Source organism: Triticum aestivum, chromosome 2A (assembly GCF_018294505.1).
Source record: "Triticum aestivum cultivar Chinese Spring chromosome 2A, IWGSC CS RefSeq v2.1, whole genome shotgun sequence".
In the NCBI taxonomy this organism is placed as follows: Eukaryota; Viridiplantae; Streptophyta; class Magnoliopsida; order Poales; family Poaceae; genus Triticum; species Triticum aestivum.
Window position 1 is genome coordinate 123,286,817 of NC_057797.1, and position 72,089 is coordinate 123,358,905.

Consider the following 72,089-nt stretch of genomic DNA (forward strand, 5'->3'; position numbering starts at 1 on the left):
GCCGCGAGTTCCACGTCCTCTGGCATGCTCTCCTGCGCGGCATCGAAGTCGAGGTTGGGGTTCCAGTACGCCACCTTGGTAAGGACCTTGGTCAGGGCACCCTGGCAAAGCTTCCGGGCCTCATTGGCCAGGGAGGTCGTTCTGTTGGAGCAGAATTGCTCCAAGGCTCCGAGAACGCCCTCGAAGAACAGGGTCAGTTTGGCGTTGGGACTCACGTTCGGCTCCGAAACGTACCTCACGTCTGGCATCCCCATGGCCACCAGCTTCGTGGTGATCCTGCCGGCGACATCAGTGAGGTGGCTTACCCAGAGGTTTTCGCCCTTCACGAAATCCTTATGGTTGGCAGCGTCATTCCTCCGCAGCTACCTCTCGTCCTCCAGGGCTTTGGTCAGGGTCTCTTCCCGGACCCTGACCACCGAAAGCGTCCCCTCAAGACCCTCCAACTTCAGCCTCAGGTCGTTGATGGAGTCATTGGCCTTGGAGAGCAACTCGGCTTTGCCGAGGACTGCGGCCCACGCCTCCACCAAAGTGTCGTTGAGTGTGTCCTTCTCCATCGCCAGCTCCAAGACCTGCTTCTTCAGGTCATCCCGCTCCACCTCCAGCTCCATCACCTTGCCGGCATGGACCAGGGCTTGGGCGTCGAGCGCCTCTCTGTGTCCCTGCTCCAGCTCCTGTGTCCGCTGCGCGATGAGCTTCTCGACCTCCTCATCCTTGCCGCAGAGCATGGCGGCGAGTGCCTCCTTGCGAGAGGCAAGGTCCTCCTCCTGGGATTTCAGCTCGGCCTGGTGCTGATGTCGAGCGGCCTCGTCCTTGGCGGCCTGTTCCCTCGCCGCCTCTTCAGCTCCCGTTTGCGCTCAGCCAGCAGGTCCTGAGAGACCTTTAGTTCCTCGTGGGCTTGGCGGAACCAGGCCTGCGTCTCGACGACGCGTTCCTCGAGATCCGCCTCCGCCTTGTCCACCACCGCCATCTTGGATTTTTCCTTGTCCAGGCGGGCACGGTGAAGCGCCTGAAGCTTCTGGAAGTTGGTGCTCATGGCCTGAAGCAGCTGCTCCTCTTGGGAACCGCCACCGCCGGTGCTCGATTCGTCAACGACCTGGAGCCCGGCGGAGGCGAGCACCTCGTCATCGAACACCTTCCCTTCGGTTGGAGCCCTAGTGCTTGCCGTTCGTGGAAGGTGGACGAACAGGCTGTCGCCCACCTTCAAGTACTTGATCGAGCCAGAGGCAGCAGAGGAGGAAGGTTGGTCGTCAACCACCCCCTCCTCGGCAGCGGCCTTGCCGGCCTCTCCGGCAGACCCCTTGACGGCCTCCTCGGCAGCAGCCTTGCCGGCCTGCCCGGCAGGCTGCTTGGCGGTCTTGGTGGCCTCCTCGGCGGCGGTCTTGTTGGCCTCGGCCTTGGCGTCCTTGGCGACCTCCCCGATAACGGTGTTGATATCCTCCCGGTCCGCCAAGGGAGGGTTTGGATACCAAGAAGGAAGGATGAGCCGGTGCCAAGGTCAAGGTTCAAGAAGAAAAAGAAAGAGCAAGGACGGAAAGCAAACGACTGATGAAGCTATGTACCTAGGGTAGGGTCATAGGCCTGACCTAGACACCCTCCCCTAGGACATCACCCTAAATTCAGAAGCATTCAAGGGATATGATCATCCACTTGACCATAAAAGTTCCACTCGGAAGACCCTATGTCACTCGACCATAGCAATGATCACTCGACAGACAGAAGATCGAAAGCCACTCTGAAAAGCAACGGTCGGACATTTACTCTGTAGACTTAATGGTCATTTATGTCACTTTATTACTAGTGTTACCAGAAACGCCCCATCTTTATGTAGCTTAAACCCTTTGTAACTGAGGGTGGGAGGGGTCTGACGAACTCTATATAAGTCACCCCCCCCCCTCCTCAGGGACAAGGGTTCACACCCCCTGTAACACCACACACATATAATCCAGTCGACCGCCTCCGGGCACCGAGACGTAGGGCTATTACTTCCACCGTGAAGGGCCTGAACTCGTAAATCTTGTGTGTACAACTTCACCATAGTTGGGATCTTGCCTCTTCATACCTACCCCCCATTCTACTGTCAGTCTTAGAACCACGACAGTTGGTGCCCACCTTGGGGCAGGTGTCTTAGCGACTTTTTGGTGAAGTTGCGATTTTTCTGATTCCCATCATCATGGTTTCCGGCGGTGGATTGGCTGAGGGCCACGAGATCCCTCTCGGCGCGCTCGTCTTTGTTGCCGACGACACCGCCTGGCTTCAGGAAGCTCCCCTTGACGTTGAGGCGCTCCCCGTCCACGGGGCGACGCATTTTCACGCGTGCGCTCACGGTGTCCTTCTCCTGCAGCCATTGACCCAGTATCGGTCGGCTCCCCTGGTGTCCTCGCTCCCCGCTGTTCGCCGACGCAAGCGATCTGGTCGGTCGCGGCTTCAGCGGTGGGTGAAACACGCGGTGGCTCGCCAGTCGGCCACCCCACAAGTCGCGGCAATCGAGCCCGACGAAACTCTCTATGGCCTGTTCGACTGGCTCCGTCGAGACCGCATCCGAATGCGATAGCAGCGATCCTGCGGCTGAAGTCTTGATGGTCGACGGACCACATAGTCCTCCTAGCTTCGGCCGTGACGACGGCAGTGATGGCGGCAGCGATCCGCCACGCACTCATGAGGAATACCGCCCCGAGCCTCTTTCTTCGCAGCAGAGGGAAGAGCTTCGCCGCTGCAATATGGATGCCCTTCACACGCCCATCGTTGGGGAAACCTCCGAGGCCCGAGCCTTGGAGGAGGTGCGCCTGGCCAACTTGGCTGAGCGCACTCGACTGGAGAACCTTTAGCGTGCACTCGACGAGCGTGCTCGGCAACGGGCTCCTGAGTCCAGTCGACGACAGCTTTTTCCACCTCAACCTCAGGTATACCGCACTCCGATTCAAAATCTCACAGCTGCAACCCGTATAGCAGAGTCAATTCAGCCTTCCCAGTTGGAAGTTGGCAGAGGGTTGATGCAGATCCGGGCCTTACTCCGGGCGGCAGGAGAGCAGAACACAGCAGTGTCTTAGTCACGGAATAGGATTCATAGCAGATCTGTGATGGCAGATACAGTTCAGTCGGCCCACAGCCCGAGATCGCCCCCTCGGCATGAGGGACGTGGGCATCGGCAGGAGCAATATAGAAACCACGAGCAGTACGATCACCGACTCGGTCGTGATGACCGTCGTCGAGTGCCCACACCTCCTTCGAGGAGTGGATCATATGTGCCTCGGCAATATGATGACAGACGCCCTCGCAGTGGCGAGCGAAGAGTACCAGCCGACCCAAGGGAGCCAGGCTTTGATGCGAGATCTATTCTCGTTCAAGGTCTAGTTAATCGGAACAGAGCACACAGGGAGGGCCTTGACAGAGATCACCGGACTGGCAGCAGAGTTCATGTTTCAGGTCTAGAGTGTTTCAGCATAGCCATCAGAGCCACAGTGATTCCTCCCAACTTTAGGTTGGCGACTGGAGTCAGCAAGTTCACTGGTGAGTCCAAGCCTGACACTTGGCTCGAGGATTACCGAGTGGCTGTACAGATCGGTGGCGGCAATGATGAAGTGGCCATGAAGCATCTTCCTCTGATGTTGGAAGGATCAGCTAGAGCATGGTTGACTTAGTTAGCGCTAGGCAGTATATTCAGTTAGGAAGAACTTGCTCGAGTGTTTGTTAAAACTTTTGAGGGTACTTGCAAGCGGCCAGCGGTGTCAACGGAATTGCAGCATTGCGTGCAGAAACCGAATGAAACTCTGAGAGATTACATTCAGAGGTGGACCACTTTGCATCACACGGTGGAAAATGTTTCCCACCATCAAGCAGTTTGTGCCTTCAAGGAAGGCGTTAAAATCGGGAGCTGGTCCTGAAATTTGGTCGGACAGGAGATATGTCTCTGACTCGGATGATGGAAATAGCCATTTGGTATGCTAACAAAGAAGAAGAGGATCGACTCCGCAGTGGAAAGAGCAAACCAGTCGGTCAGGACACTGGTGGAGGCAATTCCAATCGGAAACAAAAGCGTAAAGCTGAGCCTGCAGGACCTGGTGAAATTGCGGCAGTGATTCAAGGAAAGTTTTAAGGGAAACCTAAGGGGCCCTGGACCCCCAAGAAAGTAAATGATGCAACTGGTAACGATGTGATGGATCTGCCATGTCACATTCACACCAAGAAAGATGAAGAAGGCAATCTGATTTATCCTAAGCATACCACTCGACAGTGTCGGGTTCTGATCGAGCAATTCCGAGAGAAACAACCTAATGAGAAGTAAAAAGAATCTAACAAGGATGAAGACAAAGAGGAAGATGATGGTTTTCCCAATGTCAATTACACCCTAATGATTTTTGCGGATGTTGAGAGCAAAAGTCAACTGAAAGTGATCAACAGAGAAGTGAATATGGTTGCTCCGACAACGACAACATACCTGAAGTGGTCACAAATAGCTATCACATTCGACTAGTCTGACCACCTGCTCGCATAGCCACTCCAGGGAGGCAAGCATTGGTGGTCGACCCAGTTGTTGGGAGTACTCGATTGACATAAGTGTTGATGGATGGTGGTAGTGGTTTGAATATTCTTTACGATGAAACCTTGAAAGGGATGGGCATTCCGATGTCCAAACTTAGTGAGAGCAACATGAGCTTTCACGGCGTCATCCCTGGCAAGAAAGCTGAATCACTCGGCCAGATAACCTTGGACATGGTTTTCGGTGATTCAAAGGATTACCATAAGGAAAAGTTGACATTTGAAGTAGTGGATTTCCAGAGTGCTTATCATGTTATTCTGGGGAGGCCTGCATACACGTGTTTTATGGCTCGACCATGTTACATGTATCTCAAGTTGAAAACGCCTGGTCCCAGAGGAGTGATCACGGTCACTGGCAATCGGAAGAAGGCAGGGGAATGCTTCCAGAAGGGTTCTAAAATTGCCGATGCACAAATGGTAGCTGTTGAAATGCAAGAGTATCAAAAAAATGTAGATCTGAGTGATTTGCTGTGAGCCAAGAAGCCTGCCACAGCTTCTGCATTTCAGTCGTCCGGAGAAACAAAACCGATTCATATTCACCCGACCGATCCTAATGCTGCTCCTACTCATATCTCAACATCACTCGATAGCAAATAGGAAGAAGCGCTCATCTAGTTCCTCCGTGAGAACTAGGACATCTTTGCATGGAAACCTTCTGACATGCCAGGTGTGCCCAGGGGACTGGCTGAGCACTATTTGCGAGTCGACCCAAAAGTGAAGCCAGTCAAGGAACATCTTAGACGGTCTGTCGTACAGAAGAGAAAAGCAATTGGCGAGGAAGTGGCTCGGCTCCTAGCAGCTGAGTTCATCCGAGAGATTTACCACTCTGAGTGGCTCGCCAATGTTGTCATGGTCCGCAAGAAGGACGATTCACTTCGTATGTGCATTGACTTCAAGCATATCAATCGGGCCTGCCCAAAAGATCATTTTCCTCTCCCCCGTATCGACCAAATCGTCGACTCGACTGCGGGGTGTGAGCATTTGTCTTTTCTAGACACCTATTCCGGTTATCACCAGATTCGACTGTATGGACCCGATGAGATAAAAACAGGTTTCATCACTCCATTCGGGTGCTTTTGTTATGTTACCATGCCATTCGGTCTCAAGAACGCTGGTGCCACATTTATGAGGATGATTTAGAAGTGCCTGCTCACTCAAATCAGTCGGAATGTGGAAGCATATATGGATGACATTGTGGTCAAGTCACGTAAAGGTTCCGACCTGCTGACTGACCTCGCTGAAACCTTTGCCAACTTAAGAAGGTATGATATCAAGCTTAATCCGTCGAAATGCACATTCCGAGTTCCAGGAGGAAAGTTACTCGGTTTCCTCGTTTCCGAACGAGGGATCGATGCCAACCCAGAGAAAGTTGGAGCCATACTCCGGATGAAACGCCCTATGCGTGTGCATGATGTTCAGAAGCTTACTAGTTGTCTGGCCGCCTTGAGTCGATTCATCTCTCGCCTTGGTGAAAAGGCATTGCCTCTTTACTGACTGATGAAGAAATCTGATAAGTTTGAGTGGACTCCTAAAGCTGATGCAACGTTTGCAGAACTCAAAACCCTGCTTTCCACCCAGCCGATGCTTGCTGCCCCAATCAGCAAAGAGCCTTTACTGCTTTATATTGCAACCACTGGACAAGTTGTCAGTACAGTACTTACAATCGAGCGGGAAGAAGAAGAAAAAACCTGTAAAGTTTAGCGCCCGGTGTACTATATTTCTAAAGTCTTGACTCCATCCAAGCAAAGATATCCTCATTGTCATAAGGTTGTTTATGGGATTTACATGACCACAAAGACGGTTGCACATTATTTCTCTATTCACTCCATTACAGTCGTCAGCGACGCACCATTGTCAGAAATTCTAAACAACAGAGATGCAACTGGTCGAGTGGCAAAGTGGGCGATTGAACTCCTTCCCTTGGATATCAAGTTTGAGGCAAAGAAAGCTATCAAGTCCCAGGCAATAGCAGATTTCCTCACCGAGTGGGTCGAGCAGCAACAACCGACTCAGATTCACTCGGAGCATTGGACCATGTTCTTTGATGGACCCAAGATGCTGAACGGTTCTGGTGCTGGGGTGGTACTGGTATCCCCTCGAGGACAAAGAATCAGCTACGTTCTTTAGATCCATTTTGATTCCTCCAACAACGAAGCTGAATATGAAGCACTTCTGTACGGGTTGCGTATGGCCATTTCACTCGGCGTCCGTCGCCTAATAGTCTACAGTGACTCAGATTTGGTGGTCAATCAAGTGATGAAGGAGTGGGACGTCAGAAGCCCGGCTATGACTGGCTATTGTAATGCAGTGTGAAATTTAGAGAAGAAGTTTGAGGGGTTAGAGCTCCATCATATACCCCGACTGAAAAATCAAGCAGCTGATGATTTGGCAAAGATAGGCTCCAAGCGTGAGCCTATTCCCAGTAATGTGTTCTTGGAGCATCTTCACACGTTGTCCGTCCAAGAGGATCCCTTCACGGAGGAGCCCCCACAACCTCGGAGCCCTACTGATCCGACTGAAGTTGAAATCCCAGCCGTGGTCGACTTAGTCATGGAACTTTTGGTTGTCATACCCGATTGGACAGTGTCGTACATCGCGTATATTCTCAGGAAAGAGCTCCCAGAGGATGAATAAGAGGCCCGTCAGATTGTCTATCGATCTAAAGCCTTCACAGTAATGGGTGGACAACTTTACAGAGAAAGTGTTACCGGAGTTGCTCAGAAGTGTATAACATCGGAAGAAGGTCGAGTGATCCTCAACGACATCCACTCGGGGACCTGTGGTCACCATGCGTCCTCTCGGACCATTGTGGCCAAAGCATACCGAGCGGGATTTTATTGGCCACAAGCAAACGACTGATGAAGCTATGTACCTAGGGTAGGGTCATAGGCCTGACCTAGACACCCTTCCCTAGGACATCACCCTAAAGTCAGAAGCATTCAAGGGATACCATCATCCACTCGACCAGAAACGTTCCACTCGGAAGACCCTATGTCACTCGACCATAGCAATGATCACTCGACAGACAAAAGATCTAAAGCCACTCTGAAAAGCAACGGTCGGACGTTTACTCTGTAGACTTAATGGTCATTTATGTCACTTTATTACTAGCATTACCATAAACACACCATCTTTATGTACCTTAAACCCTTTGTAACTGAGGGCGGGAGGGGTCTGGCGAACTCTATATAAGCCACCCCCCTCCTCGTGGACAAGGGTTCGCACCCCCTGTAACACCATACACATATAATCCAGTCGACCGCCTTTGGGCACCGAGACGTAGGGCTATTACTTCCACCATGAAGGGCCTGAACTCGTCAATCTTGTGTGTACAACTTGACCATAGCTGGGATCTTGCCTCTTCATACCTACCCCCCATTCTACTGTCAGTCTTAGAACTACGACAACGACTTACCTGCTTCAAGCTGGGAAGAAGTAGCACCCTCCCCTCCAGCATTTGTTGCCAGGGCAGAGCCCCCGGCACCCAAGTTCGTCTCCTCCTCCATATGAGTGGGCTCGGTGGTGGATGCCCTCGTCGGGGACGCCCCTCGGGGCGGCATAGTCGAGGAGGGCGGCGTGTTGGGGGTGGCCCTCAGCGGCTCCTCCTGCCGCCGTTCTCCTCCTGCGAACCCAGCAAGGTCAGCATCAAGGGTTCACACCCCAATGTTCATCAGTGGAGGAGTGAGTGGCGAGCTTACGCTGGGGGCTGGAGCGGGGGCTGCGCCGGGGACTGCTGTCCGGGCTGCTCTCCACCAACAACGGCGTACGTGAAGTACCCGCCGGGGGCTTGTCGCCTGTCGAGGCCTTGGCCTTCTTTGCCACCCTCTGGGCCAGCGTCTCCATATCCCTGCAAGAGTAAAAACAAGTTAAGAAAATCAGCACGGTCTGAAGGAACGGGGATGATGAAGGGCAAGATGTTTACTCATCCTCCACCTCCTCTTCCGATGCCTTCCTCTTCCTCCTTGGGCTGAGAGACCCAAGATCAAAGACGACCTCCGTGTCGACATCTGTGGGGGGAGGGGAAGGGGATGGAGTCCAGCGACGCTTGGACGAAGAAGAGGCGGTCGCCTTCTTCGACATCGCAGTCTTCACCACCTTCCTCGTTGTCGCGGCCCTCGTCAGGCGCACGGACTCCCCCTGGGCCTCTTGCCGCTGCTCGGTCCTACCGGGCCGGACCGGCTCACCAGAGCTGGCCCGTCGCAGGACACGCTTTCTCCCCGTTGCCGGAGGATCGTCAGCCCCGGCCTCTTCCTCAGTCGTCTCCTCGACCACATCTTCGATGAAAGGGGCCCCGGTGTCGGCACTGCTGGCCTCCCTAGCAGACTCTACCCATCCGGCAAGCTCCTCCTCCTTCGCGGCCACCTCGGCCTCATTCTCCACGTGGCCGACGCTGCCAGCTTCCCTAGCGAGCGTCGCCTCTGCCGCCCTGGCAGCAATGTAGTCTAGCTCCTCCTTGGTGGTGTCCTTGATAAGCAGTGGCTCATCACGGACATACCTCTCCGACAAGTTGTCGAAGAACTCCCGCACCTGCTCCGCCTCTGGCTCGGCCCAACTTGGGTCAAGGCCGTGCGCGTTGAAGTTCGGCATCATGGCGATGATGTCGGTTTAGCGAGAGTTGTTGCTCAGTGGGACCACTCGCGCCGGCAACCCAAACAGAGGCCCCTTGACGGCCTTGCCAGCCTTCGTGGCCTTGCCGGCTCTCTCAGCCCTACCGTCATCACCTACATTAAGCTGGAAAATCCTTTAAAAAAATGGGCGTGGCCCATCACCATGAAGTTGTGCTTCAAGCCAGGGTGAAGCCTCATGACATCGGTCGCGTTCCTGAAGAGCCAGGCCGGCCTCCCCTTGTTATGCAGCGGGGCGATGCGGCGATGGATGAAATCGGCCCCAATCATCTCAAGGGTGAGCCCGTCCATGGTGAGGCGATGGATTCTAGTAGTAGCGATCGCGAGCTTCTTGTCGTCAGCGTCGAGGTCTCTCCAGTCCTTGCGACGGACTGGCGGACTCTGACGAACTTGGCAGAACTACTGCGGATCCTCCTCCTCGATCCATAGCCACCGGCCCCTCCACTCCTCCTATCTCTCCTTCTGGGCGCCCTCCGGATAAGTGCCCTTCTCCTGGGGCCATGGGATCCAGGTGACGCAACCGGAGATGGCACCCCACGCCTGGATGCGGGGAAAGAAGTAGTGGCGGAAGAGCGCCGTGCTAGGAAGCATTCCGGTGAAGCCCTCGCAGAGGTGGGTGAAGAGGGCCATGCACGCCACGGCATTTGGCGTGAAATCAAGAAGATGGAAGCCGAAGGTGTGCATGACGTCGTTGAAAAAGTCGGAGAAAGGGAGACAGAGCCCGCAGGAGAAGTAGTCAACGAAGAAAGGATACTGATCCAGGCCGGCCTTGGCAAAATCGGCGGGGATGATGTGCATGGCCGGATGCCCCGTCGTCTTCGCCCCCCACAGAGGCCTGAAGTAGTCCCTGAGGTGGACCGCATCAACTGTCGAGGGAAAGAAGGCAAGCTGCATCCGAAGCGCCGCCGACTCGCTCTCCGGCATCTCCTTCTCCTCGGCGTCCTTGGCCACTCCCTTGCCCTTACTGGTTTTGGGTCCCATGGCAGCCGGGAAAGAGGTGAAGAATCTGGAGCTGTGGGGGATTGGGGGCAATGGGGGTGCGGCGGCGATGGATGGAGGCGGGAGTTTTGGCTTTTTCGCTTGAGGAAGAAGGAGGGGGGATGACGGTTCCGAAATTGGAGAGACGCGGAGGGTAAATGAGTAGCGCGCCCGCGGTTTCCCCTTTTCTTATGGGGAAGGTACGGGCCGCCTCTTTACCATTCACTGCGATGTGACCCGTGAGGGCAGCAACCGCCCCACGCATGACCCCCAGGTCGTGCATTCAACGCGGGCCATGGGGAAGCGCGACGGGCGAGGGAGTTACAGCAGTAAAACTCGGCCCCGCATGCCCATGCACCGTTTTGGGCCTAGCCCAACAATGCATCGCGCTTATGTATGGCCCAGGCTCGGGGGCTCCTGTCGGTGCACCAAAAGTGGGGGCTCTCCTTTGTACCCCTTTACTTGTGCACAAACAGTTAGAGCCGCACCTGCGGCCACACCTAGCGGGGCAGAGGAAGCAAAACCACAAGACAACAAGAACAACGCCAAGCTAGAAACACGAAGAGCATGAGGGTGAGGTGGACCCCTCGGCAAGGCCCTTGCCGGGGCGGCCTCCGCAGCCTCGGCAAGACCCTTGTTGGGGCAACTTGCCCGACACCAGGAGAGCCGCCACCCTTGAGCCCAAGGGTTCCAACACCATTGACCACTTTGAAACCAAGGCTCGGGAGGCACCTCCATGGTGGCATGCAAATCTTTGTGAAGACAGAGAGCCTATAAGACTAGATTATGGCCAGAAGACAAGACGATCACATGACTCCTTGCCGAGGATGCCCGCGAGGCCCCGGCAAGGCCCCTTGCCAAAGACGCTCGCAAGGCCCCGGCAAGACCCTTGCCAGGAATATACGTGGAACCGCGGCAAGACCTTGTCGCCCCCATCGCCGCCCCAGCTCAGCGGCCAACCCACCAACTAAAGAAAGTACCCACATGGCAGTACGTGGATACTAATCCAACTAGCCAAGCACTAGCGTGGCGGCATGCAGATCTTCGTGGGTACCCTACCACCACGCCACCTCAACAGCCTGCCAGCCTGCATGGCGCCGCATGCCTCGTTGGCCTAGATGCGTGTCTTCTGAACCGCCAACCGCCTGGATGCGTCCGGGCACACGGCGGGATTGGCATGTCTACCATCGTCATCCATAGCGTTGCTATTGCAGGATGGGCACGAGCGGATGGTAGCAACATGACACCCGGGAGTGTTCATGAGGTACGAAGATGCGGAGACGCAAGGGGTGAGGCCGGCCCGCATTGGAAACCAAGGCAGCGGCAGCGGCAACCCATAGTCGTCGACCGGTCGCCGTCGACGTATAGCAATGCGACAGCAGAGTGGCAGGGACAACGATCTGAAGATGGCCATGGCGGTAGGTGAAAGTGCTAGTTATCGACTAGGAGGGTGAATAGGCGATTTTTATGAGAGTCTTCAATACACGGGGGCTTTGAAGACAAACAGTAGAAATGAACCTATTGATATGCAGCGGAAGGTAGACTACACTAGACAAGCCATAGTCAAGTAAGCAATGAAGTGAAAGCACGAAGACTATTAGCAGCTAGATAGTATGGATCAGGATGGAAGATAGTATGAAGCCAACCAACAACAGTCTTCACACGGTGAAGTCAATCAGATCATGCAAGCAGGCAATGACTTCACGAAGACAAACTGTAAGTAAAAAGAGGTAAGAGATAGAACCAGTTGCTTGGAGAGGACAAGGATTTGTTGGACCAGTTCTAGTTGTTGTGACAACCGTACGTCTGGTTAGGGAGGCTGAGATTTAACACAGAAGACCACGTCTTCACCTTATTCCCCTTGAGCTAAGGACACACAGTCCTCACCCAATCACTCTGGTAAGTCTTCAAGGTAGACTTCCAAACCTTCACAGACTTCGTTCACCGGCAATCCACAATGACTCTTGGATGCTCAAAACGCGATGCCTAACCGGCTGGAGGATTCACAGTCCTCAAGTGTAATAAGTCTTCAGATCACGCAGACAGAAAGACTTCAGTGATGCCTAACACTCTTTGGCTCTGGGTGTTTTGGGCTTTGTCCTTGCAAGGATCTCTCTCTCAAATGCTTCATAGGTGGGTTGCTCTCAAACGACAAAAGCCGTTTACTAACTCTGAGCAACCACCAATTTATGGTGTAGGGATGGGCTACTTATAGCCAGGAGGCAACCCGACCTAATTTGTCCGAAATGACCCTAGGTCACTAAGGAACTGACACGTGTCCAACGGTCAGATTTCAAACACACGCGGCAGCTTGACTTGGGCTACAAGTTAAGCTGACTCATCCAGCTCTGGATAAGATTTGCTCTCATTGTCTTCGCTCGAAGATATAGGATTTAGTTGAGCATCACATCAGTCACTCTGACTTTGTTCACTTGGACCCCACTTAACAGTACGGTGGTTCTTATGACTCAACAAAGAAGAAAAGGAACTACGAAACAACTATGTCTTCGCACTCTATAGTCTTCACGTGATGTCTTCTCATGTCATAGTCTTCAATGTGAATATCTTCACAGAACACAATTGTCTTCAATGTCTTCACACATTTTTAGAGATCGTCTCTGATAGGTAAACCGAATCAATGAGGGACTACTACCTGTGTTATCCTGCAATTCTCACAAACACATTAGTCTCTCAACCAAGTTTGCCGTCAATACTCCAAAACCAACTAGGGATGGCACTAGATGCACTTACAGTAGGGATCCAGGACGGGGGGCTCCGGTAGCGTGATGCAATAATGGGGCGGTACAGGACGGCCCGAATGGTCGAAGCAAGCCCTTTTATAGAAACGTCCGGCGGTGGAACGGTGGCGCAACAGCATCATCAGATTGGTCTGGAGACTTCCGGAGAGAGGGAGATAATCAAGAAGAGAACCATGGACCAAAGAGCACAACCGCTTGACTCTACACAGGATAAAACAAAAAACAAAAGGAACGAAGCGGTCGTTAGAAAAATCGCCAAGCGCACACGAAAGCATACCCCGCAAGGTCCCCTAGTAAATAGCGTGTCACCACCTCATTGGTCTGATTACCACTGTAAAAAAAACTTAAAAAATTAGATAAAAGAAACCTGGCTAGATTTAGTATATTTAGATGTCCATGTCAATCTGGGATGTCGTCCTAGCCAAAACATTTGACATGCTTTATCTCAGTCTATCTCTATATCTTCTTCTTGTCCAAAATTAGTTCATCCGTACCTACACTATACAATCTTCTCTATTTCTCCATCCCTTGACCAGAGATGGCTCGACCACAAATGACCTCATACATGGCAAGGTTGCATGCAGCCGGCGATCGACATTAGCATGATTGATTCGGTCGTGTAGCTCCTTAGACCTCTTACATAAAAAGATATCATAAGAGTATTATGCACATAAATGCTTTTGGAGGCCGGGCTTCATGGAGGTCTTCAAATACAAAATTCAAAACTTGTGAAAATTTATATTTTTACATTTCATAAAATTCTAAAAAAAATTACATAGAGAGATGAAGGCATAGTGCATAAGTGTGTAAATTTTTAGGATGAAATACATTGAAATGAGGGTTGTGCAAAAAAGATAAATCTGAGGATTTTTAACACATGATACTATTCATCTTCCTAGACCATGAATTTGTCTTTTTCGTACAGGTGACATTTCAACGTATTTCATCCTAAAATTTTACACACATACGCCTCACATTCTTGTTTTACTTGTACAAATTTTTTCAGATTTTTTGAAACCAAAATTTTTTAATTTTGAATTTTTCAAAAAATCGGCCTCCATCGAGGCCGAGAGCCAAACATACATTCTCTATTATGCATTTCTATCTAAGTAAAATAATAATATGACGTGGCACTGTAATTAATGATGTGTGTGAGTTACAATAGCACATTGTGATACAATATCTAGCACATGAACCAAGAAAAGTTAATAAAATAAATCTGGGTCATAACTCAAATTGGGACTCTACCAATGAATTAATCACGTAACAGTTTGGGAGGAGTAGTTTATGATATTCCCCACTATGACAGGTCTTAGGTGTACCTAAGCTAGGTTCAGCTACCATACATGGGTAACCATCGATCAAAACTAAGGTTAAAAAAATTTTAACCAAATGCTTTGATAGTTTTGTCAAAAACTGAGAAACACTAAACTTTAAGAAAATAGAGCATGCACTACCCACACATTATAATATCCAGGTTTTCTGAAACTGTGTTGTAAAACTAGACCTAAGTCTAGCCATAGATTAAAGGAGATCAGCTAGCCATGCCTTGAAGATATTAATATATTTCCTCTTGATTCTATAGCTTAGCAAAGTAAAGCCTCCTTTCGTTTAGAGGAATCTTGTAGGAATTTCATAGGATAGGATTTCTATAGGAAAATTTCCTTTAGAGACCTTTGGTTTATGGAATGGAATCCTATTCCTATGGAGAAATTCTTCCTATCCTCCACATTTCATAGGAAAATAAACATTAGCCTAGGCTCAATGGAAAAAATTCTATGATGTAATCAAAGAGCATCTTCTTTCCTATTCCTACTCATAGGATTTGAGATACATGTCATCTCACTTCCTATGATTTTCCTATCCTATGAACCAAAAGATCCTTTACATAGACGCCTTTCCAATTGCGCAAAGTTGGGTCCACAATTATGAAGATCTTGTTGATTCTTGACATCCATATGACCCAACCAGCAATGATAATAACCTTATTTATCCTATTCTTGGATCAACAAATGCATCCAACACTCAAAGGTTTGTGCCCCTGTTGGGATAGACAAAGTTCCATCACCTTTTAGAGAAGGGCTATCCTAGAAAAGATGATGCCAAATTTCTTTGTGCTAACATTGCAAAATGGCACAATTGTAGTTTTGCAGAACAAAATTATTTCTCAACAGTAAGTTTCTAGCATTGAATCTTTCTTGGAGTAATAACCAAAAAACACCCTAGTGTTTTTGGGCTTTGGGCTGAGAACTTCCCCAAATCCATTTGAAGTGAGGTGGAGCTGATTGAGCACCAATCATCATTTTATAACCCTTGACAATTGAAAATTTAGCATTACCTCGGATGTAGCTCTAGGTGTCATTTGAATTCCTATGATCATAAGAAGTGAGATTTGAACACAAGTCCTCGATTTGCAAGAATTCTTGATGTGCTTTAGTGGTGAGTGGCAAGTGAAAAAGATCCTCAAAAAATCATTACGAAGCATTGTTTCCACATTCAGATTAACATCCTTTGCAAAGGTAATTAAAAAGATGTCGAAACTGAACAAACAAGCAGTAGTATTCCAAATAGCAGTCCAGAAAAGCACACTTTTACCATCACCTAAATTAAATCTGGCCATTGTCTTGATATTTGCCTTTCACCCAAAAGAAAAACCTTGCATATGATTATCACGAAGAGAGCATGTGGTATAGTAGGACTCCTATATGAGTTAACCCAGGGCATGTCGTGCCCATTATAAAATTTGTGCAATTTCCTGGGCAAGCCTTGTTCTGAATGTTAATATTGATCACCTCGGGACCGCCTTGAATTTTTGCCATGCACACTTTGGACCAAGCAACAAGAGCATGTTATTACCATGCATGTCGAAAAAACAAAATCTGTCACCCATGTTGGGTAAAATCATCTTTAGCCACCTACTCAAATCACACACACACACCATCGTATATAGTGGTTGGTGCACATGTCGCTGAAGAGTAGGCCACTAACACTAATATATTTCCTGCTCCACTCTCCTTACTCCCCAAATCGGCAATCCTACCCCATGAGCCCCATTGATCCGATCCTATTCCCTCTGATCCCAGGACAAATATGGTGTTGGCTTGGTTGAAATATGAACCGAGTTTGAGCCAAGACTAGCTCGCTCGATTTTTACCTGATATAGCTAAAACTAACAGGGCAATTATGTTATCTTTGATAGATTCAATGAAATTAGAATAATCAATTACCTTTCTTTTTTGAAATGACTTGGTTGAGCACATGCGGACTCACCATGGCCACCGGTAGATGTATTGATTCATTTTCTTTTGATGTATTTGTGACAATTTAAGTTTGGTTGTAAACTTTGAGATTTTTATAAACTGTTTATTATTGGGGCATGTGATTCATTTGATTGTAAACTATAAACGTGTTTATTTTTAGTTAGACATATGCATGAAAAAATTTATACATTTGGTCCGCTCGGCAGCACTATCCACGCGAAAACAGAAGAGGTCGGACGGCGCCTCTTTGGCTGACCCAAATAGAATCCAGACAAAACGGGTTCGTGGAGTTGGCCTAAGGGGGCACAACATCAAATTCCATACACAAACATTCCATAATGAAGTAACTGCATAGTGGCGAACCTTAATTAAGTCTCCCGATTTTACACATATTATTCAGGAGAAGTTGGCATGTCAAGTTCAACCATATCATACGACGCTAGACAGGTACTGTACTATGATGGTTGCTGGTACTTCCTCCATTTTAAAATATAGTGCACCCGCAATTTCTAAGGTCCAACTTTGACTATAAATTTAACCAATGAGATTGACTGCGGCGGGAGCAGAAGTTATACCAGTGAATTCGTATTCAAAAGAAGTTTTCAATTATATAATTTTTCCGGTATAATTTTTCCTTCCGCAGCAGTTGATCTCATTGATTAAATTTATGATTGAAGTTGAAGCATAAGAATAAAGAAAGCACTATATTTTGAAACAAATGGAGTAGTTTTCATTCAGTAGGCCGAGATAAAAAAACCCATGGAGCCAGCCTAGGCAGGCGGCTACCAGGCAGAGATCCTCATGCCGAGATCCTTCTGCGCGAAGGCGACGAGGTTCTCCACCTCGGCGTCGTCGATGAAGCCGCTGTTGTCCCTGTCGGCGCGGCGGACGGCGCGGCCGGCCCTGAGGGTGGTGAACCAGCCGCCGCGGCGGCGGATGGCCTCGCGGAGCTCGTCCCTGCTGATCCGGCCGTCGCCGTCCGCGTCGAACTGCTTCAGCCACTCCTTGAACTCCGCCACCGTCATCTCCCGCTGCGAAGGTACCCCCCTGATCGCCATGACCGGCCGCGTTAGCAAGCTCGAGACCCTTACAGCTGCAGAGACGGGATGCTATGCTAGCTAAGGTGATGGATGGTGTGAGGGCCTCTCGCGGCTGCGCCTCCTTTTATAGTCGATCCGATCCGCGCAGCATCTCGTGGCTTTGTTCGTCTTCATCTGCAGGCTGCGAGGGGGCGCTGATCTGAATCTTATCAAGTTCTTGGTGGAGGGTGAGCTGAATTTTCAGGCATCGCATCGCTCTTTACACGCAGGGCTAGTCAGCAAGTGCGTGTCACACTCTTTCTCTGACGAATAAGTTTATGTGTATCACGTTGCGATCTTTTTCGAGAGACATATCACATTGGTCGATTCTTACACTTTGTCTGAATTTTCCAATAAAAACCATGCATTGCCTGCATTTTTTCTGATGTTTGGTGTAGCCGCGTAGGTGTGTGGTTATTTCATACTACTGCCAGATTATATTCCTATGCTTGCTTGCAGCAACGAGGCGTGGGAATAAATTCGAAGTGGGGGAAGTGGTAGGGCCTAGATGAAGGAGATTCTCCGTTGAAAGACCAATCCAAAAGGGGAACAAAAAGGAAGGAGATTCTACCAGAAGTTATTCCGTGCTGGCTTGCCAAACCTGCTTAGAGCATGGTTAATAATATAGCCAGCTGCTGGCTATATAGACATGCCATGTCATTAAGAATTAGCACTATTAGTTACTCATACAATAGAGTTGGCTATAAGGTTGACTATAAGGATGTGTTCGGATCTCACCAGCGTTGGCCCTGCCAACGATTGGCACGCCAAATTTTTGGCGGAGGAATCGGCCGCCAACGCCTCGCCCAAAAATTGGTCACGTATTGAACGTGGATGTCCAATGGACTTGCGGCGCGCCAATAATTTGGAAACCATCCAAACAGACGCTAGCTTCGTAGTCAACGACAATATATTGGTTCGGCGGACAGCGGCAGCAATCCAAACACACCCTAAGTCCACAACTTCTTTTCATTTTCTCTCTATCTCTCTCTTCTCATTAAATGCCTTTGCCTAGGAGCACGCGTAGAGGCAGGCTATTGCATGAGAGCCCAGTTCTTCATTTTTTCTTTGCTCTCTCCTTCACATAGACAAAAATGCCATGTAAGCAGGCTTATAGCCCACTAGTGTACTTGCTCTTATCTTCTACTCCCTCTGTCCCATAATATAATAGCGTTTTTAACACTACTCCCTCTACTGCCAAACACCTGCTTATATCTAAATAGCTAATCCTCATTAACATATTTCTCTCAACATGCGAGCATGCCATCCCATCATTCAACATTCATGGGAAAGGCCCACCTAAACATGCAAGCATTCATAATAATAATCCACCCCAACATGCAAACATGCATGCATGGAAAATTCCATTCTATTATGCTATTAACATTTAATTCTTACATTCGTTCAAAAACTATCATTTTAAATATTTATGTTTCATATATAATCAAAACCTCATTCCCGCAATAACGTGTGGGGCATCATCTAGTTTGATATAGTTCTGCCGTGCTTTTGTTACTGATGCTATAGCTTTGGCACAAGGACATGGTGTTACCAACTTCAGGTCTTCAGAGAAAACATGCTAGGATTAATCATGCCGGCATGGCCTCCCATTTATTCAGAGCTCAACAGTTGGGCTAAGATGTTGAAGGAGGACTACACCCAAAAAAAAAAGAATTGTAACCCATAAAAAAAAGGCACTGTCCTCGCAAGAGGAGGAAGATAACAGAACAGAACAGGACGTGGAGTTTCTACTCCCAGGAGCAAATGCTCCTGGTGTGAACAGTAAAATCAAATAAATTCAAAAAATCTGAAATTTTTTTGTGCCATACTTTCACAAATGTTTGTTGTGCCTACAAAATTTCATCGCAAAATCACACTGATGGAAGGCGTGGTAAAAAAAACAAAATCGATGCTCTGAAAATGTTACTTACAAAAGCATTTTGAAGCTCTGATTTTGTTTTTTTTGGCACGCCTTCCACCAATGTGATTTCGCAATGAAATTTTGCGTGCACATCAAACATTTGTGAAAGTATGTCACAAAAAAAATTCAGAATTTTTTGAACATTTTTTTTTAGTTTTTTAATTTTACTATTCATACCAGGAGCATTTGCTCCTGGGTGTAGAAAGGTACTTCCGAACAGAACAGTGCTACATTCGAGCATTTTCCTCACAAAAACTATCCTGAGTTGCCCAAAGAATGATTTTTGTGGAAAAATACACCCTGGGTTTATACCAACAAATTACAGCTTAAACAGAAACCAACTTACAAGACAAATTGAATAACTTATTACAGCAATGTACAGCTCGTCGATCCGCGCTTTTATGACCTGTTTTCTTATGTTTGTGCCGGGGTATTTCTCGACAAAAATGAGCCCATTCGAGGGAGAAACGACTTTTTCTTTCGCAACTTTCGGTTCGGAACATGGTCCTCGTAGCTACTGCCTGACATGTGCAGCCGTGAATCCTGCTCTTTCAGGTAAGGATCGACAAATGGGCTACTCACGGGGTTAACCGCACGCTTCGCGGCCTCCTGAATTTTCCGGCGCTGCTCATGGTCAGACCTCCATTTCCTCAGTTGCTGCTCAGCGGCGAGTTTCCCCTCGTTTGCCCTCTCGGCTCTCTCCAATGCAAGTTCAAGAGTTCTCTTCTTTTCATCCATCTCCTTTGTTGCTTCAGTTAGCCTGTCTAGGCTCTCTAATTCAGAGCCTTTCACGGACTCTACCTGTGCCAGCGCTTCTGTCACCTTCTCATTTGCCAGTTCTTCAGCGTCTTGTGCTTTCTTGCTAAGGGCGTAATACTCGCTTATAGGAAGCGTCACTCCTCTGGGAGAATCCTCGACGTCGCTGGCCTCTTTGCTTTCATTCAATGCTCGAACTGCCGCAAGTGCTAGCCTCTCGGACGCTTTGGATGCTTCTATTTCCTTCAGAACAGCACATAACCTGCTGCTTGTTGTAGTTGCAGCTGCTTTGGTTTGCTCAGTATCTTCCTTGGCTTTTCTCAGCTCCTCTTCTGCTGCTTGAGCTGCGTCCTTGGCATCCTCGGCCTCCTGAGCTGCTTGCTGCAACATCTTAGGGAGCTCCACCATTTTCTCTTGGGCATCTTCTTCCTTGGATCTCACAGATTCTATCTCTTTTTGAGTCCTGTTGAGCTCAGCTTCTAGTGAAGAAACTGCAATTGATGCCATCACTTCCCTCTGCTGCAATGAGTCAAGTGAAGCTTTCTCCCTGTCGAGCTCTGATCTGAGAGTTGTCGCCGCAACTCTTAACAATTTGGCCTCAGTTTTTGTATTTTCTATGTTTGCTTTAACCTCCTCGAGCTCTTTCTGTGTTGAAGCTAGAGTTTCCTTAATTGAGCTGCTAATTTGTCTAGCATCTTCAGACTCATGCTCCTTGGCAACCCCTAAAGCTTCTTTGCACAGTATACTCTCCACATAGTCTGCAAGCTCAGACTTGAGGCCATGCAACTTGCGCAAATTTGCTTCAAGATTCTTCTTCAAATCATTTTGGGACAGAAGCTTATTGTTCAGTTGTTGCACCTCCTCTTGTGCCTGGACCAACTCTCTATCCCAAGCAAGGCAATCTTGCTCTTTCGCCAGTACTGCGCCGATTCTACGTTCTTCAGCATCATGATGTGCAGCATGGGCCAACTCAAGAGATCCTTTAGCTGCAATCAGTTCTACAGTCAGCCCCTCCACTCGCTTCTCGATATCTTTCCCGGCGGCTAACACTTCTTCAGCCCTTTTGATTGCTCTGTCCCTTTCATTGACTAAGCTAGCATACTCTTCGTGTAATGTTCTCAGCTCCTCCTTTACTGATTTAAGTTCGGCAACAGATTTTTCGTGTCTTTCTTTTGCGACTTCCATTTGAGTCTTGGCTATTACACTAGAATCGTCAGCTACTCCCCGCTCAATTTCTTGCACCCTCAGTTGTGCAAGCTCAGAGTCCTGTTTTGCTTGAACTTCTTCCATCTGTGCTTTCTCCAGTTCATGCTTCAGCTCTTCTACAATTCTCTTAGTAGTCTCTAGTTCATCAAGTACCTGTGATTTAGCCATCTCTGCAGCTTCTAGTTCTTCTTTGCATTTTGGAATTTCTTTCTGAGCATTTTCAAGTTCAAGCTGTATGAACTTGCGTCTCTGCATAAAAAGGAAATTCCTTTAGAGTACTCTACATGATTAAAATTCAGTTATGTACTCTAAACTATGATAATCATGTAGTTGTGTACTTACATTATCTGATACTCCATAATGCAAATTCAGTTATGTACTCTAATCCTTGTGGAGTATCAGATAATGTATGAGCATATGTATGGCTAAGACTTGACAAGAATTACCTCCATCATCTGAACTTTGTGAGCTTTCCAATCAACGATTCCTCCAAACTTGGTGACAGCTTCTCTCACAGACTCAAAAGGCGCAGCAGTGTCAATAAGACCTTTATATGGACTTTCAGGTTTTGCTTCTGACTCTTCCATCACTTTTGGTTTTACAGCAATTTTTCTCTGAAAACGTGCCTTGTCTTCAACATGGTTCACCTCGACGGGATGTACTGAAGAAGAATGATCTGCCTGACCCTTCACCGAGTGTTTGGATTTCTCAGTTGGTACTGAATTTGAGAGCATTTCAGGACCTGCCCCTGTGGGGGAATTTGATTCCACGTCATGCTCTGCTACATCAGGATGAGACTCTGCCAATACCTCTGAGTGTGAAGATAACTCCGAATCATCGGCAGCAACTGGAAGGCCATTAGAGATACCCGATGTGGCTGCTTGAGCTGACTTTTCCATGTTTGCATTGATATTTTCGTGAACACCATTGCTACTGACTTCCAGAGTTGGTGAGTCCACACAAGTTTCTGGGATTTCTACCGGAGATGACTCTTTTGAGTTATTTTCTTCAGATGCATGAGTCGACTCCATTCCTTAGACCTCCGCAATGTTCGCTCCTAAAAATTGTGTAATGAAAGTGACGTTATGAGACCGAATTATAGCACAAAATTCAAGCAAGTAAGAGTACACTGCACTACATGTGGGAAGTAGCATTATCAGTATATTTTTTTCGAGTAGTATGGAATAAAACAATTGTGAAGCTGTCAAACAGTAGCCCAAAGTTATTTTGCAATGCCAAGTCTCTATCCATGTTCCAAGGGGAGCAGAGATAACAAAACTGCAATAACAATAGATAACTATGTGCAGCAACTGACCAAAAGAACTTTACTGATCCTGCCCTACATTCACTAATCATTGCCACCGACTGACGCCGAACCTGCTTTCTGTCTGCAATAATTCAGCTACTTTTTGCACCCAACCGTATGTATGCATGACCTAAAACCATCTTTTCTAAATAAAAAGCGAAAGTAAGCAACCAAATAAAGCATGCCATTTTTATAGCTCCTAAAAATATGTCATAATGGACCAGATATAGCAGAAATCCTTGTCCCAGCACCATTATTATTTGCAGCAATTATGAGCGAAATCATTTCAATCATGTCCAGTTATAATTCCTTCAACGAAACTACTTAGCAAACGACACACGCTGGCCGATTTGGAGACGACACTACATCCAATGGTTGTGCTACAGTTTATCCTCTGCATGGATGGTTTGATTGACAGTGTCGTCCCAAAATCGGCTATGCAGCGTCGTCTGTGTAGCAGCACTCTTCCTTCAAATCATGGTCAGTCCTATGTGCATCAATCAAACCTGAATGTTTGACTTGCACAAGAAATTTCTCATCTCCGTACAGGCTCATATTTCGGCATGTCCTCATCATTAATTAGTAATCTAATCCTAACTAGTATAATATTATTACATGGTAAGATTGAACACGCTTGAGATTACAGAACTAACTGTACCTAGCAAGGTGAAATATTCAAGTTCTACTACTACTAAACTGGCTTTAAATACTTCCTCTGTAAAACAGAGAGTTTTTTTTTATGGCAGTGGGGTTCTAGCGCTCTTCTTTCACGCAGTGACGTAAACACCCCAAAGAATGAAAATTCTTCCCGGACCGCCCATGATTTCATCGCACAACGAGACCGAGTAGTCCTACTAATCCATGGTATGAACTACAAGGGGAATTTCCATCTTTGGTTGGTTGCAACCTCGGTTCCAGACCAAAATTAGATTCTTCCTGCAACTGACTGTACACCCAAGAGAACGAAACCGACATGAAAAACCTCGAAAAATAAACATAAAAGCACCGCAAAATCGTCCAAGCCAGGGGAACAATCTCGCATCGGACGAAGAGTCAAGAACTCGCACGCCGCCGCGGCCGTGCTCAAACAGGAAGGAAAGCACGGAGCCGCGGCGGGATTAATGGCAGATTGAGGCGGGAGGGGAGGAAGCTTACTCGATCGCGCGGGCGGAGGTCTTGCGGACGAAGCGATCGGGCCCTCCTTTGGCGGCGATTCGGATCTCCGCTCTTCGTGCGTGCTCGCGATTTTTGGCTTCCTTCTTTTCTTCTTCTCCTGTGAGGGGAGGGGAGAAGGAGAGGTGTGGTGTACGTGTGCTTGGGTTTTGTCCGGGCCCGTGAGTCCACTGGTCGGTCGGACACTTCACACCTGGGATTGATTACTGCGAGGAGCGGATGGACGGGACTCCCTTGTTTTGCAGAAAGCCCCTCTGGTTTTGTTGAATTATAAGAAAAGTGCCTGACCTAGGCCTTGCTGCAAAAGAGTGGATGAGATTTCTTGCAGAAATCGCCTCTTGTATGTTGAAACTTGAAACTATGGTGTCCATTTGTTAGACTAGACGACTTTTCGAAGGATTGCTTTATGAAACTGGTTCTTGGATCTAGTACAGATTTTGGGGGCGGCCAATTGGTGGATAACCGTGGACTCGTTGTCTGCGGAGCAACTTCGAAAGATGTTCTACAACTTGTCTTATCAAGCATAATGTTTAGGAATTAGTAGTAGGATGAGTGGGTACGCTGACGCGTGTTGTATACAATTTGACACATATGTGAATACAGATCATATGATGTCGACGACACTTAACTGGGTATTGATCTAGAATTTTCAAGAAACACAAGGTGTCAAATGGAAAGGCTGATGGAGACTGTTACTGCTCCACATGGTATGCTAATTAAGTGCTTGGGTACTACTCTACTCTAGTTTAGTTACCATCGATCGAACTCGTGGCTTTGAATGAAACCTAAAACATTTCTAAATAGCACAACTCACAGGTATACAGTACTACTACTGCTAGAAGTACTACTTTGCAATAATTATACTCCGTAATTTATATCCTAAACTGGGGGTATTTGGCGTGGAAGGGGGAAAGGGAAGAGATTCCGGCAGCGAGGCTTTCGGCGAGCGACAACGGCGACCTGACGCGATGCATCCTCCGCCCGTTCCCGCTAAGATTGGGACGTAGCCGGATGAGCGTGACGTGGTGGAGGCTGGGCGTGGAGCCGTTGGACTTTGGAGGTGACACCTGCAACTCTGCAGCGGAGGCAGAAATTATTCAGGATGGCCCACATTTTTGCGCTGCGAAAGCCTCCGACGCTAGTTTATGTGCTTACCTGGCTAGATTAGGCTCCAGCGAACACGTTCTCGTCGGCACGCGGAACAGCCCGTCACCGTCGCGGTCGTGGAGCCTGTGACCGGAGTAGCAAACAAGCCGTAATGATCCGGCGGCAAGTGGCGACGGCGGGCCGGCGACACGCATGTGGACGCGGAGCTGACACGGCCGGAGGGGGGAGGCGGCGACGGCGCGGATTGGATGGATGGATGGCTCCGGCGCGGTCCGCGTGCTCCAGCCTCCGGCTTGAAGCGAGAGGCGGGGGAACACGAGGAGGCCGTGCGGTGCCCCAGCTACACCACCGCACCGCACACGGCCGCCTCCTGGTCCCCCGTGCCGTGGCCCCGGTGTGTAAAAAGCGGGTCCTTTTTCAGAGTCTGGAAGCGGATTCAGAAAAAGGGTCGACGGTCCTGTAGCGCGGACAGTCGGAAAGAAGCTGCAGGGGAATGGGGACTGTGCGCTGCAGCAACCTTTGTTCGTTAGCTGACGGTGTGCCATGTAGAGGTCGGCACGTCCCGTGGGGTGGGAGCTCCTATTCGGCGCGTTCGGCGCCGGGGAAGCGAACCGGCGCCTGCTGGCAGCGCCAAGTGGGCCGGCCCACAGACGGAGCGAGCAGTAAACGGTCGCGTGAAAAAAGAAAAAGAAAATGTGGTAGAACCACGACTCGAACTCACGCAGCAAGGCAGCGGGATTTTTCGGCTAACCAATACAGCTTCGGATGACTAGTGATTCAAATGACACGCGAACTCTGTAAGAACCATAAGAGCCGCGCCATTTATTGCACAAAAAAATACAGTTTACTCTATAACTTGTATTTTCGAATTTCTTAAATATTGTACGTTTTACTTTATAGCTTGAACAAGAGTTCATTGAATTTGAAAATAAGTTCATCAATTTTGAAAAAAGTTCATGAATTTTGAAAAGAGTTCATCCCGTTTATGAAAAATAAAGTTCATCGCATTTGAAAAAAGGTTCACAAATTTGAAAAAAAAAGTTCATCGGATTTGAGAAAAGTTCATCGAATTTAGAAAAAGTTCATCGATTTTGAAAAGAGTCATCAGATTTGAAAAACAGTTCATCAAATTTGAAAAAAAGTTCATCAAATTTTGAAAAAAGTTCATTGATTTTGAAAACAGTTCATCAAATTCAATAAAAAGTTCATCGGATTTGAATAAAAGTTCATCGAATTTGAAAAAAAAATTCACAAATCTGAAAAAGTTCATCGAACTCGAAAGAAGAAAAAGGAAAACAGAAAACGAAAAAGGAAAAAAGGAAAACAGAAAAAGGTAAAAAGGAAAATGTAAAAGAAAGTAAAAGTTCATTATATAAACAAATAAAGTCTGTTGGCGTGCTGGTTGCACCCGCGGTACTACTTGCGTGAGGTCCCTGGTTCGAATCACTGCTAACACAGGTCTTTTTGCTGATTTAAAACAGAGAAGAAATAAAGCTATTGGGCCGGCCCATCGCGCGAGCGCTGCAGGCGCCGGTTGGCAAGCGGGCGCATATGAGCCAAATAGGAAATCCCCCGTGGGGTAGCATTCCTCTCTCCGGATTCTGGTTAAATGCTCCTAAATGCTGGCGGTCCATCCAGTCGGCCCATTAAGGATGGCATTTGCTAGTGCTAGTAGTTGATTCTGGTGACCAGACCGGAGCTGCCATCTAATCGAAATTTCTTTGTCGGAAGTGTCGTGGTTCGGGTAAGGCCGTGACAGTTTGAGGGGATCATGCTGTCGTGAACAAATTTGCCCCGACTGTGTTGTGCATCTCTTTGTTCGTTAGTAGTTGGTTCTAAATAAAAGTACTCCTTTTATAATGAAATATAAGATCGTTTAAATCACTACTATTACTTTAGTGATCAAACTACACTTGAAATTAAAAAGGCATACAAAAACTAGATTAAGGGTTGTCGCCGTCTTCAGTCGCCGTCGTCGTCGTTCTCATCGTCCTTGGATTGCAGACAGAAATGTTTGAGTTACAAGTTCAATGAATATCTAATGGGTATAATGTTTTGAGTAGATGTGATCAAACTATGTATGACATGATGAGATCAAAGATGAAATTAATCGATTTGCCAATATACTTTTAAATGTGATGCTTTTTTTTGCGAGAAAACTTTCGATCTATTCATCAAATGTCAAGATAGTACAAAGAACACCAGAAGTAAGAATTACATGCAGGTCCGTACACCATCTAGCAACGACTACAAGCACTGGAGCAAGCTGAAGGAATGCCACCGTCATGGCTCCTTCCTCATCGGAGCCGGACAAACATTATTGTAGTAGACAATCGGGAAGTCGTCGTGCTAAGGCCTCATAAGACCAGCGCATCAGAACAACAACCGTCGTTGATGAAGAGACTATGGCTTTACACTGAAAAGGAGCACCATCAAATCTATAAGATAAGTGCTACTTTGTAAGTTATCCCAAACGGTTGGGTATTCCTCTATCACGACGTCGGAGCAAAGTCTTTTGCCACAAAGTGCCGAAATTTTGAAGACAATATTTTCTGCAAAAGAGTAAGTGGGAGGACAATGCAAATCGACGAGATTGCAGAATCTTTGTGATTAGGTCAAAGAAATGCTACATGTGGTTCTTAAATTTCTTACCGCGACTGATATAGAACCCGACTTCGGTCGAATATGCAGTTGAACTGTATAGGTCGGAAAAAAATTCGTACAGACCTTCAGGGTGTGCAGACAAAATATTGTTAAACAAATAATGAACTTATATTCACAGAGAAACGTTGATGGGCCCTGACTCCAAAAATTGGCTATGTGTCAAAATAATCCAAGATAGTATTCATACACATAATTCAAGTATAGAACTTGATGAACCCTTCGGAAGACTTTGAGTCTAAAGAATAGTATAGATCTATAAACAGACAAATATATCAATGTTTTATAGTGTTTGAATTGTTAAAAATAGTTTATGAGAAGAACAAGGAATTGACTATGATAAGATTGTCTCATCATAACAATACTTACAGTCAAGTGCAGGTTAAACTAGCAATTACTAAATATTTCAATTATGAGATAATAGATGGATGTCAAAATGATTCCTGTGAGATAAAAACAGAACCAAGGTTCTATGTTTGATACGGTCCAAGATAATTTTGTCGATCAATAGGATGCTAGTAAGTGTGCAAACTTTGAGAGATCCTATATGAGTTAGAATCTTCGTGTTGATGAAATGATCATCGAGGAAAGCGAAGATGCTTGTATTTACAAGAAAGAAAATGGGAGCATGATAATATTTTCTAAACACTATATGTGCTTAACACATTGTTGATTGGAAATTATATATTTTTTGACACGAATTAAGTATATATTGAAACTATTTTTTAGTAAAGTACTTACGCAATATATAGTCCTGGTATTAAGCATAATGATCAATGGGATAGTAGTGTCTAATTGGGCTTAGCCAAAATACACATTGACAAAACCTAAAGTGGTTTAGTATCAAATACACAAGAAGAGTTTCTTGTCAAAGTCACATGGAAGGAGTTTTAACCAAGAATCAGTATCATGAAACACTAATGAGCTAAATACATGATTTTGATCGCACTTGTGTTAAATATGTTTCATGGTATGTCAACAACCAGATCTGTCCGGTACTCCAAATAAGTTGTGAGTAAAGTTATCAGAATGGTCAAAAAATTATCATAGGACAACAATGAAATATACTTAAGTACCGATGACATGTTTCTCGCATATGGAGAAGATGAAGAGATTGTTGTAAGGATTTACAACAATACATATTCATTGTAAGTAGTACACCGACAAAAGATCTTCATCGGTGCTCCAAGTGATTTTTGGTTTCAGTTAAAATATTTATGGTGGCACGGTAAGTTGAAATTGATCCAAAAAAGTTATTGTGGTGAATTCTATAACAGAGGGCTGAGTATATTGTCACTCTAGAAGCAATAATATAGGGTGATGAATCAAAGGTTCATCTATGAACTTTGTATGGTTTCTAGATGATTGTGCCAATGAAACATTGTTCTCAATAGTGGTTCCATACCTTAGTCTAATGAATAAAATGTTCTGCCAGTGATTCAATATATACAAAGCCTGTTTCACAGAAATTATGAATTCTTGTGAAAACTGTTGGGTTTCGTAGCAGAAATTTAAAATTTTCTATGCATCACCAAGATCAATCTATGGAGTCATCTAGAAACGAGGGAAGAGGAGTGCATCTACATACCCTTGTAGATCGCGAGCGGAAGCGTTCAAGAGAACGGGGATGATGGAGTCGTACTCGTCGTGATCCAAATCACAGATGATCCTAGCGCCGAACGGACGGCACCTCCGCGTTCAACACACGTACGGAGCGAGGACGTCTCCCACGCCTTGATCCAGCAAGGAAGAGGGAGAGGTTGAGGAAGAGGGATCCAACAGCAGCACGACGGCGTGGTGGTGGTGGAGCAGCAGTACTCCGCAGGGCTTCGCCAAGCTCTTGCGGAGGAGGAGAGGTGTTGGGGAGGGGAGGGGCTGCGCCTTGGATGTGGTGTGCAGCCCTCCCCTTGCCCCTCTATTTATAGGGGAAGGAGGAAGGGGGCCGTCCCCCTCTAGATGAGATCTAGAGGGGGGGGCGGCCAAGGGGAGGGGGCTTGGCCCCCAAGCAAGGGGGGCGCCCCCCTTAGGGTTTCCCCCCCAACCCTAGGCGCATGGGCCCAAGGGGGGGATGCGCCCAGCCCATGTAGGGCTGGTTCCCTTTCCTCTACGGCCCATTAGGCCCTCCGAGAGAGGTGGCCCCTCCCGGTGGCCCCGGTACAATACCGATATGCCCCCGAACCTTTCCGGTGACCGTATGACAACTTCCTACATATAAATCTTCACCTCCGGACCATTCCGGAACTCCTCGTGACGTCCGGGATCTCATCCGGGACTCCTAACAACATTCGGTAATCACATACAAGTCTTCCTAATAACCCTAGCGTCATCGAACCTTAAGTGTGTAGACCCTACAGGTTCGAGAACCATGCAGACATGACCGAGACAACTCTCCGGCCAATAACCAACAGCGGGATCTGGATACCCATTTTGGCTCCCACATGTCCACGATGATCTCATCGGATGAACCACGATGTTGAGGCTTCAAGCAATTCCGTATACAATTCCCTTTGTCAATCGGTATGTTACTTGCCCGAGATTCGATCGTCGGTATCCCAATACCTCGTTCAATCTCGTTACCGGCAAGTCACTTTACTCGTTCCGTAATGCATGATCCCGTGACCAACTACTTAGTCACACTGAGCTCATTATGATGATGCATTACCGAGTGGGCCCAGAGATACCTCTCCGTCATACGGAGTGACAAATCCCAGTCTCGATTCATGCCAACCCAACAGACACTTTCGGAGATACCTGTAGTGTACCTTTATAGCCACCCAGTTACGTTGTGACGTTTGGTACACCCAAAGCACTCCTACGGTATCCGGGAGTTGCACAATCTCATGGTCTAAGGAAATGATACTTGACACTTAGAAAAGCTCTAGCAGACGAACTACACGATCTTGTGCTATGCTTAGGATTGGGTCTTGTCCATCACATCATTCTCCTAATGATGTGATCCCGTTATCAATGACATCCAATGTCCATGGTCAGGAAACCGTAACCATCTATTGATCAACGAGCTAGTCAACTAGAGGCTCACTAGGGACATGTTGTGGTCTATGTATTCACACATGTATTACGATTTCCGGATAACACAATTATAGCATGAACAATAGACAATTATCATGAACAAGGAAATATAATAATAACCATTTTATTATTGCCTCTAGGGCATATTTCCAACAGTCTCCCACTTGCACTAGAGTCAATAATCTAGTTACATTGTGATGAATCGAACACCCATAGAGTTCTGGTGTTGATCATGTTTTGCTCGAGGAAGAGGTTTAGTCAACGGATCTGCGACATTCAGGTCCGTATGCACTTTACAAATATCTATGTCTCCATTTTGAACATTTTCACGAATGGAGTTGAAGCGACGCTTGATATGCCTGGTCTTCCTGTGAAACCTGGGCTCCTTGGCAAGGGCAATAGCTCCAGTGTTGTCACAGAAGAGAGTCATCGGGCCCGACGCATTGGGAATAACTCCTAGGTCGGTAATGAACTCCTTCACCCAGATTGCTTCTTGTGCTGCCTCCGAGGCTGCCATGTACTCCGCTTCACATGTAGATCCCGCCACGACGCTTTGCTTGCAACTGCACCAGCTGACTGCCCCACCATTCAAAATATACACGTATCCGGTTTGTGACTTGGAGTCATCCAGATCTGTGTCGAAGCTAGCATCGACGTAACCCTTTACGACGAGCTCTTCGTCACCTCCATAAACGAGAAACATATCCTTAGTCCTTTTCAGGTACTTCAGGATATTCTTGACCGCTGTCCAGTGTTCCATGCCGGGATTACTTTGGTACCTTCCTACCAAACTTACGGCAAGGTTTACATCAGGTCTGGTACACAGCATGGCATACATAATAGACCCTATGGCCGAGGCATAGGGGACGACACTCATCTTTTCTCTATCTTCTGCCGTGGTCGGGCATTGAGCCGTGCTCAATCTCGTACCTTGCAATACAGGCAAGAACCCCTTCTTGGACTGATCCATATTGAACTTCTTCAATATCTTGTCAAGGTACGTACTCTGTGAAAGACCAATGAGGCGTCTCGATCTATCTCTATAGATCTTGATGCCTAATATATAAGCAGCTTCTCCAAGATCCTTCATTGAAAAACACTTGTTCAAGTAGGCCTTTATGCTTTCCAAGAATTCTATATCATTTCCCATCAATAGTATGTCATCCACATATAATATGAGAAATGCTACAGAGCTCCCACTCACTTTCTTGTAAACACAGGCTTCTCCATAAGTCTGCGTAAACCCAAACGCTTTGATCATCTCATCAAATCGAATGTTCCAACTCCGAGATGCTTGCACCAGCCCATAGATTGAGCGTTGGAGCTTGCACACCTTGTCAGCATTCTTAGGATCGACAAAACCTTCCGGCTGCATCATATACAATTCTTCCTTAAGGAAACCATTAAGGAATGCCGTTTTGACGTCCATTTGCCATATCTCATAATCATAGAATGCGGCAATTGCTAACATGATTCGGACGGACTTCAGCTTCGCTACGGGTGAGAAAGTCTCATCGTAGTCAACCCCTTGAACTTGTCGATAACCCTTAGCGACAAGCCGAGCCTTATAGATGGTCACATTACCATCCGCGTCTGTCTTCTTCTTAAAGATCCATTTATTTTCTATGGCTCGCCGATCATCGGGCAAGTCAGTCAAAGTCCATACTTCGTTTTCATACATGGATCCTATCTCGGATTTCATGGCTTCCAGCCATTTGTCGGAATCTGGGCCCGCCATCGCTTCTTCATAGTTCGAAGGTTCACCATTGTCCAACAACATGATTTCCAGGACAGGGTTGCCGTACCACTCTGGTGCGGAACGTGTCCTTGTGGACCTACGAAGTTCAGTAGCAACTTGATCTGAAGTTTCATGATCATCATCATTAACTTCCTCTCTAGTCGGTGCAGGCACCTCAGGAACATTTTCCTGAGCTGCGCCACTCTCCGGTTCAAGAGGCAATACTTCATCAAGTTCTACTTTCCTCCCACTTACTTCTTTCGAGAGAAACTCTTTCTCTAGAAAGGATCCATTCTTGGCAACAAAGATCTTGCCTTCGGATCTGAGGTAGAAGGTATACCCAATAGTTTCTTTAGGGTATCCTATGAAGACGCATTTTTCCGATTTGGGTTCGAGCTTTTCAGGTTGAAGTTTCTTCACGTAAGCATCGCATCCCCAAACTTTTAGAAACGACAGCTTAGGTTTCTTCCCAAACCATAATTCATACGGTGTCGTCTCAACGGATTTCGACGGAGCCCTATTTAAAGTGAATGCGGCAGTCTCTAAAGCATAGCCCCAAAATGACAGCGGTAGATCGGTAAGAGACATCATAGATCGCACCATATCTAATAGAGTGCGATTACGACGTTCGGACACACCATTACGCTGAGGTGTTCCAGGCGGCGTGAGTTGTGAAACTATTCCACATTTCCTTAAGTGCGTGCCAAATTCGTGACTCAAATATTCTCCCCCACGATCTGATCGCAAGAACTTGATTTTCCTGTCACGTTGATTCTCAACCTCACTCTGAAATTCCTTGAACTTTTCAAAGGTCTCAGACTTGTGTTTCATTAAGTAGACATACCCATATCTACTCAAGTCATCAGTGAGGGTGAGAACATAACGATAGCCACCGCGAGCCTCAACACTCATTGGACCGCACACATCAGTATGTATGATTTCCAATAAGTTGGTTGCTCGCTCCATTGTTCCGGAGAACGGAGTCTTGGTCATTTTGCCCATGAGGCATGGTTCGCACGTGTCAAATGATTCATAATCAAGAGACTCCAAAAGTCCATCTGCATGGAGTTTCTTCATGCGTTTGACACCAATGTGACCAAGGCGGCAGTGCCACAAGTATGTGGGACTATCATTATCAACCTTACATCTTTTGGTATTCACACTATGAATATGTGTAACATCACGTTCGAGATTAAATAAGAATAAACCATTGACCAGCGGGGCATGACCATAAAACATATCTCTCATATAAATAGAACAACCATTATTCTCGGATTTAAATGAGTAGCCATCTCGTATTAAACGAGATCCTGATACAATGTTCATGCTCAAAGCTGGCACTAAATAACAATTATTGAGGTTTAAAACTAATCCCGTAGGTAAATGTAGAGGTAGCGTGCCGACGGCGATCACATCGACCTTGGAACCATTCCCGACGCGCATCGTCACCTCGTCCTTCGCCAGTCTCCGCTTATTCCGCAGCTCCTGTTTTGAGTTACAAATATGAGCAACCGCACCGGTATCAAATACCCAGGAGCTACTACGAGTACTGGTAAGGTACACATCAATAACATGTATATCACATATACCTTTGGTGTTGCCGGCCTTCTTGTCCGCTAAGTACTTGGGGCAGTTCCGCTTCCAGTGACCACTTCCCTTGCAATAAAAACACTCAGTCTCGGGCTTGGGTCCATTCTTTGGCTTCTTCCCGGCAGCTTGCTTACCGGGCGCGGCAACTCCCTTGCCGTCCTTCTTGAAGTTCTTTTTACCCTTGCCTTTCTTGAACTTAGTGGTTTTATTCACCATCAACACTTGATGTTCCTTTTTGATTTCCACCTCCGCTGATTTCAGCATTGAATATACCTCAGGAATGGTCTTTTCCATCCCCTGCATATTGAAGTTCATCACAAAGCTCTTGTAGCTAGGTGGGAGCGACTGAAGGATTCTGTCAACGACCGCATCATCCGGGAGATTAACTCCCAGCTGAGACAAGCGGTTGTGCAACCCAGACATTTTGAGTATGTGCTCGCTGACGGAACTATTCTCCTCCATCTTACAACTGTAGAACTTGTCGGAGACTTCATATCTCTCGACCCGGGCATGAGCTTGGAAAACCATTTTCAGCTCTTGGAACATCTCATATGCTCCGTGTTGCTCAAAACGCTTCTGGAGCCCCGGTTCTAAGCTGTAAAGCATGCCGCACTGAACCAGGGAGTAATCATCAGCACGGGACTGCCAAGCGTTCATAACGTCTTGGTTTGCTGGGGGTGGTGCTTCACCTAGCGGTGCTTCAAGGACATATGCTTTCTTGGCAGCTATGAGGATGATCCTCAAGTTCCGGACCCAGTCCGTATAGTTGCTACCATCGTCTTTCAGCTTGGTTTTCTCTAGGAACGCGTTGAAGTTGAGGACAACATTAGCGTGGGCCATTTGATCTACAAGACATATTGTAAAGATTTTAGACTAAGTTCATGATAATTAAGTTCATCTAATCAAATTATTTAATGAACTCCCACTCAGATAGACATCCCTCTAGTCATCTAAGTGATACATGATCCGATTCAACTAGGCCATGTCCGATCATCACGTGAGACGGACTAGTCATCATCGGTGAACATCTTCATGTTGATCGTATCTTCTATACGACTCATGTTCGACCTTTCGGTCTTCCGTGTTCCGAGGCCATGTCTGTACATGCTAGGCTCGTCAAGTCAACCTAAGTGTTTTGCGTGTGTAAATCTGGCTTACACCCGTTGTATGCGAACGTTAGAACCTATCACACCCGATCATCACGTGGTGCTTCGGAACAACGGACCTTAGCAACGGTGCACAGTTAGGGGGAACACTTTCTTGAAATTATTGTGAGGGATCATCTTATTTATGCTACCGTCGTTCTAAGCAAATAAGATGTAAAACATGATAAACATCACATGCAATCAAATAGTGACATGATATGGCCAATATCATTTTGCTCCTTTTTGATATCCATCTTCGGGGCGCCATGATCATTGTCGTCACCAGCATGACACCATGATCTCCATCATCGTGTCTTCATGAAGTTGTCTCGTCAACTATTACTTCTACTACTTTGGCTAACGGTTAGCGATAAAGTAAAGTAATTACATGACGTATAAGTTGACACGCAGGTCATAAATAAATTAAGACAACTCCTATGGCTCCTGCCGGTTGTCATACTCATGAACATGCAAGTCGTGATTCCTATTACAAGAACATGATCGATCTCATACATCACATATATCATTCATCACATCCTTTCGGCCATATCACATCACACGGCATATGCTGCAAAAACAAGTTAGACGTCCTCTAATTGTTGTTGCAAGTTTTACATGGCTGCTATAGGTTTCTAGCAAGAACGTTTCTTACCTACGCCAAAACCACAACGTGATATGCCAATTTCTATTTACCCTTCATAAGGACCCTTTTCATCGAATCCGATCCGACTAAAGTGGGAGTGATAGACACCCGCTAGCCACCTTATGCAACTAGTGCATGCCAGTCGGTGGAACCAGTCTCACGTAAGCGTACGTGTAAGGTCGGTCCGGGCCGCTTCATCCCACGATGCCGCCGAATCAAGATAAGACTAGTAACGGCAAGTAAATTGACAAAATCAACGCCCACAACAACTTGTGTTCTATTCGTGTATAGAAACTACGCATAGACCTATCTCTGATACCACTGTTGGGTTTCGTAGGAGAAATTTAAAATTTTCTACGCATCACCAAGATCAATCTATGGAGTCATCTAGCAACGAGGGGAAGAGGAGTGCATCTACATACTCTTGTAGATTGCGAGTGGAAGTTTCAAGAGAACGGGGATGATGGAGTCGTACTCGTCGTGATCCAAATCACCGATGATCCTAGCGCCGAACGGACGGCACCTCCGCGTTCAACACGCGTACGGAGCGAGGATGTCTCCCGTGCCTTGATCCAGCAAGGAAGAGGGAGAGGTTGAGGAAGAGGGCTCCAACAGCAGCACGACGACGTGGTGGTGGTGGAGCAGCAGTACTCCGGCAGGGCTTCGCCAAGCTCTTGCGGAGGAGGAGAGGTGTTGGGGAGGGGAGGGGCTGCGCGTTGGATGTGGTGTGCATCCCTCTCCTTGCCCCTCTATTTATAGGGGAAGGAGGAAGGGGGCCGGCCCCGTCTAGATGAGATCTAGAGGGGGGGCGGCGGCCAAGGGGAGGGGGCTTGCCCCCCAAGCAAGGGGGGCGCCCCCTTAGGGTTTCCCCCCAACCCTAGGCGCATGGGCCCAAGGGGGGATGTGCCTAGCCCATGTAGGGCTGGTTCCCTTTCCTCTACGGCCCATTAGGCCCTCCGGGAGAGGTGGCCCCTCCCGGTGGACCCCCGGAACCCCTCCGGTGGCCCCGGTACAATACCGATATGCCCCGAACCTTTCCGGTGACCGTATGATAACTTCCTACATATAAATCTTCACCTACGGACCATTCCGGAACTCCTCGTGATGTCCGGGATCTCATCCGGGACTCCGAACAACATTCGATAATCACATACAAGTCTTCCTAATAACCCTAGTGTCATCGAACCTTAAGTGTGTAGACCCTACGGGTTCGGGAACCATGCAGACATGACCAAGACAACTCTCCGGCCAATAACCAACAACGGGATCTGGATACCCATGTTGGCTCCCACATGTTCCATGATGATCTCATCGGATGAACCACGATGTCGAGGATTCAAGCAATCCCGTATTCAATTCCCTTTGTCAATCGGTACGTTACTTGCCCGAGATTCGATCGTCGGTATCCCAATACCTCATTCAATCTCGTTACCGGCAAGTCACTTTTCTCGTTCCGTAATGCATGATCCCATGACCCACTACTTAGTCACCCTGAGCTCATTATGATGATGCATTACCGAGTGGGCCCAGAGATACCTCTCCGTCATACAGAGTGACAAATCCCAGTTTCGATTCATGCCAACCCAACAGACACTTTCAAAGATGCATGTAGTGTACCTGTATAGCCACCCAGTTACGTTGTGATGTTTGGTACACCCAAAGCACTCTTACGATATCCGGGAGTTGCACAATCTCATGTCTAAGGAAATGATACTTGACACTTAGAAAAGCTGTAGCAGACGAACTACACGATCTTGTGCTATGCTTAGGATTGGGTCTTGTCCATCACATCATTCTCCTAATGATGTGATCCCGTTATCAATGACATCCAATGTCCATGGTCAGGAAACCGTAACCATCTATTGATCAACGAGCTAGTCAACTAGAGGCTCACTAGGGACATGTTGTGGTCTATGTATTCACACATGTATTATGATTTCCGGATAACACAATTATAGCATGAACAATAGACAATTATCATGAACAAGGAAATATAATAATAACCATTTTATTATTGCCTCTAGGGCATATTTCCAACAAAAACATGATAGATGCATAGAAATGCAAATGATACACACAGATCTGAGGTCGTCAAGATCTGATAGGACGAAGGCTATACCACAGGCAAAGCATGTTCAAATACCGGATTGCCATTGGTGTTAAAATGTGCTAACTAAATTATTGACTCTAGTTCAAGTGGGAGACTGTTGGAAATATGCCTAGAGACAATAATAATGTACTATTATATTTCATGCTATAACTACTATGATCCTGGAATATTTGATTAAGTGGAAAACTCATATGCACGTGTGGAATGATAAACGATAAAGAATAGGTTCCTAACCTTGCCTCTAAGACTGGTTCAAGTGTTGTTGGTGATCATGTTTTCCGGATCTTAGGATATCGTTAAGTGTAACGATAGTCCTACAACAACATTAAGAGTATGCCTTTAGAAGAAGGATCATATTGAATTTACCCATACTTGTTTGTTATACTTTGAGATAATATCGTCTGAAATCAATTGTTATAACAAGGACTATTAACATGTGTTTTTAGTTCCTCAGACCATAAGAGTATCATAGTCACTTCCTACCATACGGTGGACTTTAGGGTTTCTCAAACGTCATCTGTAACTAGGTGATAAGAACAATAACTTACAGGTACATCTGAAAGTTTGATAAGGGACTAGATAGCTCGAGAGTGGGATTTTCTCCTCCGACGATGGATAGATATTCTTAGGGACCTCTCGGTGTGATGGCATCCATCATTTTCTTGCCAGACATATGTGACTATGTCACAGGGATGCCGGAACATATCAACGAGAAAGAAGAACAAAATCGGCAACAAGGGTGACGGTATAGTGAGCATGTGTATGACTCGGGAGGATACCGATGCTTCTTAGGTTTTGTAAAGTATCGGAAGCAAAGGGAACATCACATGATAACCAAAGGGTTCACTTGAATGTCATTCGTGTAATCATAGGGATCGATATGGATGTCCGCGGCTCCTTTATCGGTCATTGAACAAAGGAGTTTCGTTCATGTTTATGATTTACTGAACCTACGGGGTCACAAGATTAAGGTAATCATGATCTGCCGAGTGTTAGTAGAACATAGTATCGAGGTATTATTTTTTGAAATTGTTTCATTAATATTAGGAATAGTTTCAAGAGGAATCGGAAGTGTTTTGGGGTCAGTGGAAGGGTTTTGGAGTTTATCGGGCAATACCGGGTATTACCGATAAATAATATATAGGTGAAAAATATTTCCAGAGATATTAAATTATTTATAATATGCTCTAGTAATTGTTGGAGGGTTTTTATATTTAGTTTAATATCAACCGGCCTTAAAAGGGCTAGTGGTGGAAGGAATATTAGGCCCACCATGGCCCAATAGGAAAGGCTCCCCACTTTTCCAAGTGGGGAGGCCGAATTGGAGTGGCCCCCTTGGTCGGCGCACCAAAGAGGGGCTTTCCCTCCTTGGTGGCAGCCCCGCCTTTCCCCTCTAATCTATATATACATGAGGTTTTGGCCCTTTTCTATACACAAGTTTTGGAGTCTCTTCTAGTTCATCTAGTTCTAGTTGGTCCTAGTTGACTAATCAGAGTTAGACCTAGTTCCTCTAATCCTCATAATTAGAAGCCCAGTGTGGTTCTAGCAACCTCCCTCTAATTCTCTGGTGACGATTAGCTTTGGGCGGCGAAGCGCTACCGGGTCGTGAAGATCGTACGCTTGCAACCAAGAGGTCGTGCTTTCGGTCTTCCTTTCGAGGGATCCTTCGAGGGTGGTTCATGGGATCGTCATCAATGGTTCGAGGGACTCCAAGTACGATCTACACCAGCTCGTCTACTTCCAATGCACTCCAGAGTCGGTAATTGAGAGAGGAAAGGGTGATGCAGCAAAGTAGAGTAAGTATTTCCCTCAGTTTTGAGAACCAAGGTATCAATCCAGAAGGAGACAACACACAAGTCACCGAATACCTGCATAAACAAACAACAAATTGCACCCAACACGATAAAGGGGTTGTCAATCCCTTCACGGTTACTTGCAAAAGTGAGATCTGATAGAGATAGATAAACGGTAAAGTAAATATTTTAGGTTTTTTGGTCTATGGATCGAAAAGTAAAAGATTGCAAAAAAGAGTAAAACAGAAACTAATATTGTAGATCGGAAACTTATATGATGGAAAATAGACCCGGGGCCATAGGTTTCACTAGAGGCTTCTCTCAAGATCAAAAATATTATGGTGGGTGAACAAATTACTGCCGAGCAATTGATAAAAAAGTGCAAAGTTATGACGATATCTAAGGCAATGATCATGAATATAGGCATCACGTCTGTGTCAAGTAGATCGAAACAATTCCGCATCTACTACTATTACTCCACACATCGACCGCTATCCAACATATGCATCTAGAGTATTAAGTTCATAAAGAACAGAGTAACGCATTAAGCAAGATGACATGATGTAGAGGAATTAACTCAAGAAATATGATAAAAAACATCTTTTTATCCTCGATGGCAACAATACAATACGTGCCTTGCTGCCCCTACTGTCACTGGGAAAGGACACCGCAAGATTGAACCCAAAGCTAAGCACTTCTCCCATTGCAAGAAAACCAATCTAGTTGGCCAAACCAAACCGATAGTTCAAAGAGAATTACAAAGATATCAAATCATGCATAAAAGAATTCAGAGAAGATTCAAATAACATTCATATAAAAGATGATCATAAATCCACAATTCATCGGATCTCGGCAAACACACCGCAAAAAAGTATTACAAAAAGTGCTAGTTATCGACTAGAGGGGGGGTGAATAGGCGATTTTTATGAAAGTCTTCATGACACGGAGGTTTTGAAGACAAACAGTGGAATTGAACCTATTCATATGCAGCGGAAGGTAGACTACACTAGACAAGCCATAGTCAAGTAAGTAATGAAGTGAAAGCACGAAGACTATCAGCAGCTAGGTAGTATGGATCAGGATGGAAAATAGTATGAAGCCAGACAACAACAGTCTTCATAGAGTGAAGACAATCAGATCATGCAAGCAGGCAATGACTTCATGAAGACAAACTATAAAGTAAAGAGATGGGAAGGATAGAACCAGTTGCTTGGAGAGGACAAGGATTTGGTAGACCAGTTCCAGTTGCTGTGACAACTGTACATCTGGTTAGGGAGGCTGAGATTCAACTCAGAAGACCGCGTCTTCACCTTATTCCCCTTGAGCTAAGAACACACAGTCCTCTCCCAATCACTCTGGTAAGTCTTCAAGGTAGACTTCCAAACCATCACAGACTTCGTTCACCGGCAATCCACAACGACTCTTGGATGCTCAGAACGCGATGCCTAACCGGCTGGAGGATTCACGATCCTCAAGTGTAACAAGTCTTCAGATCACGCGGTCAGAAAGACTTCAGTGATGCCTAACACTCTTTGGCTCTGGGTGTTTTGGGCTTTGTCCTTGCAAGGATCTCTCTCTCTCAAATGCTTTGGAGGTGGGTTGCTCTCAAACGACAAAAGCCATGCACTAACTCTGAGCAGCCACCGATTTATGGTGTAGGGGGTGGGCTATTTATAGCCAGGAGGCAACCCGACCTGTTTTTTCCGAAATGACCTTGGGTCAATAAGGAACTGACACATGTCCAACGGTCAGATTTTAAACACACGCGATAGCTTGAATTGTGCTACAAGTAAAGCTGACTCATCCAGCTCTGGATAAGATTTGCTCTCATTATCTTCGCTCGAAGACATAGGATTTGGTTGAGCATCACTGTAGTCACTCTGAATTTGTTCACTTGGACCCCACTTAACAGTACGGTGGTTCCTATGACTCAACAAAGAAGAAAATGAAACTACGAAACAACTATGTCACTGGTGCGCGTCGGTCCTAAACAAACAATTTTTAACCCATTTCCGGGACGTCATTTGGAACCGTCGCCAAGTGAGTGTGGGCGATAGGGGAGTCCTTCCCACACGACCCAGAAACCATTGTGGATAGGGAGCCTTGATGCATACAGTTGACCCTATATAACCGTTTTCGATATATCGAATATCCCAAATGCTTCACCCTTGCTACTCGTTTGTGCTCGCATTACCATCGCAGTCGGAGTTTTGTGGTTCTGCCTAAAACCAGGCAGATTCCAGGCAGGGGAGTTTTCCAGGCAGATTCTAGGCACGGGAGTTTTATGATGCCTAGCACATCACAAACAGTTCATGATTATAAACCGTGTACGATAGGTAGACTATCACACACATTTAGTTTTCCCGTACTGTATGTGATAGTGTCTGACATCACACACACTTTGCAAACGGCAATTGTGTGCATGCTTGCACACGTTTTCTCTCTGTGAACCGTCTCAGATTATGGTGTATATCGCAAACGTTTGTGTTTTACCAACCGTGTGCCGTAATGACCTGCACAACATAATTTTGCCCTAATTTAATTACTGCTATTTAAAATTGTACCAAATTTAAACTTGAAAGTAGGCTATAGCTTTATTCATATCCACCGGGTTCAAACAACCAATGCATTATTCGATTCACATGTACATATGTTTAAGAATTACAGAAGCACCAATGGTTCTATACTTGTACTATTACATGTGGTAAAGAAAGAGGCGACAGACATTCCAGTTGCTGAACAAGGTGAAGCGGAATGGCCCTATTGTGCTCTCCTGGATGCAGAAGGCATGCAGGACTCTAGTCCAACCACTTGTGATGGCCGGCCGCCAATCATGTAGTTTGAGAGGTAATCTTGAGTAAACTTCTTCAGGATCCACTACAAAAGAAAAAAGATTCAGATATTATCATCTAACACAACTCATTACGGGCAGTAAAAAGAAGGCTACAGGGTTCTTACTTACCATCCTGCAGTTCACTGTTGTCTTGCATAAAGTGTAAATAAATAGTTTGATTGACATCTTTTGACCCATTTTAATAACAATCTTTATCAGTTTCCTCACTTGATGTCGGTTCATGAATATCTCATTGCCCCATACGCAGAAAGGGTCGAAGTGTGGATCTTTGGCAATGATATATGTACCTAAAAGCACCAAGTTAATATTAGAAGCTAAACAACAATTGAAAAATGGAGTGCAACACTCCATCCATCCCATTATATAAGATTTTGTTACATGTATATCTATACATCATCAGAATATTAAGGTAACACTCTTCCTTGTTGCTATGTAGCCCGAGATTGCATATTTAGTCATTCAGTACAATGCATGTTGCTAAACAACAATTGAAAAATGAAAAGGCATGTTAACTGCAATATCCTTAACAACAACCAAATATAGTAATTCATAGTGGTATTGTTGAAACTATTATTGATGAAATTGAAATGCACGGAAAATAGTTGCACATATAGAGCATCACATTGTGAAGAACTAAAATAAACAAGTCATAATGACATCTCTAGGCGATCCTTAAAAAGTTAAAGGACTAAAACCCTTAGTGGATATATATATATATACTCCAGCAATTTTTGGCCTTTTCTAGTCGATCCCCTAAACTTAAGGTTATGAACTTTAATTTGATAAAGTTCAAAGTAGGTTCAACCGAAAGTAGCATGCATTCAAACATAAACATAGATAGTTTTACATAACCGAACATAAAACATAAATTTAAACTAAGCTAAACTACTTTCGGTCGAAGTAGAGGTCGAGCCAATCCTTCCTTGTCATGTACGGTGTGCCACGAGCCGGGTCCGAGCCAGTACCGTCTTCGGGGTCGTTGGGGAAGGCACTCCTCCACTCATCGACGCTGATCTCCTCATCCTCGGGGCCCACCTCGACGCCCTCTGCGCCGCCGTCACCGTTGCCTTCGACCTCGTCATCAGAGGAGAGTGCGATAACCTCACCGCCCCCCACGCCACCGTCCTCGCCGCCTTCGACCTCATCATCAAAGGAGAGCGTGATAACCTCACCGTCCTCCGCACCGGCAAAGGTCGCCCGCTCCGCCTCCACGAGCTTCGGGTGCTGCTGGCGGAGCTCTTGCATGTAGGCCTCGTCGGCGGCCTCGGCCTCGAGGAGCTCCCACGCCTCGCGGTCCTCCCGCGCCATAGCGGAGCTCACCACCCCTGGCTCCGGCGAAACAAGGTGGACCGGACGTGTGCCGAAGGGAAATTGAGCCTAGCCGCCGCGCCGTGGTAGCGGACCTGCCAGCGATCGTACTCCATGGCCGTGAGCTCGGCCGTGTGGAAGCTACCGAGCCACCAGCGGGTGTGGGTCTCTTGATCTGTAATCTCGGTGACCCACGTCCCCCACCACCGCTGCCGGACCCCGAGGTAGGACTTCGTCGGCTGCCTGGTCTGGGGAAGGACGGGGAAGTCCTCGAACCGGAGTAGGGGCATGGCGGCGGGCGGATCGGGGGACCGGCGACGGTGGATCGGGGCCGCGGAGGACGATGGGGACACCTCGGCGGCAACCTCGCCAGCGTTGGGTGAAAAGGCCGTGATAAACCTCTTTTTGGCCATTGGCTCCTCGAGCTCCCCCGCACACAGGCAGAGGTTGAGAATGGAGGCGCCAGCAATGGCGGTGACCTACCAATGGTTTCGAGCCTTGTGTGTGTCTGTGTGAGCGGAGGTTGTGTTTGAGGAAATAATGCGGCAGTTGAAAATTTTACTAGGCGGGAGTAACAAGGCGGGGCTACTAAAAATTTGGATCAAGGATGAGCATATATTTTTAAGATTGCGAGGGATGTAGATGCGGGAGTAAAATGCCGGGGCTACTGAAAATTTGAATCAAGGGATTGAAGTAGAGCGGGAGTAACAGACATCGCACACGGTCTGGACATACTAATCGTGTGCTATCAAACATTAAAACCTTCCAGGAGGTAGATATTTTTGAGATTGCGAGGGATGCAGAGGCGGGGGTTTTGGGGGAGCGAGCTAGTGTGCTTGACATGCCGGTTGTGGACTGTAGCCGACGAACCCTCTCGCATAAGCCATAGGCGTACTGTCGGCGTCAAAACCGGCGGATCTCGGGTAGGGGGTCTCGAACTGTGCGTCTAAGGCGGATGGTAACAGGAGGCAGGGAACACGATGTTTTACCCAGGTTCGTGCCCTCTTGATGGAGGTAAAACCCTACGTCCTGCTTGATTTATTATTGATGATATGGGTATTACAAGAGTTGATCTACCACGAGATCAGAGAGGCTAAACCCTAGAAGCTAGCCTATGGTATGATTGTATGTTGTCCTATGGACTAAAACCCTCCGGTTTATATAGACACCGGAGGGGGCTAGGGTTACACAAGGTCGGTTACAAAGGAGGAGATATACATATCCGTATTGCCTAGCTTGCCTTCCACGCCAAGTAGAGTCCCATCCGGACACGAGACGAAGTCTTCAATCTTGTATCTTCATAGTCCAACAGTCCGGCCAAAGGATATAGTCCGGCTGTCCGGAGACCCCCTAATCCAGGATTCCCTCAGTAGCCCCTGAACCAGGCTTCAATGATGATGAGTCCGGCACGCAGTGTTGTCTTCGGCATTGCAAGGCGGGTTCCTCCTCCGAATACACCACGGAAAAATTTGAATACAAGGATAGTGTCCGACCCTGCAAAATAAGTTCCACATACCACCGTAGAGAGAATAATATTTCCACAAATCTTGACACGTCTTGTCAACGCAGAGATCGTGTCCCCCTTATTACGGGATTGTCATCAATATGGGCGTGGGTAACCCAACCGCACCACCAATTACGGTGCTTGGGGGATAAGTGAGTTTTACCAGGCTAGTGGGGGCGCATAGTTTCGGCCGCCCTTATAAATAGATAAGGGTTTAACCTTTCTCTACCCATGCCTTCTTCCTCCTTGCTCATCCGTTCTTGCACACTCAAGCTCCAACGCCCAAGTCCACGTCCTTCACCTCAACCTTCTCCAAACATGTCCGGAGTGGGAGGCAAATGGATGGATTCCTCCGTTACGGAGGAACACATCAAGAAGTTGTGCGGAGCCGGATACTTAGCCGTGAATATCGCGCATCAGTTGCCCACTGCGGGGCAGATCGTTCCTACCCCGGAACCTCACGAGAGGGTAGTTTTCCTTCACCACTTCCTCCGCGGATTGGGGTTTCCCCTCCATCCATTCATTCGTGGTCTCATGTTCTACTACGGGCTGGACTTCCATGATCTGGCCCCGAACTTCATCCTCAACATTTCGGTGTTCATCGTCGTGTGTGAGGCTTTCCTCTGCATCCGGCCCCACTTCGGCCTATGGCTGAAGACCTTCAATATCAAGCCGAAGGTGGTGGGGGGCCAACAAGCAGAATGCAGCGGAGCCATGGTGGGCAAGATGCCCAATGTTGTATGGCTTGAAGGCTCCTTCGTGGAGACCATAAAGGGGTGGCAATTGGTGTGGTTCTACATCACCGAGCCGCACGACACCAACTGAGTGGCGGCCCCCGAGTTTGGATCCGGAATCCCCACGCGGCTCACCTCCTGGAAAGAGAAGGGCCTATCCTGGGGTTCATCGATGGAGCTGGACGGACTCCAGAAATGTATCCGGAATATGGCAAGCAAGAAGCTCAAGCTTATCAACATAGTCTAGGTCATGCTCATCCGCCGGATCCTCCCGTGTCAACAACGAGATTTCAACTTGTGGGAGTTAGACCCGGCCCAGCACCAGACTTTGAGCGAGCTCTTCGACACGACACACAAGGACGTCTGGAGGGTGTTGTTCAAGGGCGCCGAGGTCCCTCCCTCTCTCACCGAGGACTGCGGGCTAAGCGCGAAGCGCCTAGCACATTCGGTGAGTTCTATACATCCGGTAGGATATTTACTTCCCCTAGCTTAACCATGTGCGGGGTCTGAGCTCCATGCCTTTGACAGGACTGGGTGGAGACGTTGGGGCAGATTAACTGTCCTGCCCCTCTGCCCAAAGACACTGCGGATGCTCTCCTGACAGAGATGCTGACTCCAGCTCCTTACAAGGTGCCAGAGAAGACCAAGAAGGCCAAGGGAACCCGAAAGAGTTCTCGATGCCAGGTGTTATCGGACTCATCGTCCGATAACTCCGCGACACACTCCTCCCCCAAAGATGAGGAGGAAGATGAAGATGCTCCCCCTTCAGTCGGGGGAGACAAAAAAAGGAAGGCCGCCCCGACCGGGGGGGGGGGGGCGAAGGGTCCAAGAAGGGGAGAACCCTCCTTCCGGACTACTACACCACCGCCGTCGAAGGCGAAGATGAGTGGCTGCTCAGGGCCAAGCCCCTGGCGAAGTCGTAAGTATTTGGATACCAGAGTAACTCATAGCATACCTTCGTTGCACTACTTCCCCTAATGCCTAATATGATTATGAAGACCGCCCCAAGCCCGTATCGACGTATCTTCATCGGGCGGCTCCTTGGGCTTGTGGATATGGATAGCGATCCACTTACGACCGCCACCTCCCCGTGCCCTACGGACAATGCCGAGGTATTGTCTCAAGAGGCACCGGGTCGAGGGGAGACAATCCCGGAGGCGCCTCAAGGCGACTTTCCGGACTCCAGGAGCAAAGGGAGTAAGGCTCCCGAGGGCTCCGAGTTCGGCCCTCAGCCGAACACCGCGCTGGAACCCCCAGTGGATCCGGGCTTGGGCAGGCGGCCTCCTTCCAAAAGGGGCAAGACGCCTGTGCCCGGTGACCTCTGCCCATCCAGGGGCACCGGACAATCTGCTGGGAGCGCTTCGCAGTGCTTCCATCGACGAAGAGCACCGCACTATTATGAGTGCGGTGATCCAGAAGGTTCAGTCCGCCAAGAGCGGACTGACTGAAGCCTGTGCCAGCCTTCTAACAGGCTTTGAGGTAAGTATTTGAAATATAGGAAAAATATTATCGCATAGACAGTAGCCCCTGATGCTCTGTTCGATGTTCACAAAGAAAAGCCGAACAGAGGATCAAACTATATCGCAAGAGTCTAATATAAGTATGTCTATATGCGTATGCAGGCTTTGTAATTGGCCTTTGCCGCACTGACTGCGGAGGTCGCCGCACTGAAGCAGGACCTCGAAGGGTCCAAGGAATAGCTCGGCCTTGCCAAGAGACAGCTCGAGGAGAACAAAGGTAAGTAGTACCTAGTCTATGGATATATATATATATATAAAGAATGCAATTGCAAAATGACAGGATCAATGTAAATTTGCCAGGGGCCACGACCGAGGTGGCGACCCTGAAGCAAGCGCTATCCGAGGCCGAAAACAAAGTGGCCTAGGAGCGCACCGAGCGGGAAAAACAAGAGGCACGGGTGGGCGAGGTGCAGCAAGAGCTCCACGCTCTCGTGACGAAGCACGAGACGTTGGAGCTTGACTTGAAGACGCGAGAGTCCGAGCTTGCCGCGACCCTTGAGAGTGCAAAGAGTGCCAATGCCGAAGCCCAAAAGGCCCTCCTGGAGATTGATGCGATGAAGAAGATAGCGGCGGGTAAGGCATTCTATATGCAAAGCAAGCATGTGAAAGTAAATTACTTGTTACTTACCCGAATCCGGAGCTCTCTAGGAGCATTCACAGATTTGCCCCATAGCGTGTCGGATGTCACACAGTTTTACCAGGCCGACAAGGGAATCTCAACGGAGAAGCTGTTCTGGTCTCAGTATACTGGGACCGAACACCCGATGCCTCTGAGCGACCAGCTGAAGCAACTGGCCGAGTTGCACAAGGCGGCCGAACAGGCCATGAAGGGCTTTATAGTTCGGATGTGGCCTGGTGACGCCCTTCCCAATAGCTACTTCGGCCTGGTGAGGCGGCTTGTGGAAGCCTGCCCACGGCTGGAAGTCATCAAGCGGTCCGTCTGCATCGAAGGTGCATGCCGGGCTTTCGCCCATCCGAAGGTGCACTGGGCCAAGATGGACGCCGTGAAGCTGGTGAAAGAAGGGCCGCCGTAGGGCAAGGAGCATCGCCACCCCGAGATGTACTATGAGAGTGTCCTGAAGGGTGCCCATATCGTAGCGGATGAGTGTACGAAAGATGTAATATTTGAGTAAACTTGCTCGTGTAATCCTGTATTATGAAAACTTGTTCATATGCGCTATGCAACGCTTGTTTGAATTTAAAATATTACCTTCTGTTCGGCTGTTTATCAAATCTGAGAGATGGCTAGTCGTCGGCTTCTTCCCCCACGCCACGAGTGCTGGGGTGTTCGGGATAAACCTGAGCACTCTTGTTCCCATTTTTGGGTCCTTCGAGGGAGGTGCTCAGCACAACGAACAAGGCAATCGGACTATAATGTGTTATCACTCTCACTTAGCCATAGAATTCTATAATTTTAAATTTCGGCGAAGCCCCTAGTATTCGGAAGGCCGAATTCGGGGCGCCATACATGCCTTAAGCCGGACAGGGCCGACTCCTCGCTCTAAGCGGCATGAGTCTTTAGGGACTCGAAACCTCTCGAACAACGACCAGTCTCTCGCCTTATCATGATAGTCAGTTTTAGCTTTCTCTATTGAGGTGCTTAGCCCAGCAGAACCGGGACACAATCGCAGTAGTTCTCCTAGTGCTACCTTAGCCGATATAGCGGAACGCAAGGTACCAAAACATGGGAGCCGGGCAAACCCAACTATTGACCCAAGACATGATTCGGAGCTGATGCAAATAATGCTATAAGTTCGGGGTGCCGCACTGTCGAAAGTGTTCGGACTTCTCACGCCGCATTATGGGGTATGCTTAAGCCCCTAGCGTATTGGCCGTACCAGAGTGTACGGATGCTAGATGTCGTGAATGAACATATATATATATATATATATATATATATATATATATATATAAAGGAAGAATGCAATGATAGTCTTAATGCTAGGCATTGTTTATTCAAAAAGGTGCGTTAAAGCAGAATGATACAAGTAGTGCGATAAGCAAAAAGTAGGACTTTTTGACATGTCCCTTCCAAGGGCAAGCTGAGGAATAGTATTAAAGCAAATATTTCACTCGTTATTGTAATCCACCTGGGAGTTCCGTGGTGTGACGCAGCTTTCTGCCTCCTTGGTTGCTGCATCATGTGTTTGGCAATCATGCTGCCGGACAGGGTTTCTGGAGATTAAAGTCCTGAAAGAGAAAAATAACAAAGCGGGAAGCCCCTAGTGCGGTTTAAGCCACGACTTGGAGCGTGCCGCAGTCGTGCCCCCTCCCCACCTGTGCCCATGGTATTTTTAATGCGTAATTATGTACGCGTGGCACGGATTTCACCGTTTGGCTGGGACCGGGGCGGGGGCCGCATTGCTATGCGAGCTCGGAACATGCCAGGCGGTCCTGTTGCCGATTACTCCAGGCGCGCTTGAAGGTGTCCGGGTCCTTGATCGCCGAACTAGTGGATTGCCTTAAGAGGCTGCTTTGCGCTTCTGCTGCGAGGGCCGCAGTGTGCTCCTCCATGCGGAGAGAGCGCTCTGTGTTTCCATTGACTGTTATGACCCCCCGAGGTCCTGGCATCTTGAGCTTGAGATATGCATAATGCGGTACCGCATTGAATCTTGCGAATGCGGTTCGCCCGAGCAGTGCATGGTAGCCACTGCGGAACGGGACTATGTCGAAGATTAACTCTTCGCTTCGGAAGTTATCCAGGGATCCGAAGACCACTTCCAGTGTGACCGAGCCTGTGCAATGGGCCTCTACACCTGTTATGACACCTTTAAAGGTCGTTTTTGTGGGTTTGATCCTTGAGGGGTCTATACCCATTTTGCGCACTGTGTCCTGATAAAGTAGGTTCAGGCTGCTGCCGCCATCCATTAGGACTCGAGTGAGGTGAAATCTGTCAATGATTGGGTCTAGAACTAGTGCGGAGAATCCGCCATGACGGATACTAGTGGGGTGGTCCCTGCGATCGAAGGTGATCAGACAGGAGGACCATGGGTTGAACTTTGGGGCGACTGGCTCCAACGCATATACGTCCCTGAGCGCACGCTTCCGCTCCCTCTTGGGGATGTGGGTTGCGTATATCATGTTCACCGTCCGCACTTGTGGGGGGAACCTCTTCTGTTCTCCGGTGTTCGGCTGCCGGGGCTGCTCTTCGTCATTGCTATGTGACCCCTTATCTTTGTTTTTGGCATGTAACTTGCCGGCCTGCTTGAACACCCAACAATCCCTATTGGTGTGGTTGGCTGGCTTGTCGGGGGTGCTGTGTATTTGGCACGAGCGATCGAGTATACGGTCCAAACTGGACGGGCCCAGAGTGCTTATTTTGAATGGCTTTTTCCGCTGACCGGGTTTAGAGCCTTTGAATCCGGCATTGACTGACGTATCCTCGGTATTGTCGCTGTTAATGCGGCGCATATGTTTGTTGCGACGTGACTTGCCATTGCCATCCTTGGTATCCGAAGTACCACGGTTCTTTGATATGTTATTGCTGCGAGCCAGCCAGCTGTCTTCTCCCGCACAAAAGCGGGTCATGAGTGTCGTGAGGGCTGCCATAGATTTCGGCTTTTCCTGGCCAAGGTGCCGGGCGAGCCACTCGTCGCGGATGTTGTGCTTAAAAGCTGCTAGGGCCTCTGCATTCGGAAAGTCGACGATTTAATTTTTCTTTGTTAGGAACCATGTCCAGAATTGCCTGGCCGATTCCTTTGGCTGCTGAATTATGTGGCTCAAGTCATCGGCATCTGGGGGTCACACGTAAGTGCCCTGGAAGTTGTCGAGGAATGCGGCTTCCAGATCCTCCCAACAACTAATGGACTCTGTTGGCAAGCTATTGAGCCAATGCCGAGCTGCTCCTTTGAGCTTGAGTGGGAGGTATTTAATGGCGTGTAGATCATCACCGCGGGCCATGTGGATATGCAGGAGGAAATCCTCGATCCATACCGCAGGATCTGTTGTGCCGTCGTATGATTCTATATTTACGGGTTTGTAACCCTATGGGATCTGATGATCCATTACTTCGTCTATGAAGCATAGGGGGTGTGCGGCGCATCTGTACTGGGCTATGTCGCGACGCAGCTCGAATGAGTCTTACCCGCTGTGTTCGGTCCGGCCGGACTTACTTTTACTGTATCCGGCATGACGATTATCGTCTCGCATAGTGGCACGCCCTCATGATCCGTAGATCGATCTTGCATGTTTTGCTTTTTCCTCCAATACGTCTCGCAGGTCTGGCGTATTTCCCCATGCCTTTTTACTTGAATGGCGTCGGGGTGCGGGCTGAGCTTTTGGCTGGAATGCCTCTCTGTCGCGGCCACGAGGTGGCCGATCAGCCGCATCATACACCGGGGATGGTGCTTCCTCCTCCAGGCGGGGTAGCAATCTGCACTTTGGGTAACTCTTGGAGGGGCGTTCGAGTTTATATTCCTCGGCTGCTGCTTTTTCTTAAGGCTATTTGCCGTGGCTATAAGCCGGCGCTTGAAGCGCTCTTGTTCGACGGGATCCTCAGGCACGACGAATTCGTCATCATCGAGGCTTGCCTCGTCTTCGGAGGGAGGCATGTAATTATCATCCTCCGCCTCTCCATCTGCCGCTCTCTCTGGAGGGCTGGCTTCTCCATCCTCCTGCCCTAAATCTTGCTGGAGGGGATTGTTGCCGTCTTTGGCACTGTCCGGAGTGCTATTATCTCCTGTGCCGGTATCACCGCTTTTGCCTTGGCGGGACTTAGAGCGGCGCCGCTGACGCCGACGCTTGGGCTGCTTCTTGGAGGGGTCATCCTCCATTGTCTCGTCGCCATTGCCTTCTCTGGGTGTGTCCACCATGTATATATATATCATATGATGAGGTGGCTGTCCAGTGCCCTGTGGGCAGTGGTTCCTCTTCGTCTCCCGCATCGTCGTCCATACCGTCGATGTCTTCGGAGTCGAAGTCGAGCATGTCGGTTAAGTCATCGACAGTGGTTACTAAGTGGGTGGTGGGTGGGTGGCAAATTTCTTCATCATCCGCATCCCAATCCTGCCGGACATAGTTCGGCCAGGATCCTCCTGACAAGGAGAGAGACCTTAATGAGTTCAGCATGTTGCCGAAGGGCGAGTGCTGAAAAATATCCGCGGAGGTAAACTCCATGATTGGCGCCCAATCGGATTCGATAGGAACGGGCACAGGCGGTTCGGAGCTCGTGGCAGGAAAAGGATCCGACAGTTTGGCAGCACGGCTCTCGTGAAGGGTAAGGTCGATATTCGGCTCAATCGCCGCTGAGGATACGGCCTCCGTGACGGGGTCTATCCACCCGTCCATGGATGGTGCAACTGGCTCCGAATTGAGGCTCGGAGCGGCCGCCTGTGCGATCTCCTAAATACGGTCCAATGGTAGAGCTAAATCGTACTCATCGTGACCGCATGGCGCACAAGGCAGGGGCTCGAATCCGTCGAAGATCAAGTCTCCGCGGATATCGGCCATGTAATTTAAGCTTCCAAACTTGACCTAGTGGCCAGGGGCGTAACTTTCGATATTCCCCAGATGGCCAAGCGAGTTGGCCCGTAGTGCGAAGCCGCCGAACACAAAGATCTGTCCGGGGAGAAAAGTCTCACCCTGGACTGCATCGCTATCGATGATAGTAGGAGCCATCAAGCCTAACAGCGACGACACAGAGGAACTCTCAATGAAAGCACCAATGTCAGTGTCAAAACCGGCGGATCTCGGGTAGGGGGTCCCGAACTGTGCGTCTAAGGCGGATGGTAACAAGAGGCAGGGAACATGATGTTTTACCCAGGTTCGGGCCCTCTTGATGGAGGTAAAACCCTACGTCTTGCTTGATTTATTCTTGATGATATGGGTATTACAAGAGTTGATCTACCACAAGATCGGAGAGACTAAACACTAGAAGCTAGCCTATGGTATGATTGTATGTTGTCATACGGACTAAAACCCTCCGGTTTATATAGACGCCGGAGGAGGCTAGGGTTACACAAGGTCGGTTACAAAGGAGGAGATATACATATCCGTATTGCCTAGCTTGTCTTGCACGCCAAGTAGAGTCCCATCCGGACACGAGACAAAGTCTTCAATCTTGTATCTTCATAGTCCAACAGTCCGGCCAAAGGATCTAGTCCGGCTGTCCGGAGACCCCCTAATCCAGGACTCCCTCACGTACTATACACCGACGGTGCTCCAAGATGTTTTGTACTACATCTCACATGGTTGGTGATAATAAAATGTGTGGGATCTACTTGATTTGAATTACAAAATGAGGTCACAGCGGCAATGGACGCTATTTGAATTGCTAGACCTTTTATCCGCAGTGAACATGCAACTATATGTGTGTTGCAAAAGAATTGGAATTATTCAGGGTTCGTTTGGACATTTTATACATTAAACTGGTTTTCTAGCCATTTCAGGTGCACAATTCAAAATTAAACTACATGCACATGCTCTGGTGCATACAAATTGGTTGAAAAAACAAATATGTGTCCTTCAGTGCATGCTTAGGTCCCATGCAAGAAATGGGAATGAATTTTTCGGGGTTCGTTTGGCCTTTTTTATACATTAACTGGGTTTTCTAGGCATTTTATGTGCATAATTCAAATTTGAACTACAAGCACATGCTCCAATACAATAAAGTTGGTTGAAAAATCACATGTGTGTCCTTGGGTGAATTTCTAGGTCCCATGCAAGAGATGGGAATGAAATTCAAACACCAAGGCACTGTTGATTGCCGACAAAACGTTGAGATGCTTGGTTTTTACTAGTAAATCCAAAACTCGTCTGAAATTCATGAAACTTGGCATGCTATCACTGAGCGGCATCAACATGTCGTGGTAAAAAAATTGTCCCATTTGGGGCAGGTTCGGGTATAAGCTTCTCACAAACCAGAGCTTCTCACAACAACCATGATGGTTTCGATAGGGAACGTCCCACCTTTGGGGACGAAATGATATCCATTGCCTCTTATTGCTTTCAAAAAATTTCTAGTGTCAACATAGAACAACAAGAGTGTTGTGTCAATTTTTTTGATTTTTTGGGGTTCGTTTGGACATTTTTATGCATTAACTGGGTTTTCTAGGCATTTTATGTGCATAATTCAAATTTGAACTACAAGCACATGCTCCAATGCACTAAGGTTGGTTGAAAAATGTAATCTATGTCATTGGGTGAATTTCTAGGTCCCATGCAAGAGATGGGAATGAAATTCAAACACCAGGGAACTGTTGATTGTCGGCAAAACGTTGAGACGCCTGGTTTTTAAATTCTAGTAAATCCAAAAATCGTCTGAAATTCATGAAACTTGGCATGCTATGATGGAGCGGCATCAACATGCCGTTGTCGGTTTACGGGTTCCGGCAAACCCTTGAGGTTCGAACACTAGGGTGTGCACGAAGATCTCTCTTCCCCTAGCTCACGCTCTCGCAATGATCTCACAGTCCGGTTCGCCGAACCCGAAGAACAAGGGACACAAGAGTTTATAATGGTTCGGGCCACCATTGCGATGTAATACCCTACTCCAGTGTGGTGTGGTGGATTGCCTTGTAGGCTGGGATGAACAAGTACAAGGGAAGAACAGCCTCCTGAGGAGAGGTGTTCTTGAGCTCGATGAGCTTGTGTGGTTGGGGATGATCTGAATGATCCGTCTCTAGATGAGCCTCCCGTCTCTCGATGAGCCGCCCCGGCTATGGTGGTAGCTAGCCCTATTTATAGAGGGTCAGGTCCTCTCCCCAAATATTAGGCCAGAAGGGATCCCACAACGGCCAATTCGAAGGTGGAAAATGAGTACAAGTTATCATGACAAAAGGTGGTCTTCACCTACCAAAGGCTCTAGTGGTGACGCCGTCGTGGGCTCCGTGGTGACCTCCGTCTTGCCGTCCTGCTGGTCTTGGTCTCGTTGCACTGATATGGAAACATTTGCTTGACGCCTTGGGACTCCTCGCCTGTGCCTGCCTCTTTAGCACCAAAGAGGAAACTGGCACTCCGCACCCGCTGGCACCCGCCTGGCCTTGGTCGTCATGGCTCACGTGACGAAAACCTCACGAGGTGCCCCTCACCTTGATCTCTCCTCTCCTCGCGAGCCAGCCTAGTGAGGCTGCCCCTGAGGAGGTCTTGTGTCATCCGCCTCGTGAGGCTTGGCCCCTCGCGAGGGTCTTGATTGATGGTTGATGAAGATGGGTCATACTAGGCTGCTGGTGGAGCCACGCCCTGGGCCGCGGGCAGGCAAGTCTGGGTACCCCCGTTCCCAGGACGCCGACAGTAGCGCCCGGGCCCAAGGAGCACTCGTGCTTGGGTTCGCGGTGAAGCCAAGGGTCAAGTGCAGAGCGCCGCGAGCCCCAATGGCCTACGGCCTTGATTGACGCGTGGCGATTGACGGGTCGTGGGCTTCTCCGCTTCCCCATGCTGCCTCGACAACTGCCCGACTTGACGAGTCCCTGTTGCATGCAGAAAAAGGTCATTATTACCTTAGATCATGGAGGCCGGTGGTTGGCCTCCTCCTGGCTATAAATAGAAAGGGGGTGGAGCCTCGTCACCCATCTCTTCCTCCACTCCTCCTGCTTCTCCTTCTTCTTCCTTGCCGCGACACCCATGGCACCGGTGAATAGGTTCTCGGCCACCGAGAAGGGGAAAGCCCGCAAGAAGGGCCCCGGCTCGCCATCGCCTAAGAGGGGGCGCGGCCGCCCGCGCAAGCATGCCGCCACCCCTGCTGCGGTCCCTCATGGGTGTGGGAGGACTCCTTCGAGGTACGGCGTCGTCCTTGGCGGCCGCATCGGCACTCCTTCACGCGATGGGAGCCGCCTAGGTCGGGCCTGTCGACAAGGGGAGGCGCGCCATGGTCGCCCGGCCTCCCCGGCCGCACTTCCACTCGGCGGAGGTGCTGCCGGAGTTTGTCATGTGGTCGGCGAATCTAGCCGGCACTTGGCTTCAACTTCCGCGCTCCTTCACCGGCGAACTTCCGGCCCAGGTCCCGGCGGCCTCTGGCTGCAAGCGGACGGCTGCTGCAGCAAGTCTTTGTGGCTCACGGTGGAGGTCTCTGTTGTGGGCAACGTAGCCCTGGCCCGCGGCTGGCAGACGTTCGCCCGCGCGCGCGGCCTGGGCAGGCTGTGCACCCTCCACTTCAAGTACGACGGCGCAGCGACCCTCTTCGTGAGGGTGTTCGGGGAAGATGGTCGCCGCGCTGGATGCTACCCTGAAGACGACAACGACGGTGGCGAGGTGCTTGGCCTTGGTGATGGCCGCGACGAGCACAAGGGTGACCTTCCCCTCGGTGGTGACCGCGGTTCGCCCAGCTACGGCAGCTCCTCCTCCGCCGGAAGCTCCAGTAGCGGCAGCTACGACCAGCCGCCACGCCGTCAGGCCCACTTCAAGGATGGTGGCGGGTTATCCCGCCGTCGCGCCCCGGTGAAGCGCGAGGAGGGCTCTGGCTGAGTCCAGGGGCCGACCCTCGTGAGCTGCCGCGTTGTAGGAGCCGCTTTCACTTGCCCTCTCTTTCTCTTTCCCCTGTATTATCTGAAACGAATTCGGGGCCCTGCGAGGGTGTGTAATGAACCGTGGTGCTTATGTTACTTTTATGGTGTGTTTATTGTTTCCGGGTTGTGTTGTGAGATCTATGACTTATACGGGTGTAAAGGGGGGACTTAGCTCGACGCATCCGGGGTAGCTTTGACCTCATGAGGGCGCGCGTCTGTGGGCACCTGGTGGGGCTTCCCCACTGTTGATTCGGGTAACATCGCGAGGCTGCATCGCGAAGCTGCAAAAACTTGTTAAGAAATATTTACTCCTTCCCGCGCGAGGCCTCAGGTATGGGTTGGCTATGGCCAGACGCACCGTGTCGCGGTACCAGTGGGGCACGGACTAAAGGGGATGCGCCGATCAAAAGCTCAGAAGAGAACGTCCTGTAGGGACTAGGGGAGTGCGCATGTGCATACTACCTGTCCAACCCCCCTCGCGGGGCGTGCGAGGGAGAGCGTCGGGCAACTGCCGCCCTCCCTGGCAAAAAAACAAAGAATCGAGGGAAGAAACAGGAAGAAGAGGCAAGCCGTCGAGAAACGCTGGAACTCCAAATTTCATTAAAGGAAAAGAGGCAAGCCAACTACAGAAAGCAAATGAACAGCCGCATCCGGCACCTAGTCTAGTCTTCTCACCAGCGTGGAGCTAAGTGTTGCCACTAGGACGTGGGAGGGAGCCCCCGAGGCCCGAGGGCAGCACTCCTGAGACTCCGGGGCGTATACAGCCCCACTCATTATTACGTGAGAGTGTCACGAGCGGAGACCTTCACAGGCACTGGGCCTTGCTTCATGGGTAGAACTTCCAAAGGTGTTGGATGTTCCAGGCATTCTGGATGGGGACCCTGTCCTGCATCTCCAGGCGCACGACGCCAGGCCTGGAGACGCGGACAATCCTATACGGGCCCTCCCACATGGGTGAGAGCTTATGCAGCCCTTCCCTGGAGAGCACCCACCTTAGGATGAGATCGCCCACCTCAAGCGTCCTGGAGCGGACGCCGCGACAGTGGTACCATCGCAGCGCCTGCTGGTATCTTGCCGCTCGGAGCAAGGCTTCACGGCGGAGTTCCTCCCCCTACATGAGGTCCATCCCCTGCATGGTGTCCTGGTGCGTCTCATCAAATGCCAGGACCCGCACGGAGCAATGCCTGACCTCGTGAGGGAGAACCGCTTCTGCTCCGTAGACGAGGAAGAACGGGGTCTCGCCTGTAGGCTTGGTGGTGGTGGTGCGGATGGACCACAACACAGACAAGAACTCGTTGTGCTAGCCCCTGCCGCAAGCCTCGAGCTTCTTCTTGAAGGACCTCGGCGTTGGCGCGCTCAGCTTGGCCGTTGCTCCTGGGGTGTGCCACCGAAGCGTAGCAAATCTGCGTTCCAAGGTTAGCACAATAGGTCTTGAAGAGATTGCTAGTGAACCGCGAGCCGTTGTCGGTGATGATGCGGTTAGGGACCCCGAACCGGCTTACGGCCTTTGATGAACTTAACTGCTGACCAGGCTAGGATGGTGCGGACGGCTTTAGACTTCTGCCCATTTGGTGAACTTGTCGATGGCGACGTAGAGGTAGCGGTAGCCCCCAGGCGCCCGTGGGAACGGGCCCAGGATGTCCAGCCCCTAGACCGCGAAGGGCCATGAAAGCGGGATAGTCTGAAGGCCCTAAGCCGGCTGGTGGATTTGCTTGGCATGGAACTGGCAGGCCTCGCAGGACCTTACCAGCTCAGTCGCGTCGTTGAGTGTCGTGGGCCAGTAGAACCCGCTGCGGAACGCCTTGCCAACCAGGGTATGTGACGATGAGTGATGCCCGCAGTCTCCACTGTGTCTGTCAGCCAGCAGCTCGTTCCCCTACTCCCTGGAGATGCAGTGCAAGGAAACATCATTTGGTTGTTTTTTTGTACAGCTCATGGTCCTGGATGCAGTATGCCGTAGCCTGTCGAGCCACATGCTCCGCGTCCTCCTCCTTCTCCGGCAGCGTCCCATGCACCAGATATGCCTTGAATTCCTCGGTCCAGCACCCCTCTTGAGGCTCGAGCACCAGGAGTAGACGTGATCCTGAGGTAGGGCCGCGAGCGGGGGCTCCCGAGGCTGGTGGCTGAGGGAGTTCTTCTTGAGGTGATGCAGTCTTCACGGCCGCAGGGGTCGCCGAAGGCTTGAAGAGTTGCTCTTTCAAGACACCAGGTTCTTGGGGTAGCCGCCTCGACGCCTTCTTGGCGATTTCGTCAGCCTCCTTGATGGTGCCGCGTGGCACATGCTGTAGCTCTAGGCCCAGGAATTGCTTCTCCATCTTGCGCACTTCCGCGAGGTATACCTTGCTACCTCTTTTAGCACTGCGTTGGTTTTCCCGGAAGAGGAAGGGATGATGCAGCAAAGTAGCGTAATATTTCCCTCAGATTTTGAGAACCAAGGTATCAATCCAGTAGGAGGCTACATGCAAGTCCCTCGTACCAGCACAAAACAAATAAATCCTCGCAACCAACGCAAATAGGGGTTGTCAATCCCTATAGGGCCACTTACGAGAGTGAGATCTGATAGATAGGATAAGATAATATTTTTGGTATTTTGATGATAAAGATGCAAAGTAAAATAAAGGCAAAGTAAAATAGAAAAGTAAATAACTAAGTAGTAGGAGATTGATATGATAAAGATAGACCCGGGGGCCATAGGTTTCACTAGTGGCTTCTCTCGAGAGCATAAGTATTCTACGATGGGTCAACAAATTACCGTTGAGCAATTGACAGAATTGAGCATAGTTATGAGAATATCTAGGTACGATCATGTATATAGGCATCACGTCCGAGACAAGTAGACCGACTCCTGCCTGCATCTACTACTATTACTCCACTCATCGAACGCTATCCAGCATGCATCTAGAGTATTAAGTTAAAACAGAGTAACGCCTTAAGCAAGATGACATGATGTAGAGGGATAGACTCATGCAATATGAAGAAAACCCCATCTTGTTATCCTCGATGGCAACAATACAATACGTGCCTTGCTGCCTTACTGTCACCGGGAAAGGACACCGCAAGATTGAACCCAAAGCTAAGCACTTCTCCCATTGCAAGAAAGATCAATCTAGTAGGCCAAACCAAACTGATAATTCGAAGAGACTTGCAAAGATAACCAATCATACATAAAAGAATTCAGAGAAGATTCAAATATTATTCACAGATAGACTTGATCATAAACCCACAATTCATCGGTCTCAACAAACACATCGCGAAAAGAAGATTACATCGAATAGATCTCCACAAGAGAGGGGGAAAAGAGAGGGGGAGAACATTGTGTTGAGATCCAAAAAGAGAGAAGAAGCCATCTAGATACTAACTATGGACCCGTAGGTCTGAAGTAAACTACTCACACTTCATTGGAGAGGGTGTGGTGTTGATGTAGAAGCCCTCCGTGATCGATGCCCCCTCCGGCGGAGCTCCGGAACAGGCCCCAAGATGGGATCTCGTGGATACAGAAAGTTACAGCGGTGGAATTAGGGTTCTGGCTCCTGTTCTGATCATTTGGGGGTACGTGGATATATATAGGAGGAAGAAGTACATCGGTGGAGCAACAGGGGGCCCACGAGGGTGGAGGGCGCGCCTGGGGGGGGGGCAGGCGCGCCCCCTACCTCGTGGGCTCCTGTTGATTGGCTTGACGTAGGGTCCAAATCTCCTGAGTTGTATTCGGTGATAAAATCACGTTCCCGAAGGTTTCATTCCATTTGGACTCCGTTTGATATTCCTTTTCTTCGAAACCCTAAAACAGGCAAAAACAACAATTCTGGGCTGGGCCTCCGGTTAATAGGTTAGTCCCAAAAGTAATATTAAAGTGGATAATAAAGCCCAACAATGTCCAAAACAGTAGATAATATAGCATGGAGCAATCAAAAAATTATACATATGTTTTAGACGTATCAAGAATCCCCAAGCTTAATTCCTGCTCGTCCTCGAGTAGGTAAATGATAAAAACAGAATTTTTGATGCGGAGTGCTACTTGGCATAATTTTAATATAATTCTTCTTAATTGTGGTATGAATATTCAGATCCGAAAGATTCAAGACAAAAGTTCATATTGACATAGAAAATAATAATACTTAAAGCATACTAACAAAGCAATTATGTCTTCTCAAAATAACATGGCTAAAGAAAGTTATCCCTACAAAATCATATAGTCTGGCTATGCTCTATCTTCACCACACAAAATATTTAAATCATGCACAACCCCAATGACAAGCCAAGCAATTGTTTCATACTTTTGACATTCTCAAAACTTTTTCAATCTTCACACAATACATGAGCGTGAGCCATGGATATAGCACTATAGGTGGAATAGAGTGGTGGTTGTGGAGAAGACAAAAAGGGGAAGATAGTCTCACATCAACTAGGCATATCAACGGGCTATGGAGATGCCCATAAATAGATATCAATGTGAGTGAGTAGGGATTGCCATGCAACGGATGCACTAGAGCTATAAGTATATGAAAACTCAAAAAGAACTAGTGGGTGTGCATCCAACTTGCTTGCTCATGAAGACCTAGGGCAATTTTGAGGAAGCCCATCATTGGAATATACAAGCCAAGTTCCATAATGAAAAATTCCCACTAGTATAGGAAAGTGATAACATGAGAGACTCTCTACTATGAAGATCATGGTGCTACTTTGAAGCACAAGTGTGGTAAAAGGATAGTAACATTGTACCTTCTCTATTTTTCTCTCATTTTCTTTGATTTGGGCCTTTTCTCTTTTTTATGGCCTCTTTTCTTTCTCCTTTTTTATTTTTCGTCCAGAGTCTCATCCCGACTTGTGGGGGAATCATAGTCTCCATCATCCTTTCCTTACTTGGGACAATGCTCTAATAATGATGATCATCACACTTTTATTTTTCTTACAACTCAATAATTACAACTCGATACTTAGAACAAGATATGACTCTATATGAATGCCTCCGGCGGTGTACCGGGATATGCAATGATGCATGAGTGACAAGTATGAAAGAATTATGAACGGTGGCCTTGCCACAAATACTATGTCAACTACATGATCATGCTAAGCAATATGACAATGATGGAGTGTGTCATAAACGGAATGGTGGAAAGTTGCATGGCAATATATCTCGGAATGGCTATGGAAATGCCGTAATAGGTAGGTATGGTGGCTGTTTTGAGGAAGGTATATGGTGGGTGTATGATACCGGCGAAAGGTGCTCGGTATTAGAGAGGCTAGCAAAGGTGGAAGGGTGAGAGTGCGTATAATCCATGGACTCAACATTAGTCATAAACAACTCATATACTTATTGCAAAAATCTACAAGTTATCGAAGCAAAGTATTACACGCATGCTCCTAGGGGGATGGATTGGTAGGAAAAGACCATCGCTCGTCCCCGACCGCCACTTATAAGGAAGACAATCAATAAATAAATCATGCTCCGACTTCATCATATAACGGTTCACCATACGTGCATGCTACGGGAATCACAAGCTTCAACACAAGTATTTCTCAAATTCACAACTACTCAACTAGCATGACTTTAATATCACCATCTCCATGTCTCAAAACAATTATCAAGTATCAAACTTATCATAGTATTCAACACACTCATAAGAGCATTTTTATTATTAATCTTGCATACCAAGCATATTAGGATTTTAAGCAAATTACCATGCTATTTAAGACTCTCAAAATAATCTAAGTGAAGCATGAGAGATCAATAGTTTCTATAAAACAAATCCACCACCGTGCTCTAAAAGATATAAGTGAAGCACTAGAGTAAAATTATATAACTCAAAAGATATAAGCAAAGCACATAGAGTATTCTAACAAATTCCAAATCATATATGGCTCTATCAAAAGATGTGTACAGAAAGGATGATTGTGGTAAACTAATAAGCAAATACTCAAATAATACAAGACTCTACAAGCAAAACACATATCATGTGGTAAATAAAAATATAGCTCCAAATAAAGTTACCGATAGAAGTAGACGAAAGAGGGGATGCCTTCCGGGGCATCCCCAAGCTTTGGCTTTTAGGTGTCCTTAGATTATCTTGGGGGTGCCATGGGTATCCCCAAGCTTAGGCTCTTGACACTCCTTGTTCCATAATCCATCAAATCTTTACCCAAAACTTGAAAACTTCACAACACAAAACTTAAAGTAGAAAATCTCGCGAGCTCCGTTAGCGAAAGAAAACAAAAGACCACTTCAAGGTACTGTAATGAACTCATTATTTATTTATATTGGTGTTATACCTACTGTAATCCAAATTCTCTATGGTTTATAAACTAATTTACTAGCCATAGATTCATCAAAATAAGCAAACAACACACGCAAAACAGAATCTGTCAAAAACAGAACAGTCTGTAGTAATCTGTATCTAGCGCAAGATCTGGAACCCCAAAAATTCTAAAATAAATTTCTGGACGTGAGGAATTTATCTATTAATCATATTCAAAAAGAATTAGCTAAATAGAACTTTCCAAATAAAAATGACAGCAGTTCTCGTGAGCGCTAAAGTTTCTGTTTTTTACAGCAAGTTCAACAAGACTTTCCCCAAGTCTTCCCAACGGTTCTACTTGGCACAAACACTAATTAAACACAAAAAACACAACCAAAACATAGGATAAATAATTTATTTATTACTAATCAGGAGCAAAAATCTAGGAATAAAAATAAAATTGGGTTGCCTCCCAACAAGCGCTATCGTTTAACGCCCCTAGCTAGGCATAACAAGCAAGAATAGATCTAGGTATTTCCATCTTTGATAGGCAATCCATAAGTGGCTCTCATAATAGATTTATAAGTTAATTCAATTTTCTTTCTAGGAAAGTGTTCCATGCCTTTCCTTAACGGAAATTGGAATCTAATAATTCCTTCCTTCATATTAATAATTGCACCAATCGTTCTAAGGAAAGGTCTACCAAGAATAATAGGACATGAAGGATTGCAATCTATGTCAAGAACAATAAAATCTATGGGCACATAATTCCTATTTGCAACAATAAGAACATCATTAATTCTTCCCATAGGTTTCTTAATAGTGGAATCCGCAAGGTGCAAGTTTAGAGAGCAATCATCAAAATCACGGAAACCTAAAAAATCACACAAAGTCTTTGGAATCGTGGAAACACTAGCACCCAAATCACATAAAGCATAGCATTCATGATCTTTAATTTTAATTTTAATAGATGGTTCCCACTCATCATAAAGTTTTCTAGGGATAGAAACTTCCAATTCAAGTTTTTCTTCATAAGATTGCATCAAGGCATCAATGATATGTTTAGTAAAAGCTTTATTTTGACTATAAGCATGAGGAGAATTTAGCATGGATTGCAACAAGGAAATACAATCAATCAAAGAGGAATTTTCATAGTTAAATTCCTTGAAATCCATAATTGTGGGTTTAGCAACATCTAGGGTTTTAATTTCTTCAATCCCACTTTTATCAAATTTAGCATCAAGATCAAAAGATTCAGAATTCTTGGAATGCCTTCTAGGTAAAGGTGGATCATATTTAGTCCCATCATTATCAAGATTCATATTGCAAAACAAAGATTTAATAGGGGACACATCAATAACTTTTAGATCTTCATCATTATTTTCACAGGAACTAGAAGAACACGCGTTTATAAAGGCATCTTTCTTAGCACGCATCCTAGCGGTTCTTTCTTTGCTCGTCAATGGAAATTCTCATGGCTTTGAGAGACTCATTGATATCATGCTTAGGTGGAATAGATCTAAGTTTCAAAGAATCAACATCAAGAGCAATTCTATCAACGTTCCTAGCCAAATCATCAATCTTAAGCAATTTTTCTTCAATCAAAGCATCAAAATTCTTTTGCAAAGTAATAAATTCTTTAATATTAGAATCAAAATCAGAGGGCATCTTATTATAATTTCCATAAGAATTGTTGTTGGAATTACCATAATTATTAGAGGAATTACTAGGATAAGGCCTAGGATTGAAATTTCCTCTATACGCGTTGTTACCAAAATTGTTCCTACCAACAAAATTCACATCCATAGATTCATTATTATTCTCAATCAAAGTAGACAAGGGCATATCATTAGGATCGGAAGAAACACTCTTATTAGCAAATAATTTCATCCATCTTTCCACTCAAAACATTAATTTCTTCTATCACATGCACCTTTTTATTAGTAGATCTTTCAGTGTGCCATTGAGAATAATTAACCATAATATTATCTAGGAGTTTAGTAGCTTCTCCTAAAGTGATTTCCATAAAAGTGCCTCCCGCGGCCGAATCCAAAAGATTTCTAGAAGCAAAATTCAATCCGGCATAAATTTTTTGTATAATCATCCACAAATTTAAACCATGAGTGGGTCAATTACGTATCATTAATTTCATTCTCTCCCAAGCTTGTGCAACATGTTCATGATCAAGTTGCTTAAAGTTCATAATATCATTTCTAAAAGAGATGATCTTATCAGGAGGAAAATACTTAGAGATAAAAGCATATTTGCACTTGTTCCATGAATCAATACTATTTTTAGGCAAAGACGAAAACCAAGCTTTAGCGTGATCTCTAAGCGAAAAAGGAAATAGCTTCAATTTAACAATATTATTATCCACATCTTTCTTATTTTGCATGTCACATAGATCAACGAAGCTATTTAAATGGGTAGCGGCATCTTCACTAGGAAGGCCGGAGAACGGATCTTTCATGACAAGATTCAGCAAAGCAGTATTAATTTCACAAGATTCAGCATTGGTAAGAGGAGCATTCGGAGTGCTAATAAAATCATTGTTGTTGGTATTGGTGAAGTCACAAAATTTAGTATTATCTTGAGCCATTGCGACAAACAAGCAAACTAACACACAAGCAAACAAAAAGCAAGCGGACAAAAGGGCAAATAGAGAAATAGAGGGAGGATAGAGAGAGAGAGAGAGGGCGAATAAAACGGCAAGGGTGAATTGGGGGAGAGGAAAATGAGAGGCAAATGGCAAATAATGTAATGCGGGAGATAAGGCTATGTGATGGGTACTTGGTATGTTGACTTTTGCGTAGACCTCCCCGGCAATGGCGCCAGAAATCCTTCTTGCTACCTCTTTTAGCACTGTGTTGGTTTTCCCCGAAGAGGAAGGGATGATGCAGGAAAGTAGCGTAAGTATTTCCCTCAGTTTTTGAGAACCAAGGTATCAATCCAGTAGGAGGCTACACGCAAGTCCCTCGTACCTGCACAAAACAAATAAATCCTCGCAACCAATGCAAATAGGGGTTGTCAATCCCTATAGGGCCACTTATGAGAGTGAGATTTGATAGATATGATCAGATATTTTTTTGGTATTTTTATGATAAAGATGCAAAGTAAAATAGCAAAGTAAATAACTAAGTAGTAGGAGATTGATATGATAAAGATAGACCCAGGGGCCATAGGTTTCACTAGTGGCTTCTCTCGAGAGCATAAGTATTCTATGGTGGGTGAACAAATTACTGTTGAGCAATTGACAGAATTGAGCATAGTTATGAGAATATCTAGGTATGATCATGTATATAGGCATCATGTCCGAGACAAGTAGACCGACTCCTGCCTGCATCTACTACTATTACTCCACTCATCGACCGCTATCGAGCATGCATCTAGAGTATTAAGTTAAAACAAAGTAACGCCTTAAGCAAGATGGCATGATGTAGAGGGATAGACTCATGCAATATGAAGAAAACCCCATCTTGTTATCCTCGATGGCAACAATACAATACGTGGCTTGCTGCCCTTACTGTCACCGGGAAAGGACACCGCAAGATTGAACCCAAAGCTAAGCACTTCTCCCATTGTAAGAAAGATCAATCTAGTAGGCGAAACCAAACTGATAATTCAAAGAGACTTGCAAAGATAACTGATACGTCTCCAACGTATCTATAATTTTTGATTACTCCATGCTATATTATCTACTGTTTTGGGCAATATTGGGCTTTATTTTCCACGTTTATATAATTTTTGGGACTAACCTATTAACCGGAGGCCTAGCCCAGATTTGCTGTTTTATGCCTATTTCAGTGTTTCGAAGAAAAGGAATATCAAACGAAGTCAAAACGGAACGAAATCAACTGGAGACGTTATTTTTGGAAGGAAAGCAACCCAGGGAACTTGGAGTGCACGTTAGGGGAGACACGGGCTGCCCACGAGGGTGGGGGGCGCGCCCACCCCCCTAGGGCGCGCCCCCTGCCGCGTGGGGCCCCCGTGGCTCCTCCGACGTACTTCCTACACCCATATATATCGTCGTGCCCTAAAACTTCCAGAACAGAGATTAGATCGGGAGTTCCGCTGCCAGAAGCCTCCGTAGCCACCGAAAACCAATCTAGACTCGTTCTGGCACCCTACCGGAGGGGGCAATCCCTCTCCGGTATCCATCTTCATCATCCCGGTGCTCTCCATGACGAGGAGGGAGTAGTTCTCCCTCGGGGCTGAGGGTATGTACCAGTAGCTATGTGTTTGATCTCTCTCTCTCTCTCGTGTTCTTGATTTGGCACGATCTTGATGTATCGCGAGCTTTGCTATTATAGTTGGATCCTATATTTCTCCTCCCCCTCTACTCTCTTGTAATGAATTAAGTTTCCCCTTTGAAGTTATCTTATCGGATTGAGTCTTTAAAGATTTGAGAACACTTGATGTATGTCTTGCCGTGGATATTTGTGGTGACAATGGGATATCACGTGATTCACTTGATGTATGTTTTGGTGATCAACTTGCGGGTTCCGCCCATGAACCTATGCATAGGGGTTGGCACATGTTCTCGTCGTGATTCTCCGGTAGAAACTTTGGGGCACTCTTTGAGGTTCTATGTGTTGGTTGAATAGACGAATCTGAAATTGTGTGACGCATATCGTATAATCATACCCACGGATACTTGAGGTGACATTGGAGTATCTAGGTGACATTAGGGTTTTGGTTGATTTGTGTCTTAAGGTGTTATTCTAGTACGAACTCTAGGGCTGTTTGTGACACCTATAGGAATAGCCCAACGGATTGATTGGAAAGAATAACTTTGAGGTGGTTTCGTACCCTACCATAATCTCTTCATTCGTTCTCCGCTATTAGTGACTTTGGAGTGACTCTTTGTTGCATGTTGAGGGATAGTTTTATGATCCAATTATGTTAGTATTGTTGAGAGGACTTACACTAGTGAAAGTATGAACCCAAGGCCTTATTTACCATCATTGCAATACTGTTTACGCTCACTTTTATCATTAGTTACCTTGCTGTTTTTATAATTTCAGATTACCAATACCTTTATCTACCATCCATATTGCACTTGTATCACCATCTCTTCGCCAAACTAGTGCACCTATACAATTTACCATTGTATTGGGTGTGTTGGGGACACAAGAGACTCTTTGTTATTTGGTTGCAGGGTTGTTTGAGAGAGACCATCTTCATCCTACGCCTCCTACGGATTGATAAACCTTAGGTCATCCACTTGAGGGAAATTTGCTACTGTCCTACAAACATCTACACTTGGAGGCCCAACAACGTCTACAAGAAGAAGGTTGTGTAGTAGACATCAAGCTCTTTTCTGGCGCCGTTGCCGGGGAGGTTAGCGCTTGAAGGTATATCTTTAGATCTTGCAATCGAGTCTTTTAGTTTCTTGTTTTATCACTAGTTTAGTTTATAAAAGAAAACTATAAAAAATGGAATTGAGTTTGTCTCATACGCTTCACCTTTTTAATATCTTTCGTGAGTATGATGGAAATGAAAATTGTGCTCAAGTGCTAGAAGAAGAAATCTATAGAATGTTTGGCACTAAATATTTGAATGATGAGCATGATTGCAATGTTGTTAGTATGAATTCCTTGAATATACATAATGCTAATGATATGCAAAGCCACAAGCTTGGGGAAGCTATGTTTGATGAAGATGATATTTTTTGTTCCCCAAGTTTTGATGAGCAAATTTATTATGATTAAAGCATGCCTCCTATTTATGATGATTATATTGATTAAAGTGGATTTGGTGAGGTCATGACTTTATTTTGCGATAAATCCACTATTCCGGAAGAGGTTCCAATTGATTATGAGAACAAAGTTCCTATCTATGATGATTATTGTGATGACTTGTATGCTATAAAGAATAATTATATCCATGAAACTTGTCATCATGATTTTAGTTTTCAATTGGGTTATGCCTCACATGATAATTATTTTGTTGAGTTTGCTCCCACTATTATTCATGAGAAGAATTTTGCTTATGTGGAGAGTAATAAATTTTCTATGCTTGTAGATCATGAAAATAATGCTTTAGGTACTGGTTATATTGTTAAATTCATTCATTATGCTACTGAAAATTATTATGAGGGAGGAATATATGCTTGTAGGAATTTCAATAATATCAAGTTTCCTCTCTATGTGCTTAAAGTTTTGAAGTTATGCTTGTTTTGCCCACCTATGCTAGTTGATTATTGTTCCCATAAGTTGTTTGCTCACAAAATCCCTATGCATGGGAAGTATGTTAGAATTAAATGTGCTAGTCATATTCTTCATGATGCTCTCTTTATGTTTCAATTCTTATCTTTTATGTGAGCATTGTCGAAATTATCATGCCTAGCTAGGGGCATTAAACGATAGCGCTTGTTGGGAGGCAACCCAATTTTATTTTAGTTCCTTGCTTTTTGTTCCTGTTTAGTAATAAATAATTCATCTAGCCTCTGTTTAGATGTGGTTTTATGTATTTAATTAGTGTTTGTGCCAAGTAGAACCTTTGGGAAGACTTTGGGAAAGTCTTGTTGATTATGCTGTAAAAAACAGAAACTTTAGCGCTCACGAGAATTGCTGCCATTTTTATTTGGAGAGCGCTATTTAGTTAATTATTTTTTCAGATGATTAATAGATAAATTACTCAGTTCCAGCAATTTATTTGAGAATTTTATGAATCCCAGAAGTATACGTTTGATCCAGATTACTACGGACTGTTCTGTTATTGACAGATTCTGTTTTTCATGTGTTGTTTACTTATTTTGATGAATCTATGGCTAGTAAAATAGTTTATAAACCATAGAGAAGTTGGAATACAGTAGTTTTAACACAAATATAAATAAATAATGAGTTCATTACATTACCTTGAAGTGGTGATTTATTTTCTTATACTAACGGAGCTTACGAGTTTTCTGTTAAGTTTTGTGTTGTGAAGTTTTCAAGTTTTGGGTAAGGATTCGATGGACTATGGAATAAGGAGTTGCAAGAGCCTAAGCTTGGGGATGCACAAGGCACCCCAAGGTAATATTCAAGGACAACCAAGAGCCTAAGCTTGGGGATGCCCCGGAAGGCATCCCCTCCTTCGCCTTCGTTCATCGGTAACTTTACTTGGAGCTATATTTTTATTCGCCACATGATATGTGTTTTGCTTGGAGTGTCAATTTATTTTGTTAGGATTTGCTTGATGTTATTTAGAACAATGTTTTGCATCTTTTATTTCAATAAAAATGGCATTGATAGCCTTTACTATGCCTATGTTACAAGTATACATGTTGCTGTTTGAAAACAGAAAGTTTACCGCTGTTGCAATAATTCCCTAGAAAATTCAGAATGTGATAAAATGTTGAAACCTCTTGCATATTAAGCTCTGATAAATTTACTATAGTGGGAATTTTCTTTCATAATTTTTGGAGTTAGGGAAGTATGGATGTTGCAGCATTCTTTACAGACCGTCCTGTTTAGGCAGATTGCTGTTATGTTTGCATTGTTTGCATATGTTTGCTTCTTTAATGATTCTATTTGAGGATAGGACTATTAAATATGCAGAGGAATTTAGTATGAAATGTTGAATAATAATTTTAGTGATTTTCTACAGTAGAGTATGATAAAGTTTTGTCAATGGTTTATACTAACTTATCTCACGAGTCCTTGTTGAGTTTTGTGTGGATGAAGCTTTTGACATTTAGGGAGACCGTGATATGAGAGGAATTAAGGAGACAAAAAATCTCAAGCTTGGGGATGCCCAAGGCATCCCAAGATAATATTTCAAGAAGTCTCAAGCATCTAAGTTTGGGGATGCCCCGGTTGGCATCCCACCTTTCTTCTTCAACAACTATCGGTTAGTATCGGTTGATCCTAAGTTTTTGCTTCTTCACATTATGTATTCTATTATTAGATGTAATTTTATTTTGCTTTGCTTGATGTTTGAATAAAAAGACCAAGATCTGAAATTATTAAATGTTAGAGAGTCTTCACATAGTTGCATAATTATTCGACTACTCATTGATCTTCACTTATATCTTTCGGAGTAGTTTGTCATTTGCTCTAGTGCTTCACTTATATCTTTTAGAGCATGGTGGTTGTTTTATGTTGAATAAATAGATAGACTCTCATGCTTCACTTATATTATTTTGAGAGTCTTAAATAGCATGGTAATTTGCTTAAAATCCTAATATGCTAGGTATTCAAGAATAATAAAATTCTCTTATGAGTGTGTTGAATACTATGAGAAGTTTGATACTTGATAATTGTTTTGAGATATGGAGATGGTGATATTAGAGTCATACTAGTTGAGTAGTTGTGAATTTGAGAGATACTTGTGTTGAAGTTTGTGATTCTCGTAGCATGCACGTATGGTGAACCGTTATGTGATGAAGTCGGAGCATGATTTATTTATTGATTGCCTTCCTTATGAGTGGCGGTCGGGGATGAGCGATGGTCTTTTCCTACCAATCTATCCCCCTAGGAGCATGCGCATAGTACTTTGTTTCGATAACTAATAGATTTTTGCAATAAGTATGTGAGTCCTTTATGACTAATGTTGAGTCCATGGATTATACGCACTCTCACCCTTCCACCATTGCTAGCCTCTCTAGTACTGCGCACTTTTCGCCAGTATCATAAACCCACCATATACCTTCCTCAAAACAGCCACCATACCTACCTATTATGGCATTTTCATAGACATTCCGAGATATATTGCCATGCAACTTTCCACCGTTCCGTTATTATGATACGCTCCACCATTGTCATATTGCTTGCATGATCATGTAGTTGACATTGTATTTGTGGCAAAGCCACCATTCATAATTCTTTCATACATGTCACTCATGCATCATTGCACATCCCGGTACACCGCCGGAGGCATTCATATAGAGTCATATTTTGTTCTAAGAATCGAGTTGTAATTCTTGAGTTGTAAGTAAATAAAAGTGTGATGATCATCATTATTAGAGCATTGTCCCGGTGAGGAAAGGATGATGGAGACCATGATTCCCCCACAAGTCGGGATGAGACTCTGGACAAAAATAAATAAATAAAAGAGGCCAAAGAAGCCCAAATAAAAAAAGAGAAAGAAAAGAGGCC

The 72,089-nt window shown here is 46.6% G+C and overlaps 2 protein-coding genes across 2 annotated transcripts; both read right to left on the reverse strand.

Annotated features, from left to right (window-relative positions):
- Positions 1 to 16,497: 16,497 nt before the first annotated feature.
- LOC123187929 (calmodulin-1) lies at positions 16,498 to 17,281 on the reverse strand. The gene has a single exon (XM_044599926.1). It carries the CDS (start codon positions 17,214 to 17,216, stop codon positions 16,941 to 16,943), a length of 276 nt encoding a protein of 91 aa, XP_044455861.1. The 5' UTR covers positions 17,217 to 17,281; the 3' UTR covers positions 16,498 to 16,940.
- A 2,135-nt stretch (positions 17,282 to 19,416) lies between these two features.
- On the reverse strand, positions 19,417 to 23,886 carry LOC123187930 (protein WEAK CHLOROPLAST MOVEMENT UNDER BLUE LIGHT 1). Its single transcript, XM_044599927.1, has 3 exons — positions 23,582 to 23,886; positions 21,567 to 22,177; positions 19,417 to 21,369 (listed from the first exon to the last, which is right to left on the reverse strand). The coding sequence occupies exons 2-3, from the start codon at positions 22,149 to 22,151 to the stop codon at positions 19,573 to 19,575; spliced, it is 2,382 nt and encodes a 793-aa protein (XP_044455862.1). The 5' UTR covers positions 22,152 to 22,177; positions 23,582 to 23,886; the 3' UTR covers positions 19,417 to 19,572.
- Positions 23,887 to 72,089: the final 48,203 nt, after the last annotated feature.

Excerpts from the sequence above, each read along its gene's own strand:
- LOC123187929 (XM_044599926.1), bottom strand. The coding sequence starts at position 17,216 with ATGGCGATCAGGGGGGTACCTTCGCAGCGGGAGATGACGGTGGCGGAG.
- LOC123187930 (XM_044599927.1), bottom strand. The coding sequence starts at position 22,151 with ATGGAGTCGACTCATGCATCTGAAGAAAATAACTCAAAAGAGTCATCT. Across the intron at positions 21,370-21,566 it reads ACAAAGTTCAGATGATGGAG|AGACGCAAGTTCATACAGCT; the intron begins GTAATTCTTGTC and ends CTTTTTATGCAG.